The 72,089-nt window shown below is 42.2% G+C and overlaps 1 protein-coding gene across 1 annotated transcript; it reads left to right on the top strand.

Moving 5' to 3' along the window:
* The first annotated feature begins 25,592 nt into the window (after positions 1-25,592).
* LOC121271144 (tetraspanin-1-like) lies at positions 25,593-56,363 on the top strand. The gene is made up of 7 exons (XM_041176899.1): positions 25,593-25,649; positions 30,862-31,068; positions 35,384-35,458; positions 38,342-38,449; positions 40,918-41,052; positions 47,950-48,033; positions 56,271-56,363. Exons 1-7 carry the CDS (start codon positions 25,593-25,595, stop codon positions 56,334-56,336), a joined length of 732 nt encoding a protein of 243 aa, XP_041032833.1. The 3' UTR covers positions 56,337-56,363.
* Positions 56,364-72,089: the final 15,726 nt, after the last annotated feature.

Genomic DNA, 72,089 nt, shown 5'->3' with positions numbered 1-72,089 from the left:
GCAACACCAGTCAGACCCATTTCACCAGCAAAGAGAGTAAGTAGTTCTTTACCCCATCCATCTGGACTGGGTTTGGATCTAGGTCCCAGGAGTAAAAGAGGGTAACTCTTGTGAAGTTCTGCAAGCCTGCAATTTTCTAACATGTGCTGACTGTGTACAAGGCTCTGCTGGTGACACAGGCCATTGCAAAATTTACCCTTGTGTATGCACCCCTCATTCTTCTTCTCCAGTCATTCAGAATAATTGAGACTGAAAGATAAGTCATGGCCATTCCCTGGGTTTTTTGATCCCTCTCCTCCTTAAAAGCCTGGGACTTATATTTTTGCGGCAGTCATCGCTTTCCTTCATGCTCATTCCTGCAGTCCCGGCAGCACCTACCACTGAGCTCTGGCACTGCTGAGGCTGCCAGAGTGAGACTTCCTTTCATTGAGTGGCAGCAGTCCCACTTTAGTCCACTCTGAGTGTGTTATGGCTGCAGGGCAGGCTTCTTTCCCATATGTCGGCTGCCGGCCAACTTTCTCTCCTGTCCCCCTTCCTCTTGTAAAATCCTGTCCTATATACTTGAAGTACATACAGTAAATTTATTCTTTAAGCATTCAATGTTCTTTTCAGTTTAAAAAATAAATGTTTTTCCATTACCAAAAAGCAATAAAATTTTCATCTGCTACGCCACTCTGATTGAGTAACACTCTTGGGTGCAAATGTCTCAACTTAAAATAAGAAAAAAACCAAACTCAGCATATTTTTCATCATTAATCAATTGTGTAGAAGCAAGATGCTAATGTTGTTCATTACTTTGATGATTTCTCACCAGTGAAGATGTGGTGTATTTGTAAGATAAAGGGAACACATTCCTGTAATTTTGCAGTCTGCTTTAACACCTTTTTATTTGCTGCACGTTTTAAAATTCAGGACACCCCACAGCTGCGTGCTTTCATTCAACCAAGTGGATGGAGAGCAATGTGCTTCCACTTCACTATCTAGGTTGCTTGGTAACTGGCCATCAGTGGATATACAAGGGAAACAGCTTAAGCATTTGATTGGCGCTTCTCACTCCTAAAGCCTCGCACAGGCATTGCACAATTATTGGCCAATAATTGGGCAAATAGTCATTTTAAAGGTACTGGAAAAACTTAATAGTACTTAGTCCTTTCAGACTGATAATAATCTACATCCCAACCTAACTTGACATTTATGTTAATGAACTTGGCTGCAATGAATAACTTTATTGTTTAAGCTATCATAAAGCCTTTTTATGTTAGTATTGTATTACTAAGAATGTAACACCTGTGTTATGTTAATGTAATATTTTTACTTTATTAACTCACATAATGTAGGCTCTGTAATGTTCCATAAAGGAATATATCATAGAATGCAATCTAATTTTACACAAAGAGCTTACCTAATACAATGAGTGCTGCAGAGATTATAGAAAGGCTTGAAGATTAAATTCCCTCCCTGTCCTATTCATAAACTGAATGGAAGTAATTTAATTACACAGAATAATTGAGATAATTCAAGCCGGCAACAGCAGATAGCTCCCAGCATTGGCTCAATACTGGTGCTGCATTCAAGATAGTTGGTGCTTCATATAATTTAAGGCTAACATTCTTTAAGGAGATAATGCCTTCATTAAAACATACATGCCGAAATCTTACTTCATTCATTTACAAACACTAGAAGTGATGACATAACTTCATTGCATTATCGTGTCACTTGCACGTCAAATGATACATTAAATGAAAGCTAGCAATTTCACTTCCCTAAACTAACGTGGGTTAGCCCAAGGGTTTCTCAAGGGCAATTAGGGATGGGCAATAAATGTTAGCCTTGCCAGAGATGCCTGCATCTCAAGAATGAGTAAATGAATAAGTTTCACATTAATACTTTGCTATTTTAATTCTGCAGTTAAAAGAAATGAGAGTAGTGAAGCTGGCTTTGTTCTCCTTACAGCCAGGAAGGTTTAGTGGTTATTTCTGTGCTACGTACAGTTATGGCTGTCATACTATAAAAATGACAAGTAGGCTCTGAAGAGGGTACAAAAAAAGATTTACAAGGATGATACCAGAATCACAGTATCAGGAAAGTTTAAACAGTCTTGAAAAGAGAAGGCTAAGGGGTGATCTAATAGAAGCCTTTAAAATTCTGAAAGGTTGGACAGAGTAGACATAGAGAGATTTTCCACTTGTGGAGAAGAGGGTATTTAGAGGCCATCAATATAAAATAGTCACCAAGAGTTAAGTGGGGAATTTAGAAGAAATTTCTTTACCCAGAGAGCAGTGAGAATGTTGGACTCACCATCACTAGTTGAGGCACATAACATCGATTCATTTAAGGGGAAGTTAGACAACCACGTGAAGGAGAGATAAAGCATTATAAAAAGGAAGACGTGCATTTATATAGCACTTTTCACAACCAATGGGCGTCTGAAAGCATTTCACAGCCAATGAAGTATTTCTCATGTGTAGTCAATGTAATTCAAGCACAGCAAACTCCAATAAACAGCAAAGTGGTAATGACCAGGTAATCTGTTTTTGCAATGTTGATAGAGGGATAAATATTGGCCCGCACATCAGGGATAATTTGCCTGTTCTTCTTCAAAATAGTACCACAATTTTTTTATGTCCACCTGAGAGAGCAGACTCAGCTTAGCAACTCAGCCAGCAGTGGAGGAACATCCTCAGTGCACACTGGAGCGTCAATCCTGGAGAGAGACTTGAACCTGGAAACTTCTTCTTAGCAGTGAGTGTTAATAACTGGAGCCACAACTGACACTGGAACTACCCTTATTGAATTGGATGAGCAAGACAGAAAGAGGCTGAAGTGGAGCATAAATGCTGGCATAAACGGGACGTGCACAATAGCCTGTTTCTACACTGTATATTTTTTGCAACTGTTAGCGGAGGTTTTTAAAGTCATGACAGGTTTTGATAGGACCAAATAAGGAGAAACTGCTTCCAGTAGCAGAAGAGTCAGTAACCAGAGGACACGGATTTAGAATAACTACAATAGAACTAGGGTTGAGATGAGAATTCTTTGCTTAGCAAGTGGTTATTCCTTAGCCGCCTGAAAAGGCAGTGGAACTAGATTCAATAATAATTTGCAAAAGGAAATTGGATAAATACTTGAAAAGGAAAATCATTCTGTGACTGGGCAAAATTGTTTTTCCACTAAAATGGTCATAAAATTTATTCATAGAAAGTGCTTCCAGTAAAGCAAGTGCAGCAAAGTTCTATGTAATGAAGCTCTGAATGTAGGGAGTGCACAGTACTCAGAGTTTGAAATTAACCAAATTGAGAGCAGCACCCTTTCAGTGAGATCGTATGCACCTTGCCAGTGGACCAATGATGGCACTTCAATTCAATTCCGAGGTGCAGAGGGATCTGGGTGTTCTAGTGTATGAGTCACAAGAAGTTAGTTATGCAGGTACAGCATGTATTAAGAAGGCTAATGGAATGCTATCCTTTATTGTGAGAGGAATTGAACATAAAAGTAAGGATGTTATGCTTCAGTTATACAGGACATTGGTGAGACTGCATCTTAAGTGTTGTGTGCAGTTTTGGTCTCCTTATTTAAGGAAGGATGTAAATGCGTTGGAGGCGGTTCAGGTTTACTAGATTGATACCTGGCTTGCGTGGGTTGTCTTATGAGGAAAGGTTGGACAGACTGGGCTTGTTTCCACTGGAGTTTAAAAGAATGAGGGGTGACTTGATTGAAGTATATAAGATCCTGAATGATCTTGACAAGGTGGACGGAGAAAGCATGTTTCCTCTTGTGGGTGAGTCCACAACTAGAGGGCACAGTCTTAAAATTAGCAGTCGCTGTTATAGGACAGAGATGAGGAGAATTTTTTTCTCTCCGAGGGTTGTGCGATTTTGGAATTCTCTGCCTCAGAAGGTGGTGGAGGCGGGGCCACTGAATATTTTTAAGACAGAGGTAGATAGATTCTTGTTAGGCAAGGGAATCAAAAGTTAGCGGGGGGTGGGGGGGGTGGGTAGATGGGAATGGAAAACTCGAAACACAAACAGATCAGCCATGATCTTATTGAATGGCGGAGCAGGCTCGAGGGGTCGAATGGCCTACTTGTGCTCCTATCTTGTATGTTCGTATGGTATTCTACTCCCTCAAACAGGAGCCTGTTATGACAATCATCCGTTTTATACCTAACTTTGGGCCTTTTAACCCAAGACAGAACATGTAATCTGAGGATCTGGCAAATAGTCTACACTGGTCGCACATTTTGGCTCAGTTTGTGGCACACTCGCCTCTGAGTCAGTCATGATGGGTTCAAGTTCCACTCCAGAGGTTTCAGCATATAATCTAGGCTGACTCTAGTGTGATACTGAGTGGGTGCTGCACTGTCAGAGATGCCACCTTTCAGATAAGACACTAAACCAGGCAACATCTAACCTCTCAGATGGACACGAAAAGATCTATTTACCCATCTACTTACATGCCATGAACATCAGTACATTATTAAAATTCTGCATGGGAAATTTGTGAATGTAACAGGAGGAAATGTGTATATTAGTTAAATGTGAAAAATGGAAATTTTGTAAATGGACTAATATAGAAAGAGAGTAATTTTGAGATATCAGAGATGGAATGGATTGTCAGATAGTACTCCAAGGTTTAACATTAACACAGGAAAGAAGTAATGTGTATGCTTTGTACCAGAACCAAGCTCACTGTTTACAGTATCTGAATAATTCAATTTCTGTTTTAATTATGTAGAGTTCTGAGTTAGAACATCAAGGATTTGGTGCAGGATATTTATATGTAATGTGACACCTCCTCCCCTACATCTGTTTATCACTTGTCTGAAGAGTTTATACTCTTTCAACGTTGTCTCCCATTTGTGCTTCAACACCTGCCAAGTATCAGAGAGTATGTTCACCTCTTGGGACAGGGAATGAGGCCAGTGGAGTTGGAAATCTCGGGAGTGATGGAAATGGAATGGTGCCTGAGAGAAAACAGATGAGGCAATTTGAATTGCCAGTGGCCAGTGCTGTTGCTGCTCTTGAACTTCCAGTGGCCAGTGCTAACCTAACTGGAGGAAAGCAGTGGCCTGCACTGTTGCTGCTCTGGGAAAACCAATAGCAATTGCTGTTGCAGTTCCAAGAGTGCCAGTGCTAGTGCTGCTTTGGGAGAGCTGGTAGCCAGTGATGTTGCTGCCCTTGCAGAACCAGTGGTCAGTTCTCACCTTGATGGAGGAAAGCCAGTGAGCCAGTGCTGTTGCTGCTCTGGGGAGCCAATGATGCTGCTCTAAATGGGAGGGGGCAGGTGCTATTGCAGTGCTATTGCTCTGGCAGAGCCAGATTTGTTGCTCTAGGAAAGCAGTGGTGCTGCTCTGATGGAGGTGAGTGGGCAGGAAGAAGAGCCAGTGGCCGGTGCTGCTGCTATGGGAGAGCCAGTGGTCAGTGTTGTTGCTCCGAGAGAGCCAGTGCTATCACTTTGGGAGAGCCAGTGGCCAGTGCTGATGTTCTGTGAGAGCCAGTGAGGTTGCTTGGGGAGGGCCAGTGCAGTTGCTCTGGGAGGTCCAGTGGCCGGTGGACTTGCTCTGGGACGGCCAGTGCTGCCAGTGTTTGGAGCCTTCCTGAGGTAACTACAGGAGGGAATCCCGGCATCTTCGGCGCCGCCGTCGCTCCTGCGACATTTTAACGTCCGCCGACTTTAAACACATTTCCGCCTTAAAGGCGCAGTCCCGTGATATAGCCCCGCCCCCTCCCCCTCCCCCTCCTCCTCCCCCTCCCTCTCCCTGTCAGAGCCTGAGGGCAGCTGGAGGGTGAGTAATACCATCCCCCTCAATCCCCACCCCCCACCCCCCCCCCCCCCCTCAGGGCACCTGACTGCAGGTAAACAATGGAAACTACTTCCCAATGTTGGAACAAGAGGGTTGTTAATCCATGGGGAGCTTCCCCATCATGGCCATTGAGGTAGAGACCGGGAACATCACTTAAAATAAGGCAATGGGGTAAATATTCGAAAAGAAGCAATAGGAAAGGAACTGGGGAATGTAGTTACAGGAGTGTGCCCCAGCACCGAGGGGCCGAATGGCCTCTTCCTGTCCTGTAATTTCTCTCATTCCATCAAAGCCATTGAGTGCTGGCCCAGGAGATGCTTTAGAAATGTTGGTGCCAAGCTGAGATGTGTTGGGGCTCTGGTTGGAGGATGGGGAGACAGTGTCTGAAATGGTTCCCGTGGGGCATTGGGGTTCGGGGTCGGGGGGGTGGGGTGGGGGGTGGAGGGAGAGACAGAGACTATAGGAACAGGAGGATTGTCAAAATATCAGCTGGTGCCTAAGAGTCCAAATCGGTCCGAACAGCTGAAGAACAACAGATCTGATGATCTAGGAAGGTCGATTGATTCGGATCCCGAGGTTATTCCGGTCATTGTGATCTGGAAGTCAGTGGTGTGAGAGCATCAGGCAATAAAAAGGTCAGTGGTCTGAGGCAGTTTGTGGTCTGTGTTCCACAACTTCCAGGTGAGCAGTGGCACTCTGTTGGGCACAGGTTCTCGAAGTGGTCTTGAGGAAGTTTCCAGGACTGCAGGGAGGATTGACAACCTGAAGACTCCAATACTTCTAACAATGTGTTAGTAATGCTAACAGACTCTGTACTAATGCATGCTCCTATAAATAATATCTAACCAGAATGTGCAGCTACAACAATATGCAAATCAGCATATCAAAATTTTACTGTTTTACTCAGTGAAAAAGAGACAATCTCACTGTCAACCAACACATATTATAAAGGGACACAAAAGTCATTTTTGGCAAATAGAAGTACTGGCTCAATCAGAATGTTGGAAAGTACATTATTCCATTAATAAATAAAATGATTTGTTCTAGCATACTGAAAAATCCCATGGGAGCCTTAAGTTTTAAATATGTAAGTAACATCGTTTTGCCACATGGGGGCAGATAGTGCCAAAAGCAGAACATCCATTTACCAAAGATGTTTTCTTTCCCTTTTTTATCTTATCCCTCTGATTTTTGACATTTCCTTTATCTTAATATTATTCACTTCTGGAAACCTCCTAAAGGAGGTGCAGACTCCATGAAGAAGTGTCTAAAATAAGTAAAATCAGCTTTTCTGAGCAATGATAGATTAAAAAAGACTTTACATAAATTGCATTGTATTGTATCATCATGCCACTTGCACACACTGCCATTGTTGTATAAAATGTAACATCCCTTCTTCCTTCCTAGGAAAAAAAAGGTTTGCCAAATACTTTTGTCCAGTACAGTCCGGTTTAGGCAAAGAGTTTTAGTAGCCAGAATTCAGGGGTCAGACTGAAGACAGTAGGTGACCATTCATTTTTAACCTCCACTCAAATATTTTCAGGCAATCAGGGCTTGCCAGCTGCTAATTCATATCTCTATTCTGTAAGCTCCCTCCAAAAAGCACTCCCTTTCCTTCAGAGGCATGTTAAAAATGTGGCTCTTTAGCCATATTTTAGCCTGCTTGCCCCCACAATCATTTTTCTCCTCTCCCAATTTATAAACTGTTCAGAGAAATCCTTCGACACAAGAGCTACTATATAATCTATGATGTTGTTATTTTTGAAATAACATGCTTGGAAGTTACATGGCATTTCAATTAAGAGTTTAAATATTTATAATTTATGCTAATTTGTGTTACTTTCTGTCCCCATGCCTATCGTACCTTAAACTTTCACTAAGTTCGCAGTCAAAAGTCCATGCAGATAGAAAATAAGTAATACTGAACTTTGATGCATTTTTTGACTAATAAGTGTCATTTTAGAAATAGAATGTATATCACAGACTATCAAATCTGGAGCTCTCTCCCCCAGTTGTGGCTGAGGGTCAATTGAAAATCTGAAAATTGCAACTGATAGATTTTTATTAGGCAGGTGGTTTAGGGATACAGAGCCATGATGGGCAAATGGAGTTGAGATTCAGATCATGAAATAAATGAATAGTGCAACAGGCTTGAAGGGCTGAATGGTCTATTCCTGTTCCTATACTATTGTTTTTTAAAAAAATAAACAAGTTGTAATCAGATCTGCAGAACTCAGTTGTACCAAAGTCAAATTGTCACATATTGTTCATTTTCCACAGCTTGCCTGTGATCTGAGCAATATACTCAATGCTTTTCTCCTCATAATATTTAGTTTCAGAAAAATACAAAAATTACACTTGCAATATATTATGTATGGTTTTAAAAAGAGAGCAATTTTAGAATTAGAAATGTATGGAATAGTTTAGTGAGCCATCAGGGAGTTTTCAGAATAGTCACAGCTCTCGACTAGGCAACACAGATATATGGGGAAATGTGAGGAAGAACTTTTTTGTGCAGCGAGTGGTACTCACTGCCCACAAGAGCAGTGGAAGCAAAGACAGCCAATGATTTCAAAAGGAAATTGGATTTGTACTTGAAGTAAATAAACATGCAGGATAATGGGGAATAGAGTGCAGGTATGGGCCTGACTGGATTGCTGTACAGAGAACCAGCATACACTCAATGGACTGAATGCCCTCTTTTTATGTTGTAAATGACTCATCACTTTTGAAACATCCTTGTTCCAAAAACTCTTATTTTGGAGCTGTCGTGTTGGCAACTGGGAAATTGCTTGCCAAAGTTGCTGCAACATTTGTTACAGTGGGGCCTTCCTGTTCTGTAAGGCTTTGTGGTGCATTGCCTTTAAAAGCCAAATCAAAGAAAGAGCTTTCTCAATTTTCTCTTTGATGTCATTGATTAGGATTTGATGCCTTAATAAACAGTGAGGTACAATTGGCCATTTTTCCTGGGTGACATTCCTCCTCCTCCTCCTCCTTCAGGTTCCGTGCCCTAAGTGGACATTGGCAACCATGGATTTCCATTGAATTGGTCCATGATGATGCTTGGCAAAGTACTGCCATTATTTACCATTGTCTTCTGCAGTATGGCTGACCAGGAAACTCTCCTGCTATCAGGTATATGTAAAGGATTTACAGGCTGATAATCAACCTGTTTGGCCAGGTTGATTACACATTATGGAACATATTGTTCCACATTATTAACACACTTCCGTAGCCATCAAGTCCTGAAGTGGGACTTAAACCCAGAGCCAGGGACGCTACCACTGCGGCACAAGGCCTCCTTATTTGACGTTAGATACTGAAGTTCAGCGAGCTACTTGGCTGTGGGAATCACCACAGCATCTCAGAGTTCTCACACAGCTCAACACAATTCTTTACAGTAGAAATAGCTGGATTTGTAAGAAATTTGCTCTTATTTCCACTACTAAGTTCAGAAACACTGACATCAGTTGCGGGTCAACAGCCACCAGCTGAGAGCAGCTAACTCAGTACAAACCAGGGGCAAATCTGGCACCTTTTTAGTCTGAAGCCTTTAGCAACTGAACCACCAAGAAGCATATTTCTCCAGGCAGCATTTGCAAGAGGGCAAAGGTAATTTTTATCCCCAAGAACTATTGGTAATAGCTTTGCCACTTTGCTGTGTCAGTGATGCCCTTTTAAGTATAATGCGACACATAAAAGTTACGTATAATGCACACAGTGAGGTGAACATGCAAAGCTTACTCTATTTTTTTCTCCCAGTGGGAGAAAGAGAGTAGGAGAGATCAGGTGTGGAACCAGAGTTTACACCAGGGCTTCAGTGGGTGTATGTGTGCACAAGGACGTGAGGCAGCTTTCATTCAAGCATTTAAAACAACAGTGCTCCTGCTTTGAAAAGGAGACTTCAAACAGGATACCTTAGACTGAGACAGACAGCTTCAGATTAGGGGAGAATACATCAGGGCTATTACTTACGGTAAGCAAATAAATGATTCTGTTTAAAATAGTTATCCTGTTTCCCTAGGAACTGATATTTGTTGATGCAATAGTGAGCTTCAGATTTCTATTACTGCTGAAGTCTGATTGTGTAAACCCATTTCAATGGCGTGATTTGATAGAGATTTTTATGTTTTTAGTTTATTTATAAAATATTTGCCCTGTGAGATGTCATATTTAATTCCACTTTATAATGTTTATTTCAATTTTAAATGAAACTGAACAAACAGGTTTTAAAAGTAGTTTTAAATACGTCCAGAAACAGTAGCTGTACTTTAGGTTGAAGAATAAGTATTTAATCCCCAGTCTCCTGACCCAGTGGCATGAGGTAGGAAAAAATCAATATTGGAAACAGGGGAAAATATGGATGGTGTTGCTGTGCATTCATCTAATCTCAGATTAAATTACATCAAAAATTTAAAACATGAAGAGAACATTTTATACAATACCAGAGTATCCCTTCTATAGGATTCCAAATTACATTTAGTGAGGAACAGCAAATCATGTAATTACTGAGCCAGCATCAGAATATTTGTTTTTATATTGTCTAACTGTTTGAAAATTCCCTTTTTTAAAAATTATTTTGAAGCCTTTATGTAAAAAAAATAAGTTGCCTATATTTGTCGTAATTTCAGTCCACATTACGTGATGTTCCCACAGCTATTACTGCACTTCTTTACTAAATCCACAGCCTAGGTGTACAAACGAAAAGCAAAATAGTGATTAATTTAAACTTTAATTTATTTTAATTAATCCTATTTGGAAAATGGATTTATATATATAAAATAGCTGTTTGTAGGCATCCTCTGAACAGCAGAGAGAGAGCATATACATTTTATCAACCCAAGGGCTCATAACACTAGTGTTCAGGTATCTAACATTTCTAATCATCAATATATTGTAGCATTTTTCTTTAAAAAATTTTAAAAGTTTAAATTAATAAGTCATTAGCAATAACTTTTTAAATAATGTAAACATTTTTACAGCCTCCAAATGTAGTATCATACAAGAAATCTTGAAATGATAAATGATTGTTTTTTGCTTTAAAAAAGCTGCGTTTATATAGCTCCTTCCACAACCACCAGACTCCTGAAAGCACCTTACAACCAATGAAGTATTTTGGAAGTGCAGTCACTGTTGTAATTTAGGAAATGTGGCAGCCAATTTGCACACAACAAGCTCCCACAAACAGCAATGTGATAATGACCAGATAATCCATTTTTGTGTGATCTCAACTAAGGGGTAAATATTGACCAGAATCACTTCCCTGTTCTTCTTTGAAATAATGCATGAGATCTTTAACATCTACCTGAGAGGGCAGACAGGGCCTTGGTTTAATGTCTCATCTGAAAGACAGCACCTCTGACAGTGCAATATTCCTCAGTACCGCACTGAAGTACCACCTTTGATTTTTGTGCTCAGGTCCTGGAGTGGGACTTAACCACAACAAGGCACGAGAGTGCTACACTGTGAGCCACAGCTGACATTATTATTAATGTTGCCTATTCTAAATGCATTTTTCACTTATGCAGAGGAATAATTAAGATACAGTACATGGACGTTTCATTCCAGCTCCTCATAACTTCAGAAAGCTTAGTTGGATTCAGTAATCTTTTGTTGAGTGAATGATTAATTATTGTTAAGCATTAAAGTCCTTAATTTTGAGTCTGTTTGTTTCTCTCAGTATTCAAACTTTAATTGAGAATTTGTGAGCTCTTTTCAACAATTATTAACAATTGAGATGCAACAGATACCTTGGTTCCATTGCTTAAAGAAATGCTAAAGTAGGCTTAACAAATTGGGTTGCTGTTGAATATGTTTCTAGAAGATAATTTATATTTATTGGATGTACTGTGTCCAGCAAATTTGGAGAGAAGGTAAACCCAACTTCATTACTGTCCAGTCCATGATATGATACCATCAAAATGTCATTACAGAACAGGTGTGAGGGGCTAAAAGGCCTCAAAAAGGCCAAGTCTATATATAGCATTGGTTGAGTAACTGGATCCAAGGTTAAAAACAAAAAAACTGCGGATGCTGGAAATCCAAAACAAAAACAGAATTACCTGGAAAAACTCAGCAGGTCTGGCAGCATCGGCGGAGAAGAAAAGAGTTGACATTTCATAGTTGAGTCATCCTAATCAGGAAGAATTAAATAAAGATAAGGCACAAAAGAATTTAGAACTTATGAGAATTTCAGCTATTTAGGGCTGAGATGAGGAGAAACCTTTCACTTAAAAGGTTGCAAATCTTAGGAATTCTCTACCCCAGAGAGGTGTGGATAATCAGTCACTGGGTATATTTAAGATAGAAGTCGACAGATATTGGGTTGTAAGAGGATAATAAAGGAGATAGAAATTAAGTTAAAGAAGAAAAAGTGTGCTTACAACAGGTGTCAGGCAGCAAAAACAACTGAGAACCAAGCTGAATACAGAAGGTTCAGAAGGGATGTGAAAAAAGCAAATACGAGAAGCAAAGAGGGATTATGAGAAAAGACTGGCAGCTAGCATAAAAGGAAATCCCAAAGTATTCTATAAGCACATCAATAGTAAAAGGGCGGTGAAAGGAGGAGTAGGGCCGATTTTGGACCAAAAAGGGGATTTACACATAACGGCAAGAGGCATGGTTGAGGTGTTAAATGAATATTTTGTCTTTACCTACAGGGCAGATGCTGCCCAGGCCATAGTGACAGAGGAGGAAACTCAGTCACTAGAAAGGTTTAAAATTGATAAGGATATTGGATGACCTGTCGGTACTTAAAGTTGATAAGGCACCGAGACCGGATGAGATGCATCCAAGAATATTGAAGGAAGTGAGAGTGGAAATTGCAGAGGCACTGGCAATAATCTTTCAATGTTTTCTCTATTCGGAGGAGGTGTCAGAGGACTGGAGAATTGCAAAAAATTGCGCCCTTGTTCAAAAAAGGTTGTAAAGATCTGCCCTGCAATTACAGACCAGTCAGTTTTCGGTGGTGGGGAAACTTCTAGAAACAATTATTCGGGATAGAATTAATAGTCACATGGAAAAATGTGGGTTGATTCGGAAGAGTCGGCATGGATTTATTAAAGGAAAATTATGCTTAACTAACTTGCTGAAATTTTTTGAAGAGGTAACAGATAGTTGATGAGGGCAAGGCCATTGATGTGGTGTATATGGACTTCCAAAAGGCACTCGATACAGTGCCACACAACAGACTTGTGAGGAAAGTTATAGGTCATGGAATAAAAGGGACAGTAGCAACGTGGGTACAAAATTGGCTGAGTGATAGGAAACAGAGAGTAATGGTTAATGGGTATTTTTTGGGCTGGAAGGAGGTTTGCAATGGAGCTCCCCAGGGGTCGATATTGGGACCCTTGCTTTTCCTGATATATATAAATGATCTAGATCTTGGTGTGCAGGGGACAATTTCAAAGTTTGCGGACAACATAAAAGTTAGGAGAATTGTAAACTGCTTGGAGGACAGTGTAGAACTTCAAAAGGACATTGGTGCAGTGAGCAAAAAAGTGGCAGATGAAGTTCAATGTGGAGAAGTGTGAGGTGATACACTTTGGTACAAAGAACATGGAGAGACAGTACAAAATAAAGGGTACTATTCTAAAGGGTGTGCAGGAGCATAGATACTGGGTGTAAATGTACATAAGTCATTAAAGGTGGAAGGACAGGTAGAGAGAGCTGTTTTTAAAGCATACAGCATTCTAGGCTTCATTAATAAGGGCATAGAGTACAAGAGCAGGGAGGTTATGATGAACTTTTATAAGGCACTGGTTAGACCTCAGCTAGAGTATTGTGTACAGCTCTGGGTGCTAAGCTATAGGAAGGATGAAAACACATTGGGGAGAGTGCAGAAGAGGTTTACAAGAATGGTTCCAGGGATGAGGCACTTCAGTTATGAGGAAAGATTGGAGAAGTTGGGACTGTTTTCCTTAGAGAGGAGAAGGCTAAGAGGAGACTTGATAGAAGTTTTCAAAATCATGCAGGGTCTGGACAGAGTAAATAGGGAGAAACTGTTCCCGTTCATAAACGGATCGAGAACCAGAGGTCACAGTGTTAAAGTGTTTTGCAAAGGAAGCAAATGCAAGATGAGAAAAATCTTTTTCACACAGTGAGGAGTTACGGTTTGAAATGTAATGCCTGGAGGTGTAATGGAGGCAGGTTCAATTGAGGCATTCAAGAGGGCACTGGATGATTATTTAAATAGAAACAATGTGCAGGGTTACAGGGAAAAGGCAGAAGATTGGCACTAAGTTAAAATGCTCAGAGAACCAGTGCCAACAGGATGGGCCGAATGGCCTCCTCCTACACTGTAACGATTCTGTGATTTAAAGGATATAGGAATAGTGCGGGAAGATGGAGTTGAAGTAGTGGATCTTGTTGGATGATGGAGCAGCTCACAGGACCAAAAGATCTCCTGCAGCTCCCATTTTGTATGTTCTTAAAAAGGTCATTCGGCCCATCGTGCCTGTGCTGGCTCTTTGAAAGAGGCATCCAATTAGTTCCATTCCTCTGCTTTTTCTTCATAGCTATGCAACTTTTTCCTCTTTTCTTTTTGAAATTTACCATTAAATCTGCTTCCGTGAACTTTTCAGGCAGAAAATCAGGAAGAAGCTGGGCTTGGCTGCTGGTCCATGATAAACAAAATCATTTCAGCATGGTGTTCCATGAGCCATAACACTCCTGTTGGGGAGAATCCAGAAAGGACGCTGAGGCAAAGTAGGATTGTGATTTGAATTAAAGGAGTAACTAAGATGGGATCTTATGAACGTATGATAGGTAGCAAATGGGATAGAAAATCTAAATTGAGAATGCAGACTTCCAATGAAACAGTTACACACAGGATGGCACAGATTCAAAATGGCATAAGGCAAATTTAGGACTGTTTCCAAGAAAGTTTTTACTCACTCAAAGAGGGGCCAACACTTAGAATAGCTTTCAGAGTGGATTAATTGAAGCAAATTTTGGAATCTTAAGAGAAGTTTGATCCTGTGATTGGGGATGGTAGATTCTTTCTCTAGGAGCTAGAATAAGTAGGGTGCACTTTCTGATCCTCATCTATATTAATCTCACTGTTCACATATTGAGAAAAGGATGAATCTGAAGCCCATCTTTTCCTTAATCTAGGTTTATTTTAAAGACTATAACATACTGGTACAAATTCCTCTTCTTCCCCCTACCCAATGTGAACTGGTTTTTGTACACTTGTAATAAATCCCTAATCTTTAGCCAATTGGTGACAGCTGCTCTTAATTGTATACTTAAAGCATGCACTCCATTGCAGCATGATTCCAACATTAACAATCGACCTTATGAGAGGAAAGTAATTGTTAAGTGGTTGCTCCTGCTCAATGTACCTGTGTAGATCCTGGACGCAGATAGACCTAGTCCCAATTAAGGCCAAGCAGTTTACTAATAATCACCATCCAAGCACACACCTTTAAGTGGTCCACTTAGAGGGAGTTACTAAGCGTAGCCACCACTTTTGAAACCATGTCGCAGCCTGAGTCACCAGCTCAGGGGAGAATGTAAAAAAAAGAAAGAAAACTGGGGAAGAAAAATACAGGTTAGTGTCTGTCTCAATTCGTAGGACTGAGCCCTTTAATGCACTGCAGCTCAATGACTCACTCCATGAAGTGCATTATCTAACGAGTCCCATATGTCGGAGCATGTTGAGTTATTAGTTGGCTGTCCTTTAATTGACATAGTAATCTCAAAGGTGAACAAAATTCATGGAAAAGTTAAAAATGACTTACCAATCTAACAAACTGAATTATTTAAAAGTGGAACAATGGGTGTTATTGAATAACATGTGATTTGCCTATTATTCACCATACAGTAAAATGATTGCTGCAGCAGGAAGTTGAATGTTATACTGAACCCTCTGGGATCAAGTTGGTGTTTTTCCATAACATTACATCAACATTATACCTGTAAATAAAAAAACAGTACTGTTTGTGCAGTTTAAATCGGACCCAGATACCCCAGTGATTAAAGGAGTTACGTGCCATTAAATCAAATCTATAATTCAAAGCACCTCCTCCAGTTAACTGGGACTCATGGAGCTCTTTGCAAGACACAAATAAGAAGCCATTACAAATATTTTACTGTGTTTGCCAAATACTAAGAAATTAATGATGTAGTCCTGTCATGTGCAATATTTACTCAATGCCATCCTGTCAAAAAATACGCAGCATTGTTCCTTGCCTTTGAGCCTGACTCTTTAACTTGTTACTTATCTATCAGAATATAAAACCATAATGTTCACTAACTATGGAATACAGAATTTATCATTTTTGAAGGATGAATACCCCATTTACTAGCCTAATTAAATCTCAAGTTTTTAACTTGCTTTCTAACAAAGGTAAGAACATAAGAAATAGCAGCAGCAGTAGGCCATTTGACCCCCCCAAGCCTGCTCCACCATTCAGTAAGATCAGGGCTGATCTCATTGTGGCCTTAACTCTACTTTCCTGCTTGTTTCCCATAACCCCTGACTCTCTTGTTGCTCAAAAATCTGCCTGACTTGGCCTTGAATACATTCAATGACCGAGCCTGCACTGCTCTCTGGGGTAGAGAATTCTAAGTTTGATGACCTTCTGAGGTAGGAAATTCCACCTAATCTTTCCTTAAATGATAGTCAACTTAATTTGAAACGGTGTCTTCTAACTTAGGCTGGGATTTTCCAGTCCTCTGCCGCCTCCCTCCTGCCGTGCAACACCATCCCCCTCTGCCCCAACTCTGGCCTCCCCCCCCCACAGGAGGGCATCATCACAGGTGGGACAGGAAAATTTGGAGAGCTGTTGTGGCTGTCCAAGTTTTTCCATCCAGTCTGTGACAATGCCCACTGATGTCGGGGCCAGAATACCCCACCCTATCCATTGAGATGTTGCCATCTTTTGTGGATCAAAATTGACAAAACTGATTATGTGTTATTTACTTAATAATACAAATCTTCCTTTGTATTTCAATCTCCATTCAAAGTTTGTTCACAAACAGGCATTTGGATAAATTAATCTGGTGTTTCCATTTCTCCAGTTTTTAATAAATCTCTTGTTTTGCCCATTTAAAAAAAACCTTTTATGTGTACATCTTCAGAATGTCCAAAGTGCCTCACAGCCAATAAAGTATTTTTGAAATGCGGTCACTCTCGTAACACAGCAGTGTGTTTGCACCCTCCCACGAACAGCAGAGAGATAAGCGTCGAGAGATGTCCCACAAACAGCAGAGATGTGTCCAGAGAGGTCCCACAAACAGCAGAGTTGTGTCTCATGAGGTTCCACAAATAACATTGAGATAAGTGTCCAGTGTGGTCTCACAAACAACAGAGAAGTAACCAGTAAGATCCCACCAACAGCCCTGAGATAAGTGACTAAATAATCTGTTTTAATGATGTTGGTTTGAGAATTAAACATCTTCCAGGACGCTAAAGAAACTTCCTTACTCTTCTTCAAATAGCGCACAGAATCTTTTACAGCTTCCTGAGAGGGCAGAACATCTCCTTCAAAACATGGCACCTCTGATGGTGCAGCACCCTTCCAACGCTGCATAGGGGTATTTTCATTATTTTATACATAATATTTGTGTTTGTTTACATTTGTATGGCAGTGTTAATAGACACAAAATAAGTTGTATTTGTATATCACTGTTGACAGCTTCAGGATGTACCAAAGTGTTTCACTGCCAGTGAATTACTTTTGATGTATAGCCACTGTTAAGTAGTCAAATGCAACAGCCAGTTTCCACCAAGTGGGGTCCCATAGACAATAATGAGATAAATGGTGAATTAATCAGTTATGGTGGTTTTGGATGAGAAATAAATGTTGGCCAGTGCATAAGGAGAACTCCCTCCTCTTCTTTGAAATGTTCTGTAACATCAGTTTAACATCTTGCCACCACATCCACAAACATTCACTCCCTCTACCACTGACGCACAGTAGCAGCAGCGTGTACCATTTACAAGATGCACTGCAGGAATTCGCCAAAGCTCCTTCGACAGCACCTTCCAAACCCACGAACACTATCATCTAGAAGGACAAGAGCAGCAGATAGATGGGAACACCACCACCCAGAAATTCCCCTCCAAGTCAGTCACCATCCTGATTTGGAAATATATCGCCGTTCCTTCACTGTCGCTGGGTCAGAATCCTGGAACTGCCTTCCTAACAGCACTGTGGGTGTATCTACACCACATGGACTGCAATGGTTCAAGAAGGCTGTTTACCACCATCTTCTCGAGGGCAACTAGGGATGGGCAATAAAGGCCGTGAATGAATTGAAAAAAAGATAGCATCTCCAACAATGTAGTACTCCTTTAACATTGCACTTGAGTGTCAGCCTAGATTAGTAGCTCAAGATAGCTTGCATCCAATGTTGATTCACAGAACATTTAGAGATCAGAAATGGGCCCTTTTATCGTTAACCCAGCACCTGCTTTTTCTCCATAAACCACATATTCTAATCTCAGCCCTTGCTTTTTCTGCAAGCACTTTAATATTCTTCTTCAAGGAACTAGACCTTTTTTAAAAAAACTCATTTACTCCGTTTGTTTGGATGAGGATTTTTGTGTGTTTGTGCTGGGGCCAGAGGGAGATGTTCTTGAGGCATTTGCTCCTAATTTTGGACATTGCGTCCAGAATCAGCCGGTAAAATGCTCTCCTCATGATTAATGAGTTTTTATTTCAACCTCCCATTTTCAGCTCGACACCTACCATTATACTCAGTAAACCGGAGAGGGGCCTCTCAGCAGATGTTCGTAGCAAGTCTGTCCGTGAGTGACTCCATAGATTTGGCACAGTTTGGCAGCCTTCTTGGTCTTGATGTCAATATGGAATTATGAATAATTTTAAAGTCAACGCAACCATGTTATTGAAATTAAAATAGTTGTTCAAGAATACAGATGACAACAAACCTCTATAAAAGAAATAGGAGCAAAAATAGGCCATTCGGTCCCTCGAGTCTACCCATTAGTCAATAAGATCATGGCTGATCTGAAGTGGCTTTAACTCCAATTTCCTGCCTGTTCCCCTATAATCCTTGACACCCTTGTCAATCAAAAATCTATCTAACTCAGCCTTAAATATATTCAATGACCCAGCCCCCACTGATCGCTGGGGGAGAGAATTCCAAACATAATGATCATCTGAGAGAACAAATTCCACTTCATCTCTATCGTAAATGGGAGACCGCTTATTTGAAACTGTGCTCCCGGCTTTAGTTTACCCTGCAAGAGGAAAAATCCTCTCAGCATCTACCCTGTCAAAGCTGCTCAGAATCTTATATATTTCATTAAGATCACCTCTCATTCTTCTAAACTCCAATGAGTATAGGCCCATCCAGCTCAACCTTTCCTCATATGACAAACCCTTCCTCCCAAGAATCAACCTAATGAAGCTTCTCTGAACTGCCTCCAATGTTGACACTCCGTAAGTAAAGTGACCAAAACTGCACAGATTCTTCTAGGTGATCTCACCAATGCCATGTACAGTTGCAGCAAGACTTACCTGCCTTCATACTCCATCCCCCTTGCAATAAATGTCGACATTCATTTGCCTTCTTAATTACTTGCTGTATCTGCCCTCTTTTTGTGATTCATGTACAAGGACACCTAGGTCCCCCTGCATTACAGCATTCTGCAGTCTCTCTTTATTTAAATAATATTCTGCTTTACTATTCTTCCTGCCAAAGTGGATGACCTTACATTTTCCCACATTACATTCCACCTGCCAAATTTTTGCCCACTCTATTAACCTAGCTATATCCCTCTGCAGACTCTTTGTATCCCCCTTATACATTGCTTTCTTACCTATCTTTGTATCATGAGCAAATTGGCCACAATTTTGGTCCCTCCATCCAAATCACTAACATAGCTCATAAATAGTTGAGGCCCCAGCGCTGATCCCTGCAGCATTCTTCAGGTTACAGTTTGTGAACCTAAAATGACCCATTTATCCTGACTCTCTGTTTCCTGTTAGTTAGCCAGTCCTCTATCCATGCTAATATATCAGCCCCAACACCATATGCTTTATCTTGTGTAGTGACTTTTTGTGTGATACCTTTGCGAATGCCTTTGGAAATTCCAAATGCACTATATTTACTGGCAACCGCCCTTTATCCACCCTGTTACATCCTCAAAGAACTCTACAATATTTCACTTGGCTAAAACATTTATGGATGGATAACAAAGATGCATGTTATAGACAGCATATACATTTTTAAGTAGGTTATTAAATGAAATGAATACCAACAAGCATTTCACAATTTAACAGGAATAGATGGGAAGGATGTTGAGGTAGCGATTTAGGAGGGAGAGTACAAGGGATAGTAGGTGTCCATAATTTTTAACTTGGTAATTAAGCTAGCTGTTTTTGAAAACATACCATTCTGGTGGCAGCATTTAAGGATTGCTTGTCAGGCCCCATGTTGACCTGATTCAAAAGATAAGTTTTTGTGCTTATGGAAATGAAGGTCATTATTGGATCGAGCACTCAGCTTTTACTCCCAATGTTGCCATTAGTCACTTTAGTGTCATCAAATGGAGAAGGATGAGATACAACTTGGTAAAGGAGGCATCAAACAGGCATTAGGTCCCTTATTTGCATATGTAAACCACCCAGGGCCTTTTTCAGGCCATGGTGGCCTCTTTTAATTAATAACCTACCAATATTGTGGACATTGAATTTCCAGCTCAAACTATGTGCACATATGATATTGGATGTAAAAACGGCAGGTTCCATTCTTGAATGTTGACACTCCTCATTTCTATGAGCATAAAAAAACTCATCGTTTTTTTAAAAACCAGGAATACTTCACAATTTGGATGGGCAAACAACATGCTTGCCTGTTTCAGGTAGAAGGCCGTCCAAATGTGCAAATCAGTATCCTACCCTGTTGTAGGACTGATTGCAATTTGAAGTGCTAGGCAATGAGCTCTCTAACATTTTGTTTTTAAATAAACTCCTGGTTGGCTCCTCTGCAAAATGTCTGCACAGTTTTTCTTCCTACACTGGATGAGCAGAGACAGAGCACCTGTCTATGGTGCCCATAGCTCACTGGCTCCATTCACATGAAGGCTTACGATCCTCCCAGCACTGGCGCTGGGGAGGTAGTGTAATCAATCGCTCTCCTGACTTCACGCCTGTTTTCACAAGAGGTCAGAGCTCAAAACTACACAATTTTTGGCAAATGAACCATGCTGAATATTTACATCTGTGCAGTCATAGTTCATTGTATTGCATTGTTTTGAAAATTATACTTGTTCCGCTGTAATAATTCAATGATCAGAATTCGATGTTGAATGCAATTGTCTTTAGCCAGGCAGATCAGTAAATGAGAGGTAACTGTAACAGATCAAGATCAGCCTCGAGTGAATTAGCAGCTCAACAGTGCTGCTGAGAAGTTAACATTCTCTGCTCTCCCCACTTGAAGATGCTGAATATTGCAAGGGTCCGATTACATGAGCACCAACAACTCTGCACCACCTTATCCTAGTGTACATTTGTCATTGACCCTAACCCCACTGAATGGTGGCAGAAAATGCTGCCAGAGGCTCATCAGAGCTCAGCTCCATTCTGTGCTCATCCAACATCAATATACAGACACTAAAGCAGGGGTAACTGGATGGCAGTCAAAAAACCCTAGTTGATTAATTTTCTCTCTCCCACATTGGTTCCACATCAATATCATCCAAGGACTGAATCAATGCGATTCTCAAGCCTGCTTTGGTATCAAACAGTCCAATTTCATACAGTTAACAAATTACCTTCTATATGCTGCTAAGCCCCAAGCATTAGATTTCTAATTGTTATGGTTTACAGGGTTCTTTGTAGAGTCTTGTATCTCATCCTAGCTATGGAGTAGATGATTATATACATATTGTAGAAGTTTCTGTTTCCTAATCTTGCATATGCTGCATCTTGTGGTCTTTGAATCTTCACTGAGAATTCACTAATATTTCAGTCAAATGATCAATGTTTTGCTTAAATTGGTTCCATTGGGGATTTTGCCAGTAAGATTTAGATTCCAAGACATCTATCTTCTAAACATTAATGATTCAACTTACCTGTGGGTTGGTGGTAACCAGTTAGACAGTGAATGTGTTTCTACCACATTTTATTCAAGAGAAGATGGGCGGGAGACTTAAGTGTCCAACACCAAGAGTGTGGTAGCACCACTACTGACTAAGCTGGCTGAGTTCCGAAGAACATATCTGCCAGACTGACCCTGCGGCAGATGGTGAGTGAACCAACAAAAGGGAAAAACTTACTTGACTTCATCCTTACCAATTTACCTGTTGCAGATACATCTGCCCATGGCAATACTGGTAAGAGTGACCACTGCACAATCCTTATGAAGGTGAAGTCACGTCTTCACACAAGGACACCCCTCATCATGCTGTGTGGAAGTGATACCATGCTAAGATGGGATAGAGTTAGAACAAATTTGCCTGCTCAAAACTGGCCATCCATGAGGTGCTGTGGGACATCAGCAGCAGCAGAATTGTATTCTACCACAATCTGTGATCGTATGGCGTGGCATGTCCCTCACTCCACCATTACCATTAAGCCAAGGACCAACCATGGCTCAATAAAGAGTGTAGGAGGACATTCTAGGAGCAAAAGCAGGCTATCGAAAAATGATTTGCCAACCTGATGAAGCTACAACACAGGACTTTACGCATGCCTAAAAGTGGAAGCATCATGTGACAGACAGAGCCAACAGATTAGATTAAAGTTTTCTAGTCCTGCCAAATGCAGTCATGAATAGTTTTGGAGGAGGCTCCAAAAACATCCCCATTCTCAATGATGGTGGAGCCCAGCATGTCAGTGCAAAAGACAAAGTTGAAGCTTTTGCAATCATCTTCAGCCAGAAGTGCCCAGTGGATGATCCATCTCGGCCTCCTCCCACGGCCCCCACCATCATAGGTGCTAATCTTCAGATTATTCAATTCACTACATGTGATATCAAGAAATGGCTGATGGCACCAGATACAGCAAAGGCTAAGGGCCCTGACAACATCCCAGCAGTAGTACTGAAGGCTTGTGCTTCAGAACTAGTTGCACCCCTAGCCAATCTGTTCCAGTACAGCTACAACATTGGCATCTATCCAACAAAGTTTTCTCAGATATGTCCACAAAAAACAAGACAAATCCATTTTGGCCAATTATGCCTCCATCAGCCTATTCTCAATTATCAGCAATGTGATGGAAGGTGTATCGACAGTACTGTCAAAAATCACTCAGCAACAATCTGCTCACCGATGCTTTTGTTCCACCAGGGCCTCTTGACTCTAGATCTCATTGCAGCTTTGATCCAAATATGGACAAAAGAGCTGAGCTCAAGAGGTGAAGTGAGAGTGATTGCCCTTGGCATCAAGGCAGCATTTGACCAAGTGTGGCATCAAAGAGCCCTAGCAAAATTCAAGTCAATGGGAATCGGGGAAAATTCCACACTGGTTGGAGTCATACTTAACACAAAGGAGATAAATGGTTGTGGTTGCTGGAGGCCGATCATCTTAGTCCCAGGACACTGCCGCAGGAGTTCCTCTGGGTAGTGTCCTAGACTCAACCATCTTCAGCTGCTTTATCAATGCAATATAAGGTCAGAAGTGGGATATTCATTGATAATTGCAATTCCTCTGATACTGAAGCCATCCCTGTCCACAATGCAGCAAGACTTGCACAACATTCAGGCTTTGGGCTGATAAGTGGCATGTATCATTTGTGCCACATAAGCACCAGCCAGTGACCATCTCCAACAAGCAGAGAATCTAACCATCCCCTTGACATTCAATGGCATTACCACTACTGAATCCTCCAATCCAACATCCTGGGGAGTTACCACTGACCAGAAACTGATCTGGACCAGCCACATAACTAGTATGGCTACAATAGCAGGTCAGAAGCTGGACATTTCTGTGGCAAGTAGCTCACTTCCTGACTCACCAAAGCTGTCCACCATCTACAAGGCCCAAGTCTGGAGTGTGATGACTCCGCAAGTCCTGGACAAGTACATCTTCAACAATCAAGAAGCTCAACACCATCCAGGAAAAAACTTGATTGGCACCCCATCCACCACCTTAAAATTCATTTCCTCTACCATCAGTCCACACTGGCAGCAGTGTGTACCATCTATAAGATGCACTGCAGCAACACGCCAAGACTCCTTCGACACCACCTTCCAAACCTGTGATCGCTACCACCTAGAAGGACAAGAACAGCATGGGAACACCACCACCTGCAAGTCACACACTCCTGATTTGGAAATATAATCGTGTTCCTTTGCTGTCGCTGGGTCAAACCCCCTAAAAGCACTGTGGGTGTACCTACACCACAGACTGCAGCAGTTCCATAAGATGGCTTATCACCAACTTCTCAAGGGCAATTAGGGATGGATAATAAATACTGGCTAAGCCAATGATGCTCACATCCCAAGAATGAAGAAAAAAACGAATGGAAGGATAAAGAAATGTAACAGAAAAGGCTCATCTCTTGCTTGTTTCATTCCCACCAGCATAGAAAGTATTGTGATGGTTGTGTTCCAGCAAAGTGCCTGTTTTGATGCTACCCACTTGTTAGCACAGACCAATCATTAGCTTCAGTGGCAATTTAAAAATGCCCATTGCCAACCCAACACTGAGTTATTGAATGGGGGTTTTTAGTCCATTTTATTTTAATAAGAAGCTCCTTGATAGTCAAAGTACAACAATAAGTGCTTTTCAGCCTAGTCTAGGTGCATCTTAATGCAGGGACTGGTATACAAACAGCTACTAGCATTACCTGCTAAATGGCTTAACTTGGCAACAGTAAGTACAACTGTTAGTTATCGACCTGAGATTTAAAGGGTTGAGTTGTACAATAATGCCTGAAATCTCTTGCAATTTACCAATTATATTCTGTAAATTGCAGGCAATGCTTGCCTTGAACTAAATGTTTTTAAATGAATGGAAAAGCGTATTCTCATTTTGGTGAGTTTTTTGTTCAAATTATATTGTGTTGCACTTTACAAAGTCAGCAGGAGGCTTATTTTCATTGTAGATAATTGTATTTTCAATAACAACTAGGGCTACTAAAACAGTGCCTAATTTATTCAGAGGCAAAGGAAGATTACAGATGTGTGGACCACTTCAGAATCAGTCATTTTGTTATTTATCCAAGGTAGTATAACCACATCGTGATTGCTATTAATCAATTTTGGGTTATATTTATTATGAAATTCAATTCTACTTAAGGATTGCCTGGGAAAGATGGCCTTATGACCAGTGCTTTTTCAGCTGACCATTGCTTCTCCCTGATTTTTCTCCACCGTCCCTGTGAAGAAGTTTGTATCTTCACAGCTTACCTCCTCCAGCAAGAATATTACCACTTGTTTCTATATGATGCTGAATTGTGCCTGGAGGATTCAGGTTTTATTTCTTGTACTGTATATGATTAATAGCAAACCTTGTACATGGGAGATAATGCTGTCAGCATTAAGAGAGGTATCTGTGACCTGGTTTGAATGAATTAAAATTCATATGCCACTTTGTGTGTCCTTCCTTCACTTGGTTTATCATACATGTTTATCATTGATGCTAATTGTTTAATTGTTATCTCATAAGCCATTTGATAATTAGAAATTACTCACAGGGACATAGTCATAATTAGTAAGTGCCCAATGGGTCTGGCTGTATGAGGCTACTAAAGGGCATTCTAAACATGAAATGTCTGAAGGAAATTGTTCGATACCTGTTGTTGCTTATTTTAAGAAAGGTATGGAAAATACTGGTCTTTTTGATTTCCAGATAACAGAAGATAAACAGAAGATGGGTTGTTTCAAATTTTTGAAGATAACGATGTTCTGCTTCAATGGCCTCATCTTTGTAAGTTGCCTAATGATTATTTCAATGCAAATTCTTGGTGCAGCTGACTGTTGGGAACACTAATGTGTAGAATCATACAGGGTCAAACACAGGTTTGGTGTCCAGACCTATCTAAAATGTGCCATTACCAAATGGAGACCCTAGAGGCTCCCAAATGCAAGAGAGAACATTATAGGGAAGACTCTTAGAAGTTCGAGTATTATAGAAAGACCATTCTCTCAATACTTCATTCAACATAGTTTCTTTTCAGTTCTGTTACAATTTAGTTTATTCTTCTTAATTTTCTTCAAATTTAGCTTTGTTTTCCTAATTTCCCATATCTTTTATCGGCCCAAATCTATGTCACCAAATTGAACTGGAGAACTTGCTAGAGAGAAAACCTTATCTGCCTGTTTCAGGCAGAGATCTTTTTTTGCTCCAGTTTCCTGATTTGTTTTGTTGTTAGGAAGGAATCATAGATATTTACAGCATAGAATAAATCCATTCAGCCCGTCATGTCTGTGCTGAGAACTTGCTAGAGCAATCTAAAACTAATCTGGGTTCCCTTTTCTTGCCCTTGCATCTTCCGCTGCTCCTATCATTTATCCACTTTATTCTTAAAAGGTGCAGAAGTCTGTGGCCCAAATATTCCTGGAAGTTTTTTTAAAAATTCATTCACGGGATGTGGGCTTCACTGGCTGGGCCAGTATTTATTGCCCATCCCTAGTTGCCCTTGAGAAGGTGGTGGTGAGCTGCCTTCTCGAACTGCTGTAGTCCATGTTGTGTAGGCACGCCCATGGTGCTGTTAGGAAGGGAGTTCCAGAATTTTGACCTAGCAACAGTGAAGGAACAGCGATATTTTTCCAAGTCAGGATGGTGAGTGACTTGGAGGGGAATTTCTAGGTGGTGATGTTCCCATCTATCTGCTGCTCTTATCATTCTAGAAGGTAGTGGTCATGGGTTTGGAATGTGCTGTTTAAGGAGGCTTGGTGAATTCCTACAGCGCATCTTGTAGATGGTACACACTGCTGCTACTGTGCGTCAGTGGTGGAGGGAGTGAATGTTTGTGGATGTGGTGCCAATCAAGCGGGCTGCTTTGTCCTGGATGGTGTTACCTTCTTGAGTGTTGTTGGAGCTGCATTCATCCAGGCAAGTGGAGAATATTCCATCACAGTCCTGACCTGTGCCTTGTAGATGGTGGACAGGCTTTGGGGAGTCAGGAAGTGAGTTACTCGTTGCACGTTTCCTAACCTCTGACCTGCTCTTGTAGCCACAGTATTTATATGGCCAGTCCAGTTCAGTTTCTGGTAAATGGTAATCCCCAGGATGTTGATAATGGGGGATTCAGTGATGGTAATGCTATTGAACATCAAGGGGCGATGGCTGGATTCTCTCTTGTTGGAGATGGTCATTGCCTGACACTTGTGTAGTGCAAATGTTACTTGTCACTTGTCAGCCCAAGCCTGAATATTGCCCAGGTCTTGCTTCATTTGGACATGGACTGCTTCAGTATCTGAGGAGTCACAGATGGTGCTGAACATCGTGCAATCATCAGCGAACATCCCCATTTCTGACCTTATGACAGAAGGAAGGTCATTGATGAAGCAGCTGAAGATAATTGGGCCTAGGACACTACCCTGAGGAACTCCTGCAGTGATATCCTGGAGTTGAGATGACTGACCTCCAACAACCACAACCATCTTCCTTTCTGCTAGGTATGACTCCAACCAGGGGAGAGTTTCCCCCCAATTCCCATTGACTCCAGTTTTGCTAGGGGTCCTTGATTCCACATTTAGTCAAAAGCAGCCTTGATGACAAGAGCAGTCACTCTCACCTCACCTCGGGAGTTCAGCTCTTTTGTCCATGTTTGAACCAAGGCTGTAATGAGGTCAGGAGCTGAGTGGCCCTGGCGGAACCCAAACTGGGCGTCAGTGAGCAGGTTATTGCTAAGCAAGTGCCGCTTGATAGCACTGTTGATGACCTCTTCCATTACTTTGATGATGATGGAGAGTAGACTAATGGGGGTGGTAATTGGCCGGGTTGGATTTGTCCTGCTTTTTGTGTACGTGACATACCTGGGCAATTTTCCACATAGCCGGATAAATGCTAGTGTTGTAGCTGTACTGGAACAGCTTGGCTAGGGGCGTGGCAAGTTCTGGAGCACAAGTCTTCAGTACCATTGCCAGAATATTGTCAGAGGCCCATAGCCTTTGCAATATCTAGTGCCTTCAGCCTTTTACTCATATCCAGTGGAGTGAATCGAATTGGCTGAAGACTGGCATCTGTAATGCTGGGGTTCTCTGGAGGAGGCCGAGTTTGATCATCCACTTGGCACTTCTGGCTGAAGATTGTATCAAATGCTTCAGCCTTATCTTTTGCACTGATGTGCTGGGCTCCTCCATCATTGAGGATGGGGATATTTGTGGAGCCTCCTCCTCCAGTGAGTTGTTTAATTGTCCACCACCATTCACGACTGGATGTGGCAGGACTGCAGAGCTTAGATCTGATCCATTGGTTGTGGGATCACTTGGCTCTGTCTATCACTTGCTGCTTATTGGCACACAAGTAGTCCTGTGTTATAGCTTCACCAGGTTGACACCTCATTTTTAGGTACGCCTGGTGCTGCTCCTGGCATGCCCTCCTGCACTCTTCACTGAACCAGTGTTGATCCCCTGGCTTGATGGTGCTGGGAGAGTGGGGATATGCCAGGCCAAGAGGTTACAGACTGTGTTTGAGTACAATTCTGCTGTTGCTGAAGGCCCACAATGCCTTATGGATGCCCAGTCTTGAGTTGCTGGATCTATTCGAAATCTATCCCATTTAGCACAGTGATAGTGCCACAGAGCACAATGGAGGGTGTCCTCAATGTGAAAGCGGGACTTTGTCTCCACAATGATTGTCCAGTGGTCACTCCTACTGATACTGATACTGTCATGGCCAGATGCATCTGTGGCAGGCAGGTTGGTGAGGATGAGGTCAAGTATTTTTTCTCCTCTTGTTGGTTCCCTCGCCACCTGCCGCAGACCCAGCCCAGCAGCTATGTCTTTTAGGACTCAGCCAGCTCGGCCTGTAGTGGTGCTACTGAGCCACTCTTGGTGATGGACATTGAAGTCCCCCACCCAGAGTACATTCTGTGCCTTGCAACCCTCAGTGCTTCCTCCAAGTGGTGTTCAACATGGAGCACTGATTCATCAGCTGAGGGAGGGTGGTAATCAGCAAGAAGTTATCTTGCCCATGTTTGACCTGATGCCATGAGACTTCGTGCAGTCAGGAGTCAATATTGAGGACTCCATGGGCATCTCCCTCCTGACTGTATACCACTGTGCCACCACCTCTGCTGGGTCTGTCCTGCTGGGGACAGGGCATACTCAGGGATGGTGATGGTGGTGTCTGGAACATGATCTGTAAGGTAGGATTCTGTGTTTATGACTATGTCAGGCTGTTACTTGACTAGTCTATGAGACAGCTCTCCCAATTTTGGCACTAGCCCCCAGATGTTAGTCAGGAGGACTTTGCAGGGTCGACAGGGCTGAGATTGCTGTTGTCGATTCCAGCACCTAGGTTGATGCCGGGCGGTCCGTCTGGTTTCATTCCTTTTTTGTGACTGTGTTGTGGTTTGATACAACTGAGTGGCTTGTTGGCCATTTCAGAGGGCATTTAAGAGTCAACCACATTGCTGTGGATCGGGTGTCACATGTAGGCCAGACCAGGTAAGGTCAGCAGATTTCCTTCCCTTAAGGATATTTGTGAACCCAAAGTAAATGTGACTCCCAAATAACAATGGGGTCATCAAATTTAAAATTGACTGTAGGAACCAGTTACAATAGACTACAAATTCAGAATATATAAGTTAAATTTATTTACACTGTACCCTCTCCAGTCAGGAAATCTATTGTTCAAAAACACCAGTTATCCAGAAATTATTTGAGCAAACCCAAACAACTCACAACATCATTTTAGTACAGTACTTTAGAAGTGGAAACATGGAAGGTACAGTATTGGATAGGTAAAATAATTTTTATTGCTGCTTTATAATGCTTTATATTTGTTTTATGCTTTAGGTATATCTATTGTGTTTTCTGGTTCACAAACTTGTGGTTAGGCATTCTAACATCATTCTTTAATCCAGAAAATACTGGAATCCAGAAATGACTTGGTCCCAAGCATTTCAGACTGGAGATGTTACAATATATTATATTTTCTGGGAAGCTCCTTAAACCATTATCTAATTGGAACAACAAACATCCCTTCTCTGCAAAAGCCTATACTAAGTGTAGAGGAGGTAAAACTTGTTTGACCAAGCATAGTGATGCCCTCATTTATTGAACCACAGGTAATCTCAGCACTTCTTATGGAGAAGGAAAAATAATGCACATTGTACTTAAAACATTGATAACATTTATTTTATGTATAGTACAGACTATGACTGCATCATGATGATTTTATGGTATAATTAAATAAATATAATTATATATCAGCTGTGTGTATGTAAGAAGTAGGACTTGGAGTGATTAGGCCCTTTGAGCCTGCTCTGCAATTCAACAAGATCTTGGCTGATTTTCTATCTCAACTCCTCCTTTCCGCTTTATCCCCATATTACTTAATTTCTTTCATACCCAAAAATCTATGCAGACCTCTGGAGTAGAGAATTCCAAAGATTCACAACCCTTTGAGTGAAGAAATTTCTCCTCATCTCAGCCCTAAATGGCTGACCCCTTATCCTGAAACTGTTACCCCGTGTTCTAGATTCCCCAGCTGAGAGAAATAACCTCTCAGCATCTAGCCTGTCAAGCCCCTTAAGAATGTCATATGTTTCAATTAGATCATCTTTCATTCTTCAAAACTACCTGGATTCAGGCCTGGTCTATCCCTTCAACGAGGATAATCTCTTCATCCCAGGAAACAGTTCAGCAAACCTTTGTTGCACTCTCTTTCGGGCAAGTACATCCTTCCTTGCGTAAGGAGACCAAAACTACAAACAGTATTCTTGATGTGTCCCTCATCATTGCCTGTATAATTGGTATGAAGTAGGTATAGATTGTGCATAACGCAAAGATTGTCTTTTTGAAGTGTACAGCATATTTAATGTTGTATGTTATTTAATAAATATTTAAATATTCAATCAGAAGTTATATTTACCATTGATTGATCTGGAACTAAGATCCTTCAATGCACCAACTCTTTCCAAATCAATTCGCTAACAAGGATGTCATTTTTTTTTTGTCTTTTCTAGCTTGCAGGTGCTGCTATATTGGGAGTTGGAATCTGGGTGAAAGTGGATGGTGGATCCTTCATTGATATCCTGTCAAAAGCGGCGCCACAACTGAAGCAAATAGTGAATGTGGGGTATCTCTGCATCGCTATAGGGAGCTTCTTAGTAGTAATTGGGTTCCTGGGATGCTACGGAACAGTGAAGGAAAACAAGTGCATGCTGATGATAGTGAGTAAAACTTCTTTCATTTACCTCAGGGTTCTGCTTTAAGGAACAAAGGTAATAGGACCATTTGATGGCTTCGCTGGTTACAAAACCTAGTGGCCGAATCCCACAGATCAGTAAAATCTCAGGCTCAGTCAACGTTCTGTGTAATGCTGAAAAAAGACACATGTTGTCACAAGAACATCAAATTGTAAAGGGAACACCAATTTATACTGCATGAGAAGAGAGAGCTGGTTGTTGGTCAGTGGACTTCCCACTGGACTGCACCCCAGTAATTCCAACAGATTTTCCCTGCAAGTTCCAACACACTGTTCAGGCTGCTAAAGTGTTTCTTGAATAAAATAAAATGTTATTATTAGTATATTTCTTTCCAATTCAATATTCAGACCTGACTGAATGATTTCGTACTCTGTCCTTTCATGTCTGGTTTCAAATTCAGCCCTATCAAAATGAAAGCCTCCTCTCTTTGTAGCTGAGAGGGCCAAAAAGCGATGTCAAAACCAAAATACTGCAGATGTTGGAAATGAGAAATAAAAACAGTAAATGCTGGAAAACAGCAAGTCTGGCAGCGTCTATGATGAGAGAAACAGAGTTCATGTTTCAAGTCGGTGATGTTTTATCAAAACTGGAGATTTAACGGTTTTAAGCAAGTATAGTGCCAGGTAAAAGAGGGGCCGAGAGTAGAGAAGAAAGGGGAATGTTTAGTGATGGGGTGAAGGGCAGGAGTGATTAAATGACAAAAGTGATAATGGTGCAAGACAAAAAGTTGGTGGCAACAGGATAAGCAAAGAAACAAAAGATGGGTTGGGAGGAGGTTAAATGGTTGCATGGAATGGGGGGAAGCGTGGGAAATCTGGCAAAGAGGAGATATTAGTGCAGATCTGACTAGGGCACGGATCAAGAGAATGATAACTAACTAAGGCAAGTTGGCTATGTTGGATTGGAAAAATACACTAAAAGATTTGACGGTAGACAGGCAATAACTAATACTAAAGAAATACCACACATTCTACAACAGATGTACGTACCTCTAAGGCACAAACATCCAAAAGGAAAGGTCTTTACTCCTGTATTCAAATTTCCTTGTGATGAAAGCCAACATACCATTTGCCTTCCTAATTGCTTGCTGCACCTGCATGCTAATTTTGAGTGACTCGAACACGGACACCCAGGTCCCTTTGGACACCTGCACATCCCAACCTCTCACTGTTTAAGAAACATTCTGTTTTTTATACCAAAGTGAATAACTTCATATTTATTCACATTATATTCCATCTGCCATGCTCTAGCTCATTCACTTAGCCTGGCCAAGTTCTCTTGAAGCCTCCCTTGCATCCTCCTCATAGCTTAAGCTCCTACCCAGTTTGGTGTCATCAGCAAATTTTGAAATATTACAATTCATCCCAACATCCAAATCATATACATAGATTGTGAACAGCTGTGGACCTAGCACTGATCCTTTCAGTACCCCACCAGTAACAGCCTGCCATTCTAAGAATGATCCATTAGTTCCTACTCTGCTTTCTGTCTGTTAACTAATTCTCTATCCATACTAGCATATTTCCCTCAATCCCATGTGCTCAAATTTTATTATTAACCTCCTGTGCTGGACCTTATCAAAAGCCTTCTGAAAAACATCACATCCACTGGTTCTCCTTTATCAATGCTACAATTAATCCTCAAAAACCTCTAAGAAGTTTGACAAACATGATTTCCCTTTCACAAATCCATCTTGCCTCTGCCCAATTTTACCATTCTCTTCTAAATGTCCAGTTATCACATCTTTTATAATAGATTCTAATGTCTTCCTCACTACTGACATCAAACTAACAGGTCTGTAGTTCTCCATTCTCCCTTCTTAAATAGTGGGTTATACTTGCTACTTTAACTGGATTGAAGGTTGATAAATCCAGATGAGCTTCATCCCAGAGTGTTGAATGAGGTGGCTAGAGAGATAATGGATGCATTGGTGGTTATCTTTCAAAATTCTATAGATTCTGGAAAGTAGCAAATGTAGATGTAGATAAGATGTTTCCCCTTGCTGGTAAGTCTAAAATCAGGGGACATAATCTCAGGATAAGAGGTAGGCCATTTAAGACTGAGGTGAGGGGGAATTTCTTCACTCAGTGGGTGGTGAATTTTTGGAATTCTCTACCCCAGAGAGCTGTCGAAGCTCAGTCATTGAGCATGTTCATGACAAAAATCAACAGATTTCTGGAGACCAATGAAATCAAGGGATATGGAGATAGTGCGGGAAAGTGGCGTTGTGGTAGATGACCAGCTATGATCTAATTGAATGGCAGAACAGGCTCAATGGGCTGAATGGCCTACTCCTGTTCCTACTTATAATTTAACAATCTCATTTAGAAAGGACACAAGAACAGCTAAGACAATGAATGGAAACATCACAAGAGCAAGAAATGTTTTGAGATTGAAATTGTGACTGCTGACAGTGCTTTCTTCCCAACAAGACCTAAACCACTTATTTATGATTAACATTGCATCTACAAAAAGTCAAGTTCCGCAGGTGTAAAGGTCATACTTCTACCTAAACGAGATATGTATGTTGGTGTGGTAGTGACAGGAAAGTTGTAGATTCAATCCCTTGTCAGCACTGATCTCAGTGATAACAGCCTGGCAAATGAGCAAATGTGGATGTCTTATGAGGGAAGAATCAGTCTCAGTTTTTATGGCAGGGATTTCCAGGCCCCATTGTGGGTGGGACTCATCGTGGGTCAGGTGGCGCCCCAGCCAGAAGTCCATTGACTTGCGGCGGGACCAGAAGATCTCAGCAGCAGGCGGGTGCATAAAATCCCGCCCAATGTCTTTATAATCAATTAACGCACTGACACTCATTGTCTGGTTTACAATTGAAGATTGCCTTTTAGACGAGACTAATATCCATACCATTTCATGTGTGTGTGGAATCTCTTTGCTACAAAGCGATTACTTGGAACTTAGTCAAATTCATAATAATTCACAATATAATGGGGAGATGATGGCCTGGTGGTAAGGTCACTGGCCTTGTCATCCAGAGGCCCAGGCTAATGGTCTGGGGACATGGGTTCAAATCCCACTATGGCAGCTGGTGGAGTTTGAATTAAATTAATAAATCTGGAATAAAAAGCTGGGGAAGGATCTTTGCCTTGGTGGGTGGGCTGGGCAGGAGCAGGCAGGGGCGAGCATGGAGCCACTCACTGCCCGCGATCAGCTCCGCGCTGCCATTTTACACAGGCGGGCTTGACCAGTAGTGCTCAGCATACCTGTGCGGGCGGGGGGAGGAGGGAGAGCCAGGGCCAGTGCTCTTTCGCGCATGCATATTAAAGAGCGCAGCAATCTCCCTGAGGCATTATTAAAATAATTAAAGAAATGATTTAAAAAATTATTAACCATGTCGCCTCATGTGAGCGTGTCACATGAGTGGGGACATGTTTTTATATTTTCGAAAATTAATTAATTTATTTATTTAATAAACGCTTTAGGAAACCTCATTCCGCTCGTGGATGAGGTTTCCTGAAAAACGTGAAGGCCACTTGGGCTTTTCGCCTGCCCGCCAACCTTAAGGTTGGACGGGCAGCGTTCACAAGTGGTTCAATTAATTTCTTAATGGCCTTAATAGGCCGTTTACATTTCATCAGGCGCGCAGCTGACTCCGGCACATGCCCGCCAAACGCAATATCATGATGGCGCGTGACGATGTCCGGATGCAAGCCTGACATCATCCTGCATCATTTTGTGTGTCGGCGTGTTGGGCCTGTCCCCACATGCCAACCAGAAAATTCTGCCACTAGTCTCAGTTATGGTGACTGCGAAACCATCATTGATTGTCGTAAAAAAACCACCTGGTTCATTAATATCCTTCAGGGAAGGAAACCTGCCATCTTTATTTAGGGGATGAAATCTGCTGTCCTTAACTGGTCAGGCCTACAAGTGACTCCAGACCCACAGCAACTCTTAACTGCCCTCTGAAATATCTAGCAAGCCACTCAGTTCAAGGGTAATTAGGGATGGGCAATAAGTGTTGGCCTAGCCAACACCCACATCCCATGAATGAATAAAGAAAAAAATTAAGCTTTATTTGTTGAACTTTGGATCACAAATTCAGCAATAGAGAATTTCTGGCTCAGTCTTCTGGCAAGCTCCCTTAGGTTTTTCTGTGTGCATGGTGACTAGTAGGGTTAATGCATCAGTCCACTGCTCTCATCTGTTGTTATTTTGCCAACTGTACAAACAAGAATGTTTTTAAAGTACCTTGATTTCCCAAGGTACCAGTAAATTAAAAGGCAGAAGTGTTGATTTTTGCTCTTTCTCCTTTTAGTTTTTCATCATAATACTGCTGATCTTCATCGCTCAGGTTGTGGGTGCTGTGGTTATCCTTGCATTTTCTGGCTTGGTAAGTATCTCTGAAATAAAATGGTTCAATGATATTAGAGCAATGTCATCCAGGGAAGAAAAAAACATTTAGGAGATGCACGTATAGATTGCACAATAAGGCAGCAAGAAATATAGTTCAGGAGCTGAAGGCCGCATTTAACGAAGCATATTGATCAATCATAGAGTCATATGAATTTACGGCACAGAAAGAGGCCATTTGGCCCATCGTATTTGTGTTGGTCAAAAAATGAGATATCCAGCTTAATCCCACTTCCCAAATCTTGGCCCATAGCCCTGAACATCATAGCATTTCAATTACAGGTTCAAGTATTTTTTTTAAATGTGATCAGGGTTTCTGCCTGCTATTCAAACAATGAATTCCAGACCACCACCACCCTCTGGGTGAAAAAAATTCCCAACTCCCCTCTAATCCTTCAACCAATTACTTTAAATCCCGCTGGTTATTGACCTCTCTGCTAAGAAAATAGGCCTTCTGCATCCTCTGAAGGCCCCCCATAATTTGATACACCTCAATTAAATCTCACCTCAACCTCTCTGTTCCCAGCAATACGAACCCAGCTTATTCTCATAGCTAAAATTCTCCTATCCTGGCAACATTTTCATAAATCTTCTGCATTAGCCAATCTTACCCAGGATTGTTGAGCCGCTAAAATTGCCCTCAGTACCCCAGGTGTGGGATGGTCAATCAGTCAGGGTTTCGTCTTATGAAATGAGCTGGAAAGTACACTTCCATAGATGGTGGCTGAGGACAAGATTACCTACAATTACCTCTGTGATGGACTAGTCTGGCAATAGTGACTATCAAGACTCATGTGTGAAGAATGACCAATTGGGCATTGGAATTGGAGATGGCTAGAGACTACAATCTTATAGAAATAAATGATTTTGGAAGAGGAAGAGAAGGAGATATTGCCATCTTCACATATTTTTAATATTTGATTTATACACTCTAGTAGCAATCTAGAATGTGTTACACGTTCAAGTTATTTCTCAGTTTTAATTTATGTCTTCAGCTTCAATAATTTTCTGGAATAGTGAGTATTTTTCATGATTTAGTATGAATATTTAGAATTTGTGGACCCATTAAAGTACATTTCTAGAAGTGGATAGAAACAAGACAACTAGAAGGACAAGAGAATTCCAGTTAAATATGCCATATTTTTGTATCTGTAATCATCAAATTGCCTTACAAAATATCCTAACAAATCAAACTTGTCGTCCAAAAATCTGCTGCCCTTGCCTTAACTCACATCAAGTCCCCATTCCCCATTCAGCCCTGTGCTCGCTTACCTACATTGGCTCCTGGTCAAATAAAATCTTGATTTTAAAATTTTCATCCTTTTTTTCAAATCCCTCCATGGCCTTGCCCCTCCCTATCTCTGTAGTCTCCTCCAGCCCCACAGCTGGCCTCTTGAGAATTCCCAACTATAATTGCTGCACCATTGGTGGCCGTGCCTTCAGTTACCTAGGACCTAAGCTCTGGAACTCCCTCCCTACATCTCTACATCTCTCTCTACCTCACTTTCCTCCTTTAAGACGCTTCTTAAAACATACCTCTTTGACCAAGTATTTGGTCATCTGACCTAATGGGGAGAATTTTCTCCTCGTCGTGGGGGGGTGGAGTGGGCGTGGGCGGGCATTTTACATTGGTGGGCCAAGTGCTGAGTGCTCCCTGTGTGGGCGGGGGTAGGAGGCTGAGTTGGAGCCTGCGCTCTTTCGTACATGCACACGAAAGTGCGCAGAAATCTTCCTGAGGCACAGAGCTGCCTTAGGGAGTTTAATTTCATTATGAAAAATTTAAATAAAGAAAAAAATTTTCATACATGTCCCTATCAATGAATTTTAATTAAAAAATGTATTTGATTTATAAATCCTTCATGAAACCTCATCCTACCCTTGGAAGTCTAGGCTCTTTGCCTGCCCGCCAACCTTAAGGTTGGATGGGCAGCTCCGTTAATTCTTTTAATTAGTTTTTAAATGGCCTTAATAGGCCTTTGACAGTTCGGCGGGCGCGCAGATGACTCCGGTGCATGCCTGCCAAACCGAAGATTGGAATGACACGCGGTGACGTCGGGATGCATGCCCGACATCACCGTGTGTCATCTTACACGTCAGCGAGCGGGGCCTGCCCCTGCACGCCAACCAGAAGATTCAGGCCAATATCTCCTTATGTGATTCAGTGTCATACTTTGTTTTATAATGAAGTCCAGCAGCCAATATAAATCAGCGAACACAGGAGTGATAGTGGAACAAAATTTGCTGCATGTTAAGACACAAGCAGCAAAGTTTTGGATCACCTCAAATTTGATTTGTTAGGATGCTTTGTAATATAGAGATAAAAACAAAAAAACTGCGGATGCTGGAAATCCAAAACAAAAACAGAATTACCTGGAAAAACTCAGCAGGTCTGGCAGCTTCAGCGGAGATGCCGATGCTCCGCCGATGCTGCCAGACCTGCTGAGTTTTTCCAGGTAATTCTGTTTTTGTTTTGCTTTGTAATATAGTTCAGACGATGACAGGGACTAAAATATAGCACAATTAACTGGGATTCTTTTGTCCTTTAAATGTTTTATTACGTTAAAGGTGCTATATAAATGTAAGTAGTTGTTTAGTTTGTACAAAAATAAGTATAATCAGTAAATTGGGTGCAAAAGTAGATATTGCAGATTGAACAGCCCATATCAACTAAAGGAATATGCTCCAACTGAATGCTTACTAAGCTGAATGCTGTAGTTAACTCTAGCCTCTATAATCAGCATAATAAAGATAGCTTAGATAGTCTATTTTAATACTTTAGACATTACAACATTATGTGTGGAAACAGCTATGACTCTTTATTTCAAAATTATTTCTTAAACAAATATTTTTGTTTTTTTTCCAGGCTGACATTTTTATTGGTTACGTTCAAGTCTGGGCAGTGGAATCAATCAAAAACGATTATGGCAAAATATCAGACATAACCACAATATGGGATTCAGTAATGAAAGAGGTAAACAATGTATAAGATATAAATGCTTAAAATTGATAAGTGTGGAATCTAATATAGAGTTAAGACTCATTTAGATTGAATTTTTTAGTTAAAAATTTATTTTGTTTAAGACGACTTTTGAGAAACGATCTATTCATTGTCCTATCTACAATAACACAGGATAATGAACAAGTGCATCACACAATAGTAATGCAAAGGTATAAAGGCAAAATACTGCGGATGCTGGAAATCTGAAACAAAAACAAAAAATGCTGGAAAAACTCAGCAGGTCTGACAGCATCTGCGGAGAGAAAGACAGAGTTAATGTTTTGGGTCCATATGAATCTTCCGCATCTGAAGAGTACTGTCCTGTTCCTGCCAGTTGGAGTTACTGTCAATCACCTCTTTCTCTCAAATAAGCTTGTTAGGTCAACATTTTATTTGATGGGTCAAGCTGTGTAAAATGGTGCCCTTCTTTCAACTTTCCACTATTCACACCTCCCAGTTGTTATGTTAATGTTTTGCCTGGTTTATCACAATACGCTCTAGGTATCATTGTTCCACAAAAGCAAGTTAAAAGTTGCAATCCATGAATAATTTTTCCTTGCAGAAGTTTTCAGCAGGGACTAATACTTTTTTTTTAACCCATTTAACATTGTTTAGGTTGTTATGATGAAATTCTGGCACTGTAGTTCCATGAGCAGTTGAAAAGCAACAACACCCACAAAACTTTTCTCTCATACACATATTCAATACAATTTACATTTATACTGCACCGTTAACATAATAAAACATCACAGGGTGTTTCACAGGAACATTATAAAACAAAGTACAATACCGAGCGACATATGGAGATACTGTATTAGGACAAGTAATCAAAAACTTGGTCAAAGAGGTGGATTTTAAGGAGTGTCTTAATGCAGGAAAGAGAGTTAGAGAGGTGGAGAGATGTAGGAAGGGAATCCCAGAGCTTGGGGCCTAGGCAACTGAAGGCACAGCTACCAATGGTGAACCAATTAAAATCAGGGATGCATAAGAGGCCAGAATTAAAGGAGCGCAGATATCTGATAGAATTGTGGGGCTGGAGGAGACAAGGCATTGGAGGGATTTGAAAACTAGGATGAGAATTTTAAAATAAAGATGTTGCATGACAGGGAGCCAGTGTAGGTCAGTGAGCTCAGGGATGGTAAGACGCAGGCGGCAGAGTTTTGAATGACTTCAAATTTGTGGAGTGTAGATTGTGGGAGATCAGCCAGGAAGTGCTAGAATAGTCGAGTCCAGAAGTAATAAAGGCATGGGTGAGGGTTTCAGCAACAGAGATAGGGCAGAGGAGATAGGGGCAGCATTTGTTACTGGCTACCGGAAATTCCCAACACTTATGACCAAGTGAAATTTCAAACCTGACCAAGGTTGCACAAAGAACAGCAGCTTCATATGAAAGGGAAACAGCATGAAGAGATTATTTGAGAAACTTGATCGATTTTCATCAGTGGCTTGCACCTTTGAAAAGGCTGATGGATTTTGTTGGCCAGTTTTCAGTTGGCTATTTTGTGATTTGTTCCTATTTGGTAAAATGGATCGATTAAAAAATTAAAAGAAAGAAAGTCTTGCATTTATATAGCCCTCTTCACGATCACCAGACATATCAACGCACATTACAGCCAAAGAAGTATTTTCGAAGTGTATTCACTGTTGTAGTGTAGGAAACACAGCAACCAATCTGTACACAGCAAGCTCCCAAAAACAACAATACGATAATGACCAGATCATATGTTTTTGTGATGTTGGTTGAGGGATAAATATTGTTCAGGGCACCAGGGATAAATCCCCTACTCTTCTACAGAATAGCGTCATGGGATCCAACCAAGCAGGCAGATGGGGCCTCAGTTTAATGTCTCATCCAAAAGATGGCATCTCTGACACTGCAGCACTCCCTCAGTACTGCACTGAAGTGTCAGCCTTGATTTTGTGTTCAAGCCCTAGGCCGGGATTTTCCGGCCCTGTCATGGGTGGGACCTGCTGCGGGCGAGGCAGTGCCCCAGCCAGTACTCCATTGACTTGCGGCTGGACCAGAAGATCCCGGCGGCAGGCAGCTATGGAAAATTCCACCACTGGAATGGGACTTGAAATTGTGAACTTTTAACAGATAAATGCTTCTTTTAGCCTGTCACTATTTTCTTTGCAGTCTGGAAGTGAAACCTATGGGGAGATAGTGCCCTGAGGTGTTACATCTATATGGTTTTGAAAGGCATAGTTATACAGATGCACACTGGATGCACAACTGTAGTTAACAACCAGGATGTCCAGATAACAATACAAAGAAATCCAAATATGCTATATAATTTTTTAAGTTAAAGACACAGAAACCCATTCAAATTTCTCATCAGCGTTTTGGCGTTTCTTTAGCAATCTTGGATATTAGGAAAGAGAAAATTCTGAAACCATGATCATCTTTTAATGGGTCTCTTCTTGCTTTTTTTCTTTTCCAGTTCAAGTGTTGTGGGTTCAATAGCTACAACGATTTTACAAACTCTTCTTCCCATTACTTAACATCAAAGTATCCTAAGGAATGCTGCACCACTTCATATGCTTGCCCACTTAGTGGTGTTAACAAGTCTATACCGGTAATGTATGCATTGATAAACACGTTTACATCAACATCTTATTTTTTAGATATTATACCTGTATAATCAGCTACAACTTTCTAAAGACTCAGCGAACTAAAGTAGAAAATATGACATTCAGTGGCATTACCATCACTGAATCCCCCACTATCAACATCCTGGGGGTTACCATTGACCAGAAACTGAACTGGACTAGCCATATAAATACTGTGACTACAAGAGCAGGTCAGTGGCTAGGAATCCTGCAGCGAGAAACTCACCTTCTGAATCCATGAAGTGTGTCCACCATCTAAAAGGCACAAGTCGGGAGTGTGATAGAATACTATCAATTTGCCTGGATGAATGCAGCTCCCACAATGCTCAAGAAGCTCAACGCCATCCAGAACAAAGCAGCCAGCTTGATTGGCATCCCATCCACAAACTCCCTCCACCAACAACGCACAGTAGCAGCAATGCGTACCATCTATAAGGTGCACTGGAGCAACTCACCAAGACTCCTTGGACAGGCCTTCCAAACCCACAGCCACTACCATCTAGAAGGACAAGGGCAGCAGACGCATGGGAACACCACTACGTGGAAGTTCCCTTTGAAACCACTCACCATCCTGACTTGGAAATATATTGCCATTCCTTCAACGTCACTGGGTCAAAATCCTGGAACTCCCTCCCTAACAGCACTGTGGGTGTACCTACACCACATGGACTGCAATGGTTCAAGAAGGCAGTTCACCACCAACTTCTCAAAGGTAATTAGGGAAGGGCAATAAATACTGGCCTAGCCAGCAACGCCCACATCCCATAAATGAATGAAAAAATCAAGCAGAGCCAGGAAGGTTCTAGGTTCAGCAGAATGTAACTGAATCTTCAAAGTTCTAGGTTTGGTTCCACTATTTGCTAAATCAGCTGAGTTCAACCATAATATGGAAAGACAGAAAGAAATAGGCATGGATCCTTTCATAGGCCCTTTCACCGTTATAGGCTGTTGCAAAGTGCTTCACAGCCAATGAATTAATAATTGAGATGTAGTCACTGTTAGTAAGTAGAGAAACAACAGACAATTTGCACACAGCAAGTTCCCACAAACTCCAATGAAATACAGATCAGTTAACTTTGCTTTGGTGCTGGCAAAGGAAAACTGTTAGCCAGGACACCACATGACCTTCCCTGCTCAAACAGTGCCATGGGACCTTTTACATCTCTCTGGACAGGCAGACAGGGCAGGTCTTGTCCAACAGATGTCACCTATGACAGTGCAGCAGCCCCTGAATACTGCACTGAAGTCTCACCTTACAAGTTACACATTCAAGTCCTGTGATGAGGCTAGAACCTGTATCTGACTCAGAGGAGAGAGTGCTATCTCTGAGAGGCTAGAAGACGTGCTACAATAAGGTAATGTTTAGCGTTAGGGAGGGAGCAACTGGGTAATATTATCACTGCTGATTACTATCCAATAAGCCTCATGGGAAATGTGCTTTTTTAGGATATTGGGAGAAGAATTGAGCTCAACTGTGATAGTCTCTAAAATACCAACATTCACGTCAAATTTACTCCTCACGTCGGCGTGACTTCAGAACGGCATGTTTCACGACTGCCCTTAAAAGGCGTACACCTGGTGACCTAAACTTCGAGGGGAACTCAGAGTGAGTGCACACAACCTTGCACTGTGCTACTGAGAATTGCCTGTAGGACATCAAGGCAGAGGTATTGCGCATTTGCAGGAGGCACAGGCAAGTCGCTTTTTCCCGGCTGGCTTTCATTGCAGTGATGGGGCAAGGGCTCCAGTGTGGGTGAGGTCAGGGGGATGGGGTGCAAGGCAGCACAGACTGAAGGAAGTACACAAGCACATGCTGGGGGTGGGGGGTTGGTTTGAGGTCACATACTTGGAAAAACTTATCAAAAGTGAGCATTCTTCTGCAGCTGAGACCGTTCAGCTGCAGCCCCTTGATATGCTAGGAGTCGGGCCTCTGAAACTTTTCTGCCCACTCAAGCAAAGCAAAAGCATGAAAATGCCACAAAATGCTTCAGAATTTATCACTCTTCGGGCACAGACTGCAAATTAATGTGCGTTTTAGGGGGCAGCAGAACAATTGGCAAGCTGGGCAAGTTGTAGAATCCCCTTGCGAAAGGTGACAATGGCACAGTCACTGGTGGAGGCACTCACAGCCCTTGCAATGTCTTTTTTAAGGTTTGGACCAGTATCTCTCATGGTTCAAGCTAGCAGCACAGCCTTGTAGTGTGGATTAGGAGAATACCTGCGCCTGAGATAGAGCACTGCATGCAGTCCATTGGCCGAAGCTGCTGCCAATCGGTCAAGTGGAGCTGGCTGGAGGTGGGTGGGGTTTTGGACAGCCATGAAGCGCACTACATGCTGCCCATCCAAGTGATATCCAGCACTCTCTGGCATGTGTGAAGGACCTTCGAGCTTAGCCATGACAAGTTCTTAGGACACATATACTCACCCATGCATCTCTCTCTTTGATTCTGCAGGAGGAGAACATCAGGATCATGGAGCCTGGTGATTTAGCAGTTTGCCTCATGGCTTACAGGGAGCAGAGAAAAAGAAAAAGAGTGCGGCAGAGGCACCTTGCTCAGCAAAAGGAGGAGCATCTCCCTCAAGATAAAGGGGTGACAGGGCCTGCTGTGCATGCAGCTGAAGACCCACAGTTTGTCGTTGCTCATAGGCACTTCGCTAGACCCAGGGTCTATAGACTGCGCCTGTCTTTCCTGCAGATGACTGAGAACCAGTGTCACCGGAGACTGTGCATGAAGAGGGTTGCATATTCCACCTGCTGCAGGATTTGGTGCCATGGGGACATGGAGGGCATCCACTGTCTGTTGCCTTGAAAGTGACTGCAACGCTCAATTTTTACACCAGTAGCTCCTTCCAGGGCTCCACAGGTGACCTGTGCAGGATCTCGCAAGCTTCCATGCACAAGTGTATCCAAGAGGTCATGGGCACCATCTTGTGCATATCGACCAGGATCAGGAAAACCAGAAAGCATGAGCGCTGGGATTTGTGCAGATCTCTGATTTTCCACAGCTGCAGGATGCCAGTGACTGCACTCACATGGTGCTTAGATCTATGTGGCAACAAGCAATCAACTATGTCAATCGCAAGGGGCTTCCACTCACTGCATGTTCAGCTGGTCTGCAACCACCATAAACACATCCTACAGATCTGCGCACGATTCTTAGGGAGCATCCACAACTCCTACGTCCTCAGCAGGTCTCAGGTCCCTGACATTTTTTCAGGGTTCAGAAAGGCTGCAGGGTTGGCTCCTCGGAGACAAGGGCTGCCCACAGAGGACGTGGCTGATGATGCCCCTGCAGCAGAGTGATGGTATAATGAGGCTCATGCTGCAGCCCAAACTTTGGTGAAGCAACAATAGGCATTTTAAAAATGAGATTCTGGTGACTCGACAGGTCTGGTGGAGCACTGCAAAACAGTCCACTGATGGCGTTGCACATCATTGTGGCTTGCTGCGCGCTACACAACCTGGGGCTGCAATGGGGGGAGGACCTGGCTGAGGAAGAGATGGAAGAGCTGCACACCTTCTCCGATGAGGAGGACTTCGAAGTGGGTGGAGGTGATGAGGCTCTCGAAGGCAAGGATGCTGGCAATGAAGCCATCGCACTGGCCAGATGAGGCAGGCAGGCTTGAGAGGTCCTCTTAGCTTCAAGATTCGTGAAGGATGATGAGGAAATGCACTGAGGATGGTCCTGACATCCTCACCTTGAATCTGTGAACATTTGACTCCTGTGTGGCTGATGGCAGCCCAGTGCTCAGGCTCATGTCATGGAAACATAGCAGAGGCCCTAATAGTCATTAGATTCCAGGAGGATGATAATGACACGCAGTGACAACACTCCATAGATCTTCCCATAACCTCTGTTAAAGTTTGACTCCTGTCTGGCTGAGGGCAGCTCGCTTGCACTCTGTCATATCATGGAGACGCAGATGTGAAACTTTAAATGCATCTGATCCTTTGTCAGCCTCCAGCACCTGACCCCTTCAGGAGCACACTGTCACTGGTCACAAATGTTGAAGAGATGGCCGGCTGGGGGGGCAGCCCCACCTCAGAGGTGCTGAGAGCACACAGAGAGAATGACAGAACTCTGTGATGCCTGCCCACAACATTCTGGGAGCAATGTCAAGCACCATCGAGGCACAGGCATCACTAATGTGTCCAGCGTATGTGAAGCCGGACCAATACCTTGCTCTGAAGGTTACACACTGCACAGGGAAGAGGCCCTGGACTGAGACACCTGCCTTCATCTTGTGCAGGAACCAAGGTTTCATGTGACATGAACACTGCTCATCATAACAAGGAGCCATAGACAAGGAGATATTCTTGGGAGTTTATTTACAATAGTGAACATTATGTGCAAGTGATTAACATCCATGTCCAGACTGTGTAATTCCAGAAAGAGTTACATCTTCTTAGCCTTCCTAACCCTGCTGTTACATCTTGGTGCTTCTCCGACACCCACAGCAGAGGTGGAGATAGCCTCTGACTACTACACCCTGTTTGTGATGACCTTGGCAGGCGTCCTCTGGAGGACTGAGACCTGGAGGGCCCCAGCCTGCTTTGGGTAGCTTGCTGTGGGTCAGCTGCGCCCTCCTCAGCCTGTTGAGCTGAAGCTGCGGGGGTCACAGGAAGAGGGGATTTGGAGTGGCTGGATATTCCCAGAGTTATCTGTGTGGATGGCACCACCTCCCTCACTGCTGGCACAGGAACAGTCTAGATCATCACTGGCCAGCTAGATGACTCTATTTTCAAAGTCTGTGAGGACCTTGATGTCAGGCATTCCTCCACCAGTCTGTTTTGTTGTGTGCCAGCTTGTCCTGCATGAATACAGATGGAGAGAGTGTAAGCAAGATGTCAGGCCAGATGAGAAGTGTGCCTGGCATGTGTGGTTGTGCCTTGGATGGGATGAGGACACAATCTGCAGGGCAGATGAAGTTATGCGAAAGAGAGTGAATGGTGATGTCCCTTGAACTGGTAGTGAGTGAGATCTCTGTGGATGTATGATGGGCTTGTGAGTGGTTGAGTTGAGAGTGATGAGAAGAGTGGCTTACCCTGGTGGAACGGAGGAGATCATTCATCCTCTTTCGGCACTGGGTGGCTCTCCAGGTCTCAGTCCTCCAGAGGACTCCTGCCAAGGTCATCACAAACAGGGTGTAGTAGTCAGAGGCTATCTCCATCTTTGCTGTGGGTGTCAGAGAAGCACCAAGATGTAACAGCAGGGTTAGGAAGGCTAAGAAGATGTAACTCTTTCTGGAATTACACAGTCTGGACATGGGTGTTAATCACTTGCACATAATGTTCACTATTGTAAATAAACTCCCAAGAATGTCTCCTTGTCTATGGCTCCTTGTTATGATAAGCAGTGTTCATGTCACATGAAACCTTGGTTCCTGCACAAGATGAAGGCAGGTGTCTCAGTCCAGGGCCTCTTCCCTGTGCAGTGTGTAACCTTCAGAGCAAGGTATTGGTCTGGCTTCACATACGCTGGACACATTAGTGATGCCTGTGCCTCGATGGTGCTTGACATTGCTCCCAGAATGTTGTGGGCAGGCATCACAGAGTTCTGTCATTCTCTCTGTGTGCTCTCAGCACCTCTGAGGTGGGGCTGCCCCCCCCCCATCCGGCCATCTCTTCAACATTTGTGACTGGTGACAGTGTGTTCCTGAAGGGGTCAGGTGCTGGAGGTTTTTGCAAGGTGTTGGTGCTGACCACCACTGCCATCGCCTCCCATGCTGGATTTGCCACCTTGTTTGGTGGTCTTTGCCCAGAGCAGGGGTAGAGGACTTCACTGCGGGCCTCCACTCCATCAGTAGGCGCTTGAGGGAGGTATCGCTAAATTTGGGGGCAGTGCGTTTCCTTCCTTTGGCAGCCATGACTTTCCAGTAGCTTTCGATCCCTTAGAGAAAGCTAGCTCTTTGCAGGGGCACCCTTTAAATATAGTGCCAGATTACTGAAAGCCTGAGGTGACAGTGGGTCCAGCGATCTGGACCGTTTCACATGAAGGTATTATTAATGAGGCGGGGTGCATCGAGAAGTGGACCCTAGACACGAAAACCTGCCATTGCGGCCAGTGGGTAAAACTACTTTTTCACATCTGCTACCACACTTAGTGCAATTCTGGGACGGTTCTGCTCACTGTCAATCTTTACACATGATAAATAGTTAGTTGAGTGAGGTAAAGAGCTATGACTGACACCCATGGAATCAAACTCAAAACTCAGCAAGAGCCACATGCCTAGAAATTCTACTCATAAGGGTGCAGGAACTGTGGCAAAGCTGTGGTGGTGAGTCACTATTTGGGATGGAACCAAGGTCCGCTTAGTTTCTGTTCTACTTTAACTACCCAAGAAACCCTAATGGTAGGGAGGCTTCTGCTGCCTGTCCCGCCACCCCCCCCCACCCCCCCACACACACACACACACACACATAACATCCCCCCCACACCCCCCCCCCCCCCCCCCCCCCCCAAAAAAAAGTGTCGGCAGCAGTTTGGGGAAATACCTGAAAATGTTCAGCTATTCCAGAAAACTTGCCAAATGCGCTCCTAGAAAATTCAGCATAACCTACTTCTCTAAAGAGCAGAAGTAGGTCCTGTTCTGGCCAACTGAAAGGGGCAACAGTGCAAATTCCAACAGTTGGCTCCCAGTAGCTCTGCGTTTCTGCTGCCTTGATGGGCCTGGTGCTTCTATAAGCACCACAGGCCAACCCCAATTATTTAAATGATCCTGGGACTTGGAACAAATTTACCTGCATGAGCTGTAATGTTTCTGCAGGATTTCTGTGCTCATATTTCTAAGAGGAGAAAAGCAAAAAAACCAAAAGAAAATTAAGACAAAGGATTGAATATAATTTTCTTCACTGTTTTCAGGGTTGCTACGTGACACTTCTCATCTTTCTGAAGAGACACACCAAGATTCTTGGTATCGTGGCTTTGGGAATTGCTGTACTAGAGGTAATCTATTACATAGGATTGTCATGAAGCTATTAATATTATGGGAAATTATCTTTCTTTTAAAATAGAGGTTTAGTCTGTGTATGTGTCTTGGATCAAAGCCAGCTAGTCTGGGTGCTTTGATGTATACTAGTTTTGAGATGTAAAGAGAGGTGGATGTACTTTTGCATTTTGTTGGATTGAGTATTCAAGAAAGGGGTGAAATCTGGCACCTAGCTAGCAGAGACCAAGCAATATATTTATATTACTAATAAAATTGATACTATGAAAGGGGTTTTATAGTTAGAAGAGGTGGAGTTCAAAGGGGCTGGAGATACAATGAGAATTTATATTCAATGAGCTGTGCTAGGTATAACAGACATCAGTTTTGTGTGTGCAGGGCAGAGGCAATGTAAAGTCAAAGCCTGTAAGCCTACCACTGTGTTTGCAAGGGAACTAAAATGAAAGGAATCTCGTTTTGAAAACGTAAGGTGAAAATGCTTTGCCTGGTGTCTGCTCAAAGTCTATGGGTTGCTGTTGCCTTGGTGGAGATTAGTCTGGGAATTTGTTAAAAAGTTATGATAGTAGTAATTTGTAGCCATGTTTTTGTGTTTAATGTGTTGTAACTTAATAAAATGTTTCACTTAGTTTAATATAAAAAAAACTCCCGAGAATTGATGGTCTGATTCCTGAATTTAAAGCTGCATCTCAAACATACCACTTAAAATATAGGTTATGACAGTTGTTTAAAGTTTCCCTCTTGGATTTTTAAATAACTGAGCTTTATCAACTGCTGTGTCGTAACAGGATGTACAACACAGAAACAGGCTGTTAAGCCCGACTCTTCCATGCCAGTGTTTATGCTCCACTCAAGCCTCCTTCCATTTTTCCTCATCTAAATCTACCATTGTAACTCTTTATTCCTTTCTCCCTCATATGCTTGCTCAGCTTGCCCTTAAATGCATCTACGCTATTCGCTGCAACTACTTCCTGTGGTAGTGAGTTCCACACTCTTACCCTCTCTGGGTGAAGTTTCTCCTGAATTCCCTATTAGATTGCTTAGTGACTATCTTATATTGATGGCCTCTAGCTAGTCTCTTCTCCACAACAGGAAACATTCTTTCTATATACACTCTATCAAAACCTTTCATAATTTTAAAGATCTCCCTTAGGTCACACCTCAGCCTTCTTTTGCCAAGAGAAAAGAGACCCAGCCTATCAATCTTTTCCTGTTAAGTATTTCCACACTTTTCTGGTATCATTCTTGCAAATCTTCTCTGCATCCTTTCCAGTGTCTTAATATCCTTTATAGAATATAGTGACCAGACCTGTATTCCAGTTGTGGTCTAACCAAGGTTTAGCATTAATTCCATACTTTTCAATCTATACAATTTTATGTTTGAACTGGAAATGTTTACAATGTGAATGATGACTGCATTTATGGACTTACTTCACACAAAGGGTAGTTGTAATCCGGAAATCTCTCCCCCAAAATGCTGTTGAGACTGTGGAGTGGTCAATTGAAAACTGAGATTAATAGATTTTTGCATTAAAGGTTATGGACCCAAAGTGGGTAGATGGAATTAATCATGATCTGACTGTTGGACGAACAGGGGGCTGAATGATCTAGTCATGGTGCTATTATGCAGTATTTCTCTCTTTTGATTTAATACCCAGCATATAATGTCCACAAAATGGGAAACGATGGAATAATTTGCTCACTCTATAGTGAGGAAGTCATCAGACACGAATAAGTCTTTGCCATGAAGAAATTTTATATGACATCCCACTTTACATGCAAGCTATGTCATACCCCAAAACACAGACTAGGCTGTGGTGTGATCCACATTTAAATATCTACATAATTAACAACATAATAAAATAACTCCAGTTAGACCTGGTTCTCCTTTAAAATTAATACTTATTTTAAGGAGGTAATCAAAGTAAAATACATTCTTAACAGCTATTGCCAAAAATTTACACTAACAAGTCCTCTGTAGTTTCATCCTAAATGAAACACTGAATGCTGCCCCACCATCTCTCAGGAGGTCAGGATGATGAGGCTGATCTCTCCGTCTCGTCCCCTCCATTACTTTCCCAATCCCTAGCACAAATAATGACTGCTACATTATTAGAACTGGTAAGTAACCCTGCGATTCCACACTAACAAGGCCATTTTGTATGCCCTAAGATGCAATCTCTTAAGTACTTTGAGTGCTTCTTTTACTTACTTCTGTTGAAAACACTGCTTTGCACTCTAGACTGATTTCTCAATGGGGATGCCTTTATTATACTGATGTTTGGGGGAGGAAGATAACATGGAAGATACTAGGTTGAAGGCTCTTAAAGTCAGGGATCACTATAGATGCACCTAGACATTTACTCACCGAGGTCTGCAGATCAAGAAGTTCTTAGTGTGGCACTCTACAGCACAAGGAGGAGAGAGAGAGGAACAGCAGAGCCAGCAGCCAGCACCATAGCGACGAGGGCACACTTGTTTTTTTTAATTCATTCATGGGATGTGGGTGTCACTGGCGAGGCCAGGATTTATTGCCCATCCTTAATTGCCCTTGAGAAGGTGGTGGTGAGCTGCCTTCTTGCCTGTTGCAGTCCATGTGGTGTACAGTGCTGTCAGGTAAGGAGTTCCAGGATTTTGACCCAGGCAGTGAAAGAATGGCGATATAATCCCAAGTGAAGATGGTGGGTGACTTGGAGGGGAACTTCCAGGTGGTGGTGTTCCCATGTGTCTGCCGCCCTGGTTCTTCTAGATGGTAGTGGTTGTGGGTTTGGAAGGTGCTATCAGAGGAGGCTTGGTGAGTTCCTGCAGTGCATCTCGTAGTTGGTACACACTGCTGCCACTGTGCGTCGGCGGTGGAGGGAGTGAATGTTTGTGGATGTGGTGCCAATCAAGCAGGCTGCTTTGTCCTGGATGGTGTCAAGCTTCTTGAGTGTTGTTGGAGCTGCACTCATTCAGGCAAGTGGAGAGTATTCCATCACACTCCTGACTTGTGCCTTGTAGATGGTGGACAGGCTTTGGAGAGTTAGGGGGTGAGTTACTCATTACAGGATTCCAAGCGTCTGACCTGCTCTTGTAGCCACAGTATTTATATGGCTAGTCTAGTTCAGTTTCTGGTCAGTGGTAACCCCCAAGATGTTGATAATGGGGGCTTCAGCGGTGATAATGCCATTGAATGTCAAAGGGTGATGGTTAGCTCCTCTTCTGTTGGAAATGGTCATTGCCTGGCACTTGTGTGGCATGAATGTTACTTGCCACGTCAGCCCAAGCCTGGATATTGCCCAGGTCTTGCTGCATTTCAACATGAACTGCTTCAGTACCTGAGGAGTCATGAATGGTGCTGAACATCCTGCAATCATCAGCGAACATCCCCTCTTCTGACCTAATGATGGAAGGTCATTGACGAAGCAGCTGAAGATAGTTGGGCTTAGGACACTACCCTGAGGAACTCTTGCAGTGATGTCTTGGGACTGAGATGTTTGACTTCCAACAACCACAACCATCTTCCTTTGTGCTAGGTATGGCTCCAACCAGTGGAGAGTTTTCCCCCTGATTCCCATTGACTCCAGTTTTGCTAGGGCTCCTTGATGCCACACTCGGTCAAATTCTGCCTTGATATCAAGGGTAGTCACTGTCACCTCACCTCTGGAGTTCAGCTCTTTTGTTGATGTTTGAACCAAGATTGTAATGAGATCAGAAGCTGAGTGACCCTGGCAGAATCCAAACTGAGCGTCAGTGAGTAGGTTGTTGCTAAGCAAGTGCTGCTGACAGCACTGTTGATCGAGAATAGACTGATGAGGCGGTAATTGGCCAGGTTGGATTTGTCCTGCTTTTTGTGTACAGGACATACCTGGGCAATTTTACACATTATCAGGTAGATGCCAGTGTTGTAGCTGTACAGGAACAGCTTGGCTAGCGGTGTGTCTAGTTCTGGAGCACAAGTCTGCAGTACTATTGCTGGTATGTTGTCAGGGCCCATAGTCTTTACACTATCCAGTGTCTTCAGCTATTTCTTGATATCACGTGGAGTGAATTGAACTGGCTGAAGACTGGCATTTGTGATGCTGGAGACCTCCGGAGGAGGCCAAGATGAATCATCCACTCGGCACTTCTGGCTGAAGATTGTAGCAAATGCTTCAGCCTTATCTTTTGCACTGATGTACTGGGCTCCCCCATCATTGAGGATGGGGATATTTATGGAGCCTTCTGCTCCAGTGAGTTGTTTAATTGTCCACCACTATTCACAACTGGATGTCGCAGGATTGCAGAGCTTAGATCTGATCCGTTGGTTGTGGAATTGCTTAACTCTGTCTATCACTTGTTGCTTATACTATTTGGTACGCAAGTACCTTCACCAGGTTGACACCTCATTTTTAGGTACACCTGGTGCTGTTCCTGACATGCCCTCCTGTACTCTTTATTGAACCAGGCTTGATCCCCTGGCTTGATGGTAATGGTGGAGTGGGGTATATGCCAGGCCTTGAGGTTACAGATTGTGGTTGAGTACAATTCTGCTGCTGCTGATGGCCCACAGCACCTTATGGTTGCCAAGTCTTGAGCTGCTAGATCTGTTTGAAATCTATCCCATTTAGCATGGCAGTAGTGCCACACAACATGATAGAGGGTATCCTCAATGTGAAGGTGGGACTTTGTCTCCATAAGTACTGTGTAGTGGCATCCTAATGGTACTGTCATGGACAGATGCATCTATGGCAGGCAGCTTGGTGAGGATGAGGTCAAGCATGTTTTTCCCTCTTGTTGGTTCCCTCACCATAAGACCATAAGATGTAGGAGCAGAAGTAGGCTTTTCGGCCCATCGAGTCTGCTCCGCCACTCAATGAGATCATGGCTGATCTGCTAATCCTCATCTCCACTTTCCTGCCTTTTCCCCCTAACCCTTGATTCCCTTACTGATTAAAAATCTGTCTATCTCAGCCTTGAATATACTTAGCAACCCAGCCTCTACACCCCTTTGTAGTAAAGAATTCCACAGATTGACTATCCTCTGAGAGAAGAAATTCCTCCTCATCTCTGTGGGCACCCTCTTATTCTGAGGTTATGCTCTCTAATCCTAGACTCTACATGGGTTAACAACCTCTCAACATCTACTCTGTCAAGCCCCCCAAGAATCTTTATATGTTTCAGTAAGGTTGCCTCTCATTCTTCGAAACTCCAATAAGTACAGGCCCAACAGACTCAACCTCTCCTCATAAGAAAATCCCTTCATCCCCAGGATCAACCTAGTGAATCGTCTCTGGACTGCCTCCAATGCCAATCTTTCCTTAGATAAGGGGACCAAAACTGTTCACAGTATTCTAGGTGTGGCCTAACTAGTGCCTTGTATAGTTTTAGCAAGACATCCAAATGTATATACTCCATTCCCTTTGGAATAAAGGTCAACATTCCATTGCCTTCCATATTACCTGCTGACCTTCCCTATTACCTCACCACCTGCCAAAGGCCCAGTCTAGCAGCTATGTCCTTTAGGACATGGCCAGCTTGGTCTGTAGTGGTGCTACTGAGCCACTCTTGGTGACGGACATTGAAGCCCCTCCCACCCAGAGTACATTCTGTGCCCTTGCCATCCTCAGTAGTGTTCAATGTGGAGGGGTACTGATTCAGCAGTTGCGGGGTATGTGGTAATCAGCAGCAGGTTTCCTTGCCCATGTTTGGCCTGATGCCATGAAACTTCATGGGGTCCAGAGTTGATGTTGAGGACTCAGGGCAACTCTCTCCTGACTATATACCACTGTGCCACCACCTTTGCTGGGTCTGTCCTGTCAGTGGGGCATAACATACCCATTAATGGTGATGGGAGTGGTGTCTGGGATATTATGACCAGAACAGGTAAGGATGGCAGATGGCAGTAAACCAGATGGGTTTTTACGACAATGGTTTTGTGGTCAGCATTAGACTTTTAATTCCGGATATTTTTAGAATTCAAATTCCACCATCTGCCGTGCTGGGATTCAAACCCTAGTCCCCAAACCATTATCCTGGGTATCTAGCTAACTAGTCCAGTGACAATACCACTACTCCACTGCCTTCCACTGGTAGCCCTGAACTTTTCATAAATATATGTTGACTCACTAAGTAACATCCTTCACACTTCCCTTCCTCTGCAACCCAACTTGCACAAGTTCCCTTACTTTCCAAGAGTCTTCATAAGATAGAAGTCTTCATTTCCCATGCCAACATCCAACTTCCAACAGTGAACATAAACACAGGAATAAAGCTTTCTCTGAAAAAAAATCACAAGGAAGTGCCAGCAAAATCAATTTGCCCATTCTACCACAATTTCTTAACACTTTGCACCAGTTAGCTATTTCCTAATCTACTACTCCTGCAAGGTGCTCCCTCGCAGAGATAGAGATAGGTTGAACAGTGGATGGCTGGAATAATTCCCCTGAAGCCATAGAGACTGAAGAGGCTCTTGTTTGCTATCTCAGAAAGAACAATTTATGTCAGCTTTGCACTTGCAGTATCAAGGGGTGCTGGGCCAATGTCTGAAGCACTGGTAAAAATAAACACTGAGAAATGAAGGAGATGGAGTGCTATTCCTGCAGGAAGGGAGAAGAATCAACTGCCCTCAGCCAAAGAGCCTAGGATCACAGATCCCAGGCACAATCCTGACAATGCTGTGTATCTGAAAAGATGGGCAATCACTGGATTGGCTGGGCTCTTCCACTAAGCTTTGATGTGAAAGACAGGAGAACTTGCTTAGCTAGCTACATAGTGACCTTTTCACTTGAAACAAAAGCAGGCAGCTTTAAGGCATTGAAATACTTTGAGAAAACACACAAAGTTGGTGTATGATGATCCTTGCCCATTGTTTACCTGCCTTCTCTTAGCAGCTGGCCTCCAATCTCATCTTTTCCTACAGGTTATCATGTATAGCAGCTTTTACATCAAATGCCTTCTCTCCATGTGAACTCAACCCCAGTTTTCACTCTGTAGTGCTGGTTATGGGCCATAATTTCCTTTAGAGGGAGAGAAAATAATGAAGTTTTTATTTTACACCCCCTCCCCACCACACCAGCCTATCTGAAGATGCGGGGGTGGGGGGGGGGGCACCACCTTTCTGCCTGCCCCCAAACTGTGCCGCATGTGGGTGCATAAGGCATCGGGCAGCCTGCCTGTCCTTAGACCTAGCAAGGTCCTTAACGGGCCAATTAATGGCCAACTTTCCACCTCTGCTACCATAATACGGAGGGCGGTTGAAGGCAGAAGGAAAATGTCCAACCTGCTACTTTTCTGACTTAGGGCTAAAAGGCAAGGAGGGGTGTGCCCTTTAAAGGGTGCAGGCTGATTCCAGTCAAAACCCCACATCTGGAACTCCCGACCTGGCCGGCTCCATTGCGGAGACAGGCATCTCCTACTCTTCCGCAATTTTCATGGAGTCGGCCAGGTTTTTAAAGAATCGTGGTTCACAGCCCCTCAGAGGAGTCTAGACCCTAGTCTGCATGAGGGGACCTTTTAAAAGTGAAGTTCAAAAGGTGGCTGCTATGCCAAGTTGCACTCCGTTTCACTTGCCAAAACTATTCTAATTAATGACCACCAAATATTCACCAAAGTCACTAGTAGATAAGTTCAGCAGGCAAAGCTTGCAGTGCAAACTATTCGTCAAATACGAAAATCCCAATTCTCATGCAATTGTAAACATGCTTCTTATAGCCAGTAAACAATTGGTCCCATTGTTATTCAAAGCCAGTTCTTCAAAGGAATTATAAGTATTTTTAAAAATTGAATGTTGAGTTTGATTAAACTTGCCTTGGTAAATGAGTAAGAATTCCTGTCTGAATTTTGTGTTTACATAATCCTTCTGAAGACTATTATTTTCACTGAAGAATGAAATTGCACTTTTTGTTCTGCGATGTATTTTGCCACAAGTTATCCGTAGGTTCTAACTTTTTGATTCTCTGTGGAATTATCTTAAACTGTTTAAATATCCAAATTAATGTCATAGAATGTGTTGTAAACTAGATATACAACAAGGCCCAATACTTTATGGAAAAACAAGGTGTTCATCATGTCGGGTCAATGTAACTAAAAAAAATACTCGTGTTCTTAAATAATATGACCAATATTCCTAAATGGGGTTCTTCTTGGAATTGAGAGATATTTAAGATTTAACATGAGTTTTTTCTCCTTAGTGTTTTCCTCTTCCCCCTAAGTGAAACAATGTGTACTGTTATAATATAAATAAATGTATGCTGACCGTTCTCTTTTTTCAATTTTACAGATAGGGGCGATGGCAGCGTCCATGATAATGTACTATTATATCAGAAAACAGGAAAAGACCGTATGAATATGGAGCACGAATGATATATTTGCTGTACCATTTTACTTTACAATTTATGTTTCTTTGAATTGTATTTGTTTATTATTAGGTAAAGGGTGTTTGTTGCTAATAAACTGGAAAGCTTCGCAATACCTGTCTATCAATGTGCATCAAGTGTACAGGATGTCAGTGGAACAAAAATATGATCTCTCCCAGCAATGATTCCAATTTAACTAAGTTTGTCAAGTTACTGGTTTTGGAAAACAAAACAAAAACAGAATTACCTGGAAAAACTCAGCAGGTCTGGCAGCATCGGCGGAGAAGAAAAGAGTTGACGTTTCGAGTCCTCATGACCCTTCGACAGAACTGGTTTTGGACTGGGCAGTCTCGTTTTCTCAGTGTACTGTCTGGAATTATGTAAACTATTGTAATGCAGTGGCTTTCATTATTGAGATCACTAAGGTTTGCAATTAATCTTTGGCAGTAGGAAAGCCAATCTCATATATCCATTTCCCTGCCCTGCCCCCTTTCTGGTTTGAGCTAGAACTAAAATCTGCCTCCCTCCCGTAAGGAAAGGAATTAAAGATGCAGCATAAAAAGACTGAAACATGCACTTGACAAACAGTTCATTATGGTAATTTTCTCATTTTCATTTAAAAAAATGGGGTAACTAGAAGGCATGGATTTTCCAGCCCCACCATGATGGGACGTGCCATGGGGGCTGCAGTGGACCAGCCAAAAGTCCATTGACCTACAGTGGGACCAGAAGATCCTGGCCGGATAATCCCAGCCATTATATTAGTAGTGTGCATTTTAGAATAATTTTCAAGCCAATATAATTCCAATTGGTTTTGCAATAAAAGACAAAAAAAAGCACAAATTCAGCTGTCCAGCACCCATTTTTCAGGTGCTGGACAACCTTCTAAATTTACAATATGGCAAACAGGAAGCACACACACATTTCCATCTGAAATGCACTGCCCACTATATTAGAAAATGTTGTTGTGCTGGCATTAGGAACATACATTGGGAACATGAACATTCAAATTTATTTATTTAAATTAATAGTCCTTTACTTCTTATGGGACCAGTTCATAATTGTCAGACACCCTAGCGTTTCATTTATCTTATGCTGAACTCACGCACACATGGTGATAACTGGCAGAAATGCTCCTCTAAGTACCTGACTGAAGATCTGGGAGGAACAATCTTATATTAAGACAACAAGAGAAGCCCTAATCACCCACGGCTGAACACATCCTCAGCTGCTCACTTCCCACTTCCTCATATACTTGAGTTTCACATCAGCCTGACATTCAGCAATGCTTCAGCAGAAATAATTTCCACAGCCCAATATCAGGAATTGTAGCCTATGCTTGAATTTCTAGGCCAAAGTCTTGTGAGCAAAGCATAAATATTCTTTAGCCTGTTGCAGATGATGACTCTTTTCCACATGTAGATCAATACTGTATAATAATTCACACTTTCCACAATTTTTACTGGGGTTTCATGTGTGTTCATTCAGTTCACCATTAAAAAAAATTACCTCACTATATAATAGTCATTTTGGCAATACAATTGCCTATAAAATATTTTAGGCTGTTTTAGATTTAAAATATTCATATTCTTCTGTAAGAATAAGCCTCTCTCTGGCATTTTAAACATTCTGCCATCAATAAAAGGTCCCTATTTGCAAAAGTTACAGGGTGGGGTGGGGTTGAGGGGGCGATGGTGATGGAGAGAGAAATAATCAACTCTCTCTGCACAAGTTACCACTCCAGAGAGTAATGAGTTCCACACCTCAGTAATGGGTGAGTTGGATGCCTTATGGAACCAACACTGCAGCTATGCAGCAACTGCCTTCAGAACCGAGCATTTGAGTACAAAACCTTTTACAGAATGCAGATTGGAAATGAATGACAGTTGTGCCCTCCTAAGAAAGTTAGAAATATTACCAATTTGTCTAGAAAGTTGCAGCTTAATGCTTTTCCCAAACATGGCTTCTCATTTCTTAAAAGTTTGCAATAAGTTCAAATTGATACAGAGAAAGTTATTTCTACCTAAACAACTTGGGACCATCAACAGTTAACAAAGGAGTACTTTCATAGCACTGAAATGCATCTGTGGATGACTGAATAAAGTAGCAGAAAATGCAATTGTGAAAGTTAGAATATCATCATACCACAGCTCTCGTGCAGCTAAGTAAACTGTGGAAATAAAAATCTACCATCAATAATAACTTTAAAAACAGGAGCTCTTATTTTTGCTTGATGTATATACAGTAAAATTATAAACTAATTTACTTTTTGTTGAATCTATCCCAGATTTTCATCCTGACTTTTTCTTTGATGTTAATAGTTTTATCAGGCTTTGTAGGTTTATTACAGGAAGCAAATGTTTGATGTTTGGAAAAGGCAGTGTATTGATACGCTAACACCAACCTGCTCAAAATTAGATTACGTTATGTGGTTCCCAATTAAGAGTGCAACAGAAATGTTAAATGATAAAACAACAAAGCTTTTAAACCTAAATATTATTCAAGAAAAGACATCGAGAAATTCAGGTAAAGCCTTTTAGGGAGTGACAGATCTTTTTTTTTAAAGAACAAATCTTCTGATTGTATTTTTCTGTATTCACCTGCTATAATTTCCAAATTATATTTGACTAATAAATGATTATCTGAGTATATTTGTGTTCCCTCATTTTTTTTTCTTTTTCCAGTTAATCTTCTCTCAGGAAAGTCATCTATTTTGAGGTATAATTGTTCAGCCCTCCTCTAAATGACTGTTGTTCCAATATGAGCCTGTACAATATCAGGAGTCTATGTGATTATTGCAGAAAATCACAGGTGAGCCCAATCTTGTCTTTACAGAAGGTGTTCAGGACTAAGCATTTTTCACTTCTAAGGAGGCAATTGTTCTGTTCTGTTTTGATTTCATTTACCACACCAGGGGGCCATGGTGAGATGGCACGCCACACGTGGACATGGTTTTTCCCAGTTCTTTTGAAATGTCATCAACCTGACATGTTAACTCTGTTTATCTCTCCGCAGATGCTGCCAGACCTGCTGAGTATTTCCAATCTTTTCTGTTTTTATTTATAAGCATAGCTGGAATGGGCACGCATGGCAGTGCTGTTCCTCAGTGTGCCAACACACCCTGGCCCTCCAGCCAGCTCACTCCAATGATGCACAAGGGCCAGAAAACATACATGCCTAAGCTGTTCACACAATAGCTGCACAGGTTGCAGCCCATTTCAGGGTGCCTGCTAGAAGCAATGACCACCACAATCCTAAGGCTAAAATGCACAAAGCACTAGTACACATGATTATCATAAGATAGCACCGAGAGGAAGCATGAGACTTGGTCCAAAAGCATTGGATATTGTCGTTAAGGAAAAACAATGTGGTAGCAAATAATAGAAACTCATACAATTTAGTTAAAAATCTGGTAGCACTGAAACTGATGTACAGAATATTATTGCAAAGGTTTGCCAACATGTCTCATCAAGTGTCATGAAAGGGACATTTATAGTGTAATACAGTGGCAATGTTACTGGGCTCAGAAACAGAGGCCTGGACTAATGATCCAGATACATGGGTTCAAATCATTCATGACAGCTGGGGAATTTAAATTCAACCAATTAAATACATTTGGAATAAAAAGCTAGCATCAGTAATTGTGAACATGCAACTACTGAATTGTCATTAAAACCGTATCTAGTTCAGTAATACCATTTAGAAAATAAATCTGCCATCCTTATCCAATTTGGTTTATACGTGACTCCAGACCCACAGCAAAACCCTCCAGATTTTTAACTGTCCCCTGAAATGGCTTAACAAATCACTCAGTTGTATTCAAGAAGGTGGTCCACCACCATCTTCTCCAGGGCAATCAGGAATGAGCACCAAATGCTGACATTACTGGTGACACCCACATCCTATGAATGAAATGAGAATAAATGTGAGACTGTAGCTTACGAAAAGGACAGAAAAAGACCTTCACACACATCAAGCCCAACTCATTCGGTTAACATTGCAATCTTGAATACCATTCGCCCGGCCCCAAGCCAAGCTATTTTCAGTGAGAGAAGAAAAACGGTATCCAAATCAGGAAAACTTTTGGAAAAGTGCCTTAGACACCAAGAGAAATCAACCACATTCTAGGAAACGCCAGTAGTCCACAACTCACTATAATGTCATCTGATTTGCAATTTAGCTGCTATAATTGGAAATGTTCCCTTTAGCTGCTGTAATTGGAAATGTTCCCTTTCAAAAACTCATCAAGTTCCCACTTAACTCCACATTTAACCCAATCTCAGTGAGTTTTTTTTTTCTAGAAGTTAATCATTTTCTGTGAAAAGAATTACTACTTATACTTCTCTCAACCCTCCAATGAACAAACGTAAAAGGTAGTGGCCATGTTTGGGGCATCGAACCCAATTAACTCATTAGAATCATAGAAACTTACAGCACAGACAGAGGTCATTTGACCCAACTTGACTTTACTATCCCAGTGAAGGAGCAGTCATGCTTAATCCCACATCCCTGCACACTCCTCATCTTCAAGCGCCTGTCCAACTCCCTTAAATCAGCTGCCACCACTTTTTCGGTTAGACCGTTCTAAATCCTGATAAATGTGATTGACAAAAACATTCTCCTCGTCCCTCCTCTAGACCTTTTTCCAATGATTTTGAATCTATAACTTTAATTGACCCGGGGGAACATTATTGTACCTGTTTACTCCGTGAAAACCTCTCATCATCTTTATCCTCTCTTAGGTCACCTCTTAACCTTCTCCCAAGGAGGACAGACCCCATTTTTTTTTTACAACTGCAGTAATGAACAATTGGGTTTTTATAACAAACTATTTTTCCCCTGCTGATTATCTGCAAAATTACAAGAATTACAAAATTACAAGAATGACTGCATGAATTTAATGTCACAACTTGGCGAAGATGGGATTATAAAGTCAACACCTCTGGATTGTGAATCTGTCACCATTACACCACTTGCCCCATTATATAACCCCCCCACCCCAAGCCAGAGATCTCATGAAATTCATTTTCTTTTACGTTGACAGGACTGCTTGCATTGCAAATTCACCTTCTTAACTGTTTATGAGTGTACAGCTAATATAGAGTCAGAATTGAGTGGATTTTTACTCTGGGCAGCCTGGAAGAAGATTGACTTGCACCCCTCCCAGACTCCAATGAACAAAGCAAACAGACAAAAAAAATAAATAAAACACGTTGGTAATAAGATTGGTAAAGTCTTCAGACCTTTTTTTTGGAAGCGTGTGGTGCAACTAACAGAGAGGCGGGAGGGTTTTTCACCCCCACCCCCTCTCCCCGGCCTTTCCTGTCTTCGTCGCGCTTTGTCTCCCAAGTGTCCAAGAGACGGACAACCTGGCCTCCCGTGCGCGGCTTGGCCGTTGGGTCTCGAGCTTTCAATTCAAACCGGTTCCGGGTTCGGTTCCAGTAACTCCAACACCCAAGGAGCAAGCTCAACCTTGTAAGTCTTTATAATTCAATCCAAAAGAAAAAACCCACAATAATAATAACCTTAACTTTTCCCATATCTACCGTACATTTTGCATTTTGATCAATTTGAGGCCAGTGAAGGGTACAACCCAACTCCCCCCACTTCCGCACCCCCCCCCCCCTCTTTTCTTTTTGGTTTATTGCACATGTCACCCTGTCCAGCATGTGTTTTGCACTTTTAGCACGTTTCCAGCCTTTATCCTGACAAGATCCCCAAACTGGAAACACTTTTGCTGCAAGATAAGGTAACATTGAAAATGGGAGTTTATTATGGAGGATCCTATCTGCATCAAATGGGGAAGAATTGCCCCTTTTTTAAAAAAAATGCTATTTATACAATATTTTTGCAATAAGCAAATTCTGGAGGTCTTGTGGTGCAGTAGGTAGTGTCCCTGCCGCTGAGACAGCTATTCCGAGTTCAAGTCCCGCTCCAGGCCTTGATGGCCAAGGAAGGTGCATTCTTAACACAACCCAGGTTGGGTATCAACTTGTATATCGCCAATGGCAGGTGGTGAAAGCGGGAGAGATTGCTGGTCAGCGGTATAACCGAAAGAAATTGGAGCCTCCACCATGACTATCCGTAGCTCCAAGACTACAACGTGCATGTAAAAGTGTATGTTGCCACAGAAACTCAAAATCCTTTGTTGGGAGGTGGTGTGAGTGAGGGGAGTAGTTGGCTGGTTGGCCAGTGTAGATCAAATTGGTGCCAACGGCATGGGGTTTGATCCCTGTTCTGGCTGGGGCAAGTTTGGGACCTGCCTCCTTGCCTTAACTGTGGCAGAGGTTGTGATGGTGTGGGTTAGACCTGCCTTTGGGCAGAGAACTCAAGAGAAGAAGAAATCAAATTTATTGAAAACTATCAAAAATGGACCACAAGATACCAGAAATACACTACAGGTCAATAAAGCAAAAGAATTGCCCTTAATGAAATATTTAACAATTAGAGCAGTACTTTTTTTTTGTTCAAGGTACTTCATTTTATGGAAGAAAAATTGGCGTAAAATAGATTTATTTTGATGTATAACCTTTTCTTTTATTGACCCAATGGCAAGATGGATGCCATCAATCTTAACTGTTCCAGTTACTGATGGGGAAGAGTTATCCCATAACAGAGCCATTGATTGAAATCAGGGTGAAGATATTCAACTGCTTTGGGAACTGACCAATAGGCATCCATGGCCTAGCAGGAAATATCTTGGGGCATAATTTGCTATAGCAAGGTATCTAACAGCACTAGCTGTGAGCTAGACTTTCCGTTGTGCATGTAGATTTTTAAATTTTTTTGGTGCGGCAAAGTTGCTGTAAGTGCGAACTGATAACATTGGTGGTGAGAGCATCGGGGACCTCAGTGAACAACGGGGTATCTCCCTAACCAAAGAGTTTGAAGGATTGTGAAATTAACAGCTCAAGGGCTGAGGGGGAACTGTAATATAGAGTGGATGAATTCAATGCCAAATCAGATACAGAAAGAGAAATAATGGGAAAGGAAAAGAATTGAGAGAGAAAAAAAGTGACAGAAAGGGAAAGTAAAAAGAGGTTTTAGATTTGACATTTTTTAAATCTTCAACAATTAAAATCAAATGAGACTACACCCTTATATTAGCTAATTTTCAGTGCCAGAGAAGTTGAGTGGTAGTAATTAACACAACACATTGTTAAAAGGTTACTTAGACTGGATTGGACAAGACTTAATTTTTCTGTGGCGAATTTAGTTCATATCGACGATGCAAATAGAAATGGTTTATTCCCCAACCATGTCTGTAGGTTGATGTCTAAATGGCATTCTATCTGCAAATACTTCCACAGAGCCTGTCCACCTGAACTTGCTTTAAAGATCCAAATTCCTGAAGAATGCTACAGGTCCAAGTGTATTGGACTGTAACTTTTCAATTAAGCCTATAATAGTTTTGTTGTCAAGCCCTTTAAATGCTCAGACAGCAACTCATGGATTAGTCCCATTGATGCATAAATAAAGGCTAGCACCATTAGCCTCAGACTAGTTTGACAGGAAAGTCTGAGCTGTTAGGCCCTTCAGCTATGCCCTCGAGGTGAGGAAATTCAGCGTGGCTGAAGGTGAAGCATTTTGGATCACTGACAATGCACTGAGCACTATATCTTTAAAGATTCTTAATTTAAAACTGGGGTAGGTGATTACAGTAGTAGATATAGTAGCATTAGTCTGTTCCAGTTCTTGTCTAGGATATCTTATATTAAAGGTGGTCTTCAATAATTCATATTGTGCAGGAGAAGCTCACCATATAAATAAAGTTACATAAAGTACAGCTTCAAAATCAGATTACCCTCACATACACAGCCGACTAAAATTGTATCCAAAATTAGCCTAGTCGGAAAAACCTCAGAACAGACTTTAATGAAAAAAATTGGCTATTTTAGGAGAAGTGTGAATCCAAACAAGAGGCAAAAATCAAACTGTTTATTATCCGAAATATAGGAGAAGGATTTTAAATCTAAAATGGCAGTAATGAAAGTGAGGGAGGATTATCATAATGATTCCCAATAGGAGATCAGGTGGAAATATTTGCAGATAGAATGCCATTTAGGACATTAACTTACAGATACGGTTGAAGAATAAACCATCTCTGTTGAAACCCAGAGATGCTGCAGGAATACAGCAGTTCAGTCGAACAATGATCTGTGTTGTAAGCAACTGGGAGCCTCCATTCAACAGGGCACTGGAATGTCTTAAATTAGATATAAGAGCATTTGTAGCTTCCAGTAGATCAGGACAAGTGATGATCAACAAACCGACAAGCACTAGGAATATTTGAAATAGGTAAAATAGGGCCTGAACTTCCTTGCAGTGGCAATCAGCACAGATTGCTACTCTGTGGCCAGTTTTTACCTGATTTTTTTATTACCCAGCTTGTGTCGCCCGACCTTCCAACTCAGGCCAGGCAGTGGAATGCGCCCCCGGAGTCCAGCGCCAAAGTGCAGCAGTGTCGAAGTAAAGGAGGTCACACCCCTTTTTAATGGCATTGGCTGTCGTAAACCAGGCAATATTTAAAGGTCCATTGAAGTTGTCCATTGACAGGCCAGGGAGAAAGTAAGTGTCTAAGGTAAGTCGATAGAGTTTGGGGGGGTGAGGGTGATCAGAGTTCAGGGGGATATTGGAGCTCAGGGGGCCGGAGGTCGGGGTGTCAGGCCTTGGGGAGAGGTAGTCAGGTCTTGAGAGGGGGGGGTCGTTTTGGGCCTCGGTGGTGGCCCATCGGAATGGGGAGGAATTCTGTGTGGGTGGGGTATCCCATGGGGGGGAGACTCCTGGGGGATGGGGGAGTCTCATGGGGTGTGGTGGTCAGAGAATGGAGGGAGTCCCCTGGGGAGTTGGGGGATTGGGGGAGTTCTGTGGGGGGAGGTGTATATGGGGGATAGGGGAGACCCTTGGGGTGTTGGGAGGATGCGGGAGTTTCTTGGGGAGTGGGGGTAGTCGTGGGTGTGGGGGGAGTCCTGTGGTGGGGTTAGTCTGGGTCTGTACAATAGTTATCCAGAAGTAGGAAGTGGTTTTAATCCTTCTAACTTTTTCTGGGTAACTATTGATGTAACCCAGTCGGAACCATCCAAAGTTTGTGATTTAAATTGCATTTTGGATGGTTCCAAGTGCAGGGCACTTCCTAGGGGAAGTTTGCATTTCTGGGCAATTGCCTTGCCATCCTTACCTGGGAACCTATGAGGGGGATTCTCCAGCACATCTTTTATGTACCCCGCCCTGACACCCCCACACTCCCTGGACGCTGGAGAGCTTGGAAGTTAAAGTACTATGAATGCATCAAGAGACTTTGAAATAGACAAGGAAGCCTTGACAACGTTCCGATCTACAAAGCACCAGTCCTTCTCGATAGGAAGGTTGGAAATTGAGCACACCCATCTCATCACAGGCGAGCTTAAATGAGAACTGAGAAAGTTGACGCAGCAGGCAATGTTTTTGTGATTGTACTATCTGCATTAATCACAATATTATTTGTATTATACATCTAAATAAAAACAGAAATTTCATACAAATAACTACATTATCACTGGTGACAAATTATTTGTGAATAGATAACTGTTACTAATCCAATTTCAGAACATGTTCATTGTACCATAAACTCTTTTACACAAAGATATAATGTATTGGTTCCACTAAATTTCTTTTGAATACTTTCTCTTTAGATGGTGTAACTCAAATAATAGAAAGCTGAATAATGGAGTCACATGTCCAGAGTGTTTTCTTCTGTATAAAATTCCTAATGGTTGGGATTAATGCCATCATAACCGTAAGCACTTTCAGATATCTGTACCGGTGTATTGTAAATTACTTTTGCATTAAAATGCCCTCCAGCTGAAAACCAGGCTCTGCTGCAAGTTAAGAGACTGTCCTTTCATTTTGGCACCTCGGGTCAGATCGGCCTTATGATGTTGAGATTTCTCTGTCAATTCCACCCATTCCTGCCACAACATGCTCCAATTTATGACCCAAGAACCACCGTATTTCTATTTATCTGTGTGACTTCAGACCAGCCTGGCAGCCATATGATGAACTAGCCAAAAGCATTTCTTGTGTTTTAGAATTTTTCCTTCGATTTTATTTGACCTGAGGTGAGGTACATGCCAGTGGTACATGGAGGATATTACGGATACTGAACATACAGAAGACCCTGCCAGCTATGGAATTTCACTTTGATTAATTCCCTACAAAATCTATGGCCAGGATTTTACAGCCCTTCCAGCCCGGCAGGATATTACAGTCCTGTTGGACTGAATGGGGATTTAAATGGCTTGCCACATCCGCCGGAGGCAGATGCTGCGGCAGGGTCATAAAATCCTGGCCTATGTTCTGATGCATGAAAGTTATGTGTGATGCGAAGAAATAGGGTAAAAAAAAAATCCTTTCTTTCACAGTTGTATTCTCAGCCAGTAGTCACATTCCCTACCTCAGGCACTTCCTCAACTCCTGCCTCGATGTTAACCTGTGGGATTACTCCTGGGGTTTTCCCAATATCTAATATTGGTGCAACCAGTCTCTAATTGGAGGGAAATGTCCAGTCAGGTAGAAAATATTTACACAACTGTTTATGTGTTACATAGTTGAGGGTAAAGGACTTTATTTCAAACTGTGGGTGATTAATGATGATTAAATGTAACATTTTTACATACTATATCACTATCTGCATGTTACTTGGATATATATTTTAAATTCTAATATGTTTCATGATAGTTTCTTGAATACAGTGCAACTTGTGAAAGATTCTATCTTGAACATTTGTATACCCCTTATTAAATTGACAGTCTAGTTTTTAAATTAAAATGGCATTTTGCTTGTTCCATTTTAAAGGTAATAAATTAGCAGGTTTGATATGAAATTAAATCTCACAAGTAGGGAATGGGGCAGGCGACCCGGTTGTCTCAGTTGGTAATCACAGGTCGCAGGCAAGCCAGACTAATGGCATGGGATGAGAATGTCCTTTGCCTATTGGCTTTGAGGGTCCTGCCTGAAAGTTTGGGCAGTCTTTGCCCAGTTCTTTGTGGGCAAAGATCTACAAATCTACCTTCAATTGAATTAGCAATCTCACTCAGAAAGGCCACAAGGAGAGCTGGTGCAATAAACACAGATGTCACACAGGTACAGCTCACATGGCTGTTATGAGGCTTGGGCTATGGGCTACCGTTGGGGTCAATAAAGAGAGCTTCAGTCTTCCTCAATTTACTTTCTGCTGAACCTAGTGGTACTTGTTGTCAGCACTGGGCTTGTGAAACAGCAAAGCGTTCCATTCTTCAACAACTTAACAAGCGCCAAAAACTGTCCCCTCCAGTTAGATAGTCTACTGAAGCAATGTCTGTTTGAGAACAATGTGATGGACAGGGCTGCTATATTGAAATGTTCTTTTCTAGGTTGCTGGTTTTGTGCTTCTTGGATTCGGAGTATGGGTGAAGATTCATGGTGATTCTATCCTGCAAATCCTGGGATCACGTGCTGGACATTTTCTGAACGTTGGCTATTTCTGTATCGCTGCAGGATGCTTCCTTGCACTGCTAGGGTTCATAGGCTGTTGTGGTGTTATCAAGGAGAGCAAGATACTTTTGATGTTGGTAGGTTTATGATATTGATGTTAGCACAGATTTCCAAAGGATATTTGAAAATTCAACAGTTTTACAGGGCTGTACTTAATGCCGGCAACAGGAGTCTCACCCATCGGCAGGAGAGCTTCGCATCACCTCTTTTTGGGAAGGCCCACTGAATTAAGTGCATTCAGGCAATTAAATGGCCTTTGCCTGTTGGCTTTGAGGGTCCTGCCTGAAAAGATGGGCAGTCTTTGCCCAGTTCTTTGTGGATAGAGATCTACAAATCTACCTTCAATTGAGTTATCAGTCTCACTCAGAAAGGCCACAAGGAGAGTTGGTGCAATAAAAACAGATATCACACAGGTACAGCTCACATGGCTGTACATTTTCCTGAGATCAAGGACCCTGGAGGCAGAAAACCTACGCTCAACCACCGCCCCTCCCCAGCAAGAGCTGCTGGCCGATCAGAGGCAGGCAGCTGTCCATTACAGGCAGCATCAGTGGGAGCAGTCCACCCAGGCGGAGGCCTTGGATGCTGAGGGATCCAGGCCACAGGTGAGTAAGATCAGGATGGGAGTCATGACGTGGGGGTCAAGGGAGAGGGAGAAGGAGGTGAGGGGGGATTGGCAGCAAGGGCAGGGGATGGCTCTCAGTGGGCCCCCCCTCTCCTTCCCACCTCCATACCTTCCCAATGCTGGGTCCCTCAATCACTGAGTGTTTTTGGATTAGGAAGCCCACAAGCCCACAGGATTTGCTTTTTGGGCTTCCCAGATGGCAAATCCCCTGTCATCGCTGGTTAAATACCAGCAGCAATGGGATGAGGCCTTTGAGTGGACGTTAATTGCCCACTTAAGGGCCTCAATTAGCAACGGGGCAGGAAGGCCATCCAGAAGCTTTCCTACCCCAGACTTAATCCAGGCAGAGGTGGGAACGTGGTGTGGTCCCCACCCAGCACCCTCCTGCCTGATTAAATGCCCCTGTCTCCAGGAGGGCATTAAATTCTGTCCTGTGTCTAGGCCATTCTGAAGGCATGTGATCCCATACAAAATAGCCCCCTAGAGACTATGTAATATATATAACCTTTTAAAGTGGAATTGTGGCACGTTGCATGACACATCCCTGCACCTCTGAGATGTGGGTGTAAGTCTATTAAAAAAACATCTTGCAAAACTGTAATTATGTGTAAACAATTTAACGGTGGTGGGATTATTATTTCAATTGTTTCATTATTTTGTCAAAATCATCACTTCATATTTAACCTGTTAACTGCTGTGTCTTGTTACTATATGCTGCCTGGTTTAGTGCAGTGCGTCAATGCCATAGCCCAGAACCCCACACAAATTGCTAGGAGGCTTCGTCCCTAATCTTCAACATGTTGCAGCAGCTCACCAGCAGATAGTCCAATACATCCTGCAATCCACAGAAAGCATCGTTCATTTAAAGCTAAGCCTCTGAAGCTTGCACAACTGGCCTATTCAACAGATTTAAGAAGCAATTGCCCTCTGCTGAGCCATTGCCTCGGCTGGCGTTTCCACCTCACCCTGCTCAATTGTGCTAATTTTCCAGGGAACGCCTGGAAGGAAAGAGAAATCAGCTGCCTTTTCCTATCTTACACCATATACAGCTCCACGGCTCCAATGAGATTGAGGGTATCTGGACAACTTTATACTGCTCGAGTAATGTACTCTCCACTGACTACCTCTGAAAAGTGAACATCCCCTTAAAGTGACAACAGGCCTATCCTCCCATCCCCAATTAAAGTACTGTAGATATATTTATTTTAAAAATACCCTAAACTCTTTATACTTAAAAACTGGATGTTTCATGCACCATGGTGACTTAATGTGTTGGGTCTCCTTGACCCCAGGCAACTCTGGTGACATCCTGCTGAGGAGGAATTATTTGTGTTGCAGGGCGACTCCAGTCATTGCAGTGGGGACTGTGAATTCAAATCTTGTGGGAATTAATTTGAAACCTTATGATCCTGGAAAAACATTACATCTTCCCCGGAGACTATAAATTCCATATAACAACTAACAGCATTTCAAATGTGTTTTAAAGGATACCCAATTTTAATATTGTATTTTACCAATGCCAAGTGTTTATTATGCAGATTAGTTCAGCCAGGTTGAAAAGAATTCCACAACACTATCACTGCCTTGGCACTCTTGAAAAAATAATGACATTTCCCTCTTTTACTCCTTGTTCTATAGTATGAAATACACTATAAAGACTTTATTGTATAAAATGTTAGAACAATAACTTATGAAAAACTCTTTAATTGTTTAATATTTAAGAGTAGTGAAATTACATTACAAAATTAATATTTCTCTTTTTAACTTGCAGTTCTTCATAGTCATGGCAACGATTTTCATTGGAGAAATAACTTGTGCAATTGTCATTTTGGTCTTTCAATCAATTGTAAATATCAATCCTTTGGTCTTATTCCTGGTAATGCAGATGCTTTCTGTATTAAAGCTGTAGGTATTTCTCTGTCTTAAAAATGGTTGCTAAAGTATTTCCTTTACTTCTGCCCTTTGTAGCATTGTTGTTCCACCACTCCTCTCATTTAAAATCCTCGGTCTCTAACACCCACCCACATACTATAAAAATGTTCTCACCAAGGTATCTCCTTTGTTAGCCTCCCTCATTTTCTGCGTGGACAACTTCTTTGCTTCAGTGCTTTCAACCTTCATCTCATTTCATCATGCTCTTCCTCCTGAGCTCACTGCTGTCCTATTCTACCTTAATGACTCCCTCCATATAAACTCCCCAACCCATGTACATGGCCACCCCTTGGCCTTGCTATGTCAAGCATACAAAAGTCAGGAAATATGAATACTTTCATGGACAGATCTGATAGTTTGCAAGCAATGTGCTTGCAAGTGAAATGCCAAAAATGTGTGCGCTTTTCCTTCCTCTCAAGTAGCACTACTTATTTTCCACTAAGATAAAAGCAAAAAACTGCAGATGCCGGAATCCAAAACAAAAATACCTGGAAAAACTCAGCAGGTCTGGCAGCATTGGCGGAGAGGAACGCAGTTAACGTTTCGAGTCCGAATGACCCTTCAACAGAACTAAGTAAAAATAGAAGAGAGGTGAAATATAAGCTGGTTTAAGGGGGGTGGGGGGGCAAGTAGAGCTGGATAGAGGGCCAGTGATCGTTATCCTGGACCATCACTTCCTTTCCAAAGCCCTGGAACACATTTTTGCCTTGAAAATATGATCTTAAATTTGCTTATTCAAATCTATGCAAACAGATTTTCACTTTGTTCCAAGCTATAGCAATGATCAAAGTCACAAAGGCTGTGTTGTGACTGCCCTAGTCTCTGCCTTCAACACCATTAATCATTCCATCCTCCTCCAACACCCTTCCTCTGCATCCGCTTTCAAGGCAATACTCTTTCCTGGTTCTGCATAACACATATTACATTGTCTTCAATATTTTTTCTCTCTTCTGCCCACATGAAACTTCTGGTACAACTCATGGGTACATTCTTGATCTCCTCTACTATCCCTTGACAATATTATTCAGGAGCTGTGAGTCAACTTCCATATGTGTGCCAATGACGCACAACTTTGCCTTCCTGCCAACTCCATTCATCTAAAAGCTGTTTTTAGGCTCTCCAACTTCCTTTTGTCATCAACACTTCAAGGAGCTAATATTTCTTCTAGCTTAATGTTGCTAATACCAAAGCCATCATTTCAGGCTTGGAGTAACACCTCAATTTCCCACCTGCTGTCTCATGCTGAATCAGGAGATGCAGAACTTCGATGTACTGTTCAACACAAGCTCAGTGCACTTGCACTGCTTTCTTCTGCATCCATGACATTATCTGCTTCCACCTCTCTCACACTTTCACTTCTGAAACCTTAATCCGTAGCTTTGTCACTTAAAGATTCAACTATCCTATCCTGTTACCCTGTAACCACTGTTCACAAGTTATGACTATTCCATCCCTCTCCATTTTTCCCTTTTACTCCACCTATTCAATGTCTGTTTATGTGATGTCTTCCTGCATGTGAGAGGAGTGCTATAGAAATGTAAGTTACTGTCCATGAACAAGTTCATGTATTTTTAAAACACAAATTATGGTTATTTTTACTCTGGCTTTCGCACACTGCACCCTGCATATTGCAACAATCACACTGTATTAGTTCAACTGTGTTAAAAGTCTATAA

The sequence above is a fragment of the Carcharodon carcharias genome, chromosome 30 (genome assembly GCF_017639515.1).
Source record: "Carcharodon carcharias isolate sCarCar2 chromosome 30, sCarCar2.pri, whole genome shotgun sequence".
Classification (NCBI taxonomy): domain Eukaryota; kingdom Metazoa; phylum Chordata; class Chondrichthyes; order Lamniformes; family Lamnidae; genus Carcharodon; species Carcharodon carcharias.
The sequence above is the reverse complement of the archived record's forward strand: the minus strand, read 5'-3'. Positions and strand labels throughout refer to the sequence as shown.

Bases quoted from the DNA above. Each gene is read 5' to 3' on its own strand.
- LOC121271144 (XM_041176899.1), top strand. From the start codon at position 25,593: ATGGGTTGTTTCAAATTTTTGAAGATAACGATGTTCTGCTTCAATGGC. The intron at 31,069-35,383 runs GTGAGTAAAACT...TTCTCCTTTTAG, and splicing joins ACAAGTGCATGCTGATGATA to TTTTTCATCATAATACTGCT. The intron at 48,034-56,270 runs GTAATCTATTAC...TCAATTTTACAG, and splicing joins TGGGAATTGCTGTACTAGAG to ATAGGGGCGATGGCAGCGTC.